The sequence below is a fragment of the Rhinoraja longicauda genome, chromosome 1 (assembly GCF_053455715.1).
Source record: "Rhinoraja longicauda isolate Sanriku21f chromosome 1, sRhiLon1.1, whole genome shotgun sequence".
In the NCBI taxonomy this organism is placed as follows: Eukaryota; Metazoa; Chordata; class Chondrichthyes; order Rajiformes; family Arhynchobatidae; genus Rhinoraja; species Rhinoraja longicauda.
The window spans coordinates 33,857,916-33,930,004 of record NC_135953.1 but is presented as its reverse complement, the minus strand read 5'-3'; positions in this window follow the sequence as shown (position 1 = coordinate 33,930,004).

The following is a 72,089-nucleotide window of genomic DNA, read 5'->3' as shown; positions in this document are numbered from 1 at the left end:
ATCAATGCTGCTGAGTGGGAGATGACCACGAGCTTCTAGTCCTTGGCTGTAAATATGGCCAAGAGTTTATCCTTGACAACCCATGATGAAGATACGGTCGGGAAATCACTTTCTCAGAAGCATAAGGGAGTTTGGCATGTCTCCATCTGCTCTTACTAACCACTATAAATGTACCACCCTCTTGGGATGCATCACAGCTTGGTTTGCCAAGAGTTGTGACCTGGTCTCTCGCACAAACCAACCTCTCATCTCCCATCGATTCCGTTTATATTTCACACTCCCTCGGGAAAGCAGCTAATATCATCAAGGACCCTTTACACCCTGGCGTTTCCCTCTTTTCCATGCTCCCATGAGGCCGAAGATACATAGTTTGAAAGCACATTTCAGCAGATTCAGAGACAGCTGATTCCCCAGTGTAATCAGACTATTGACCTATCCTCTCATGAGCTGAGGATGAAGAGCCAACCTCCCAACCTACACTTGCACTTTTTTTGCCTGCCTTTTCTCTGTAACTGTAAAGCTGTAATACTATATTCTTCACTCCGATATTTTGCTCTTTTCCTTCCTGTTGTACTTTTGTATGGCCTCATTGTACTCATGTACAGTAAGATTTGTTTGAGAGCACACAAATAAAGATTTTATTGTAACTCTGTTCACTGACAACAATAAACCAATATTAATATCTTATTATTCAAGAGACAATTTCTTTGCTTTTTATTTCTCTGCATTCAATAAGTTGCATATCTGCCTAGTTTGTCAATTAATATGCACTTCTGTTTTCTGATAAATAAATGGACCCTCTAGTTTGGTTTTATTTGTAAACTTTCCTCGTGAGCATCTGCCCAAATTATTAATTAAATCTAATAAAGAAGTTGTTCAAAAATAATGTAATGAACCCTGACTTGTTATTATGAATGCAACAGGATGCTGCACTGAAAGTATTTAAATTACTGCTAATGTTAAGTTAAATAAAGGGAAGCACTTAATCTAAGGTGGTCTTTACTAAATGATCCACAACTGGAAGCACAAGGCCAGATCTTAAAAGGCATTAGGACAAAACATCAACTTGCTTGTCACCTCAAAGGTTAAGTATCGTGGGGGTATAATAAAGAATACATTTATGCATTGCCATGATGCAATGTCCTTTTCTTTTGTATCCCATTTGCCATCTGAGATGTGCCTTTTCTTCAACTTAACAAAGTGGCAATTTTAGCATTCGGCAATAAATTGTGTTGTCATGTGCTATCACCAGCCACCCAGAACCACTGTACAACCAGTATATCATGCTTATTTTAACATTTCCCTTTCAAACATTATCATATCAACAAAGACCCAGCGGACACAGAGAATAAAATATCTCTAAATGGAATTTCTTTTCTCATTCTTAGCTCTTGGAGGTCACACTTTCCTAAGGTCATAGTGAATAGCTCACAATAGATAAATTGACCATAATATATGACCAGGAGCCCAATCTGCTTTTCATTTCAACAGTACGTGTGTAATCACACATTTTCTCACAAGTTAAATAAAAAGTCAGATTACACTGTAGGTGGTATTTCTTTTGTATAACAGAATTGCATCAACAAAACAAAACCCACTTCAAATGTATTTATTGTTTTTTGTTTAATTTCTTCTGCTCCACTCTGTTCTGAGGTATGTTTCCATGCAGCAGTATGTAACGATATTTTGAGCCCATCTTTTCCTCACAGAGTGCAGTCCTGCTGTTCAACTGTGATGGTGCTGAAATTAAACATAGTCTTACTTGCAATGTTTTTTTTAATGTAATTTAAGATATCATTTAGTTTGAAATGATTTTTTTTTAAACAAGGAAACTTTTATGTCGAAACAAAGAACTGCAGGTGCTGGTTAATGCCAGAGATATAGAGAGATGTTGTCTGACCCGTTGAGTTACTCCAGCAATTTGTGTCCTTTTGCTCCAGAGACACTGCCTGACCCACTGAGTTACTCCAGCATTTTGTTTCTATCTATGATTTTTTTTCATGCGTTTTCTCCAATAATTTCTTGAATAGTTAATAGACTGACAAACAGTATTGTACTTCAGTCAAAAGCAGTTAAAATTCACAAAAAAAACACAGTCCCTGGTCTCGCTGTTTCCATGGAAAAGATTGCTATTTGTAAATGATTAGGGTGTTAATACTGTATGCACTCTGTATGGACCTCAATTCATCAGGGAATATTTATGAGTTTCTCCAAATTTAAAAGCACAATTTTACACAGGTCTACACGTTTCATGTTTCATGTATTTTGTGTTTTTATGACTGTTGGCAGATCAATTTCCCTCCTGGAATAAAGTTCTAATATCGTATCGTATCATTATGCTCTTACACGTTGAATACATGCATATCAAAAATGACACAACATAGAGTCATCCACTGTTTTAACTCTAGCTCTTTGATTTGGGGCCATTCTCATGTACTTCACCTGAGGTTTGGTATTTTCACTTCAAGCATTCATGGTTATTCCTCTTCTGTACTGCTCAAATGATCCAGTCATTATCAATTGCTGTTTGTGGGACCTTGCTCTGCAAAAATTCTTCCTACATTGGCATCATAATGTCTCAACAGTAGTAGAACTGCTGCATCATAGTGCCAGAGACCTGGGTTCAATCTTGAGTAATAACATCGTAGAAGATCGAAACATGCCCTTTGGCCCAACTTGTGCATGCCAACCATGCTTTATATATGAGCTTAGATACTGCAAGTTTGGAGTGTGTGGCGGAATTAGGGGAAAGTTGTTGAGAATGCGGGGAGGATAAAATAAGGTTAGATTACTGTCAATGGGTGATTGATGGTCAACACAGACTCGATGGGCCCAAGGGTCTGTTTCACTGTTGCATATCTCTACAACTCTTTGATCATAATTTTGCAACATAGTAGGCACATTATTTGCTGTTAAGCATTTTGGATATTCTGAAATGTTGAACGTTAAAGCCTCAATATGCAATATTGCCTGTCCATTCCCCCCCCCCCCAGATGCTGCCTGACCTGCTGAGTTCCTTCAGCTCTTTGTTTTCTTGATGTAAGATAGTCATTTATTTTTTCCTTCTTTTGAAAGTTATTGTTGAAACGACTTTCACCAGCCTTTCAGACAGCACATTGCAGACCATTACTATTCACCGACTTTGGTTCATTTTTTTGTCATTTGCCCTCTCGGGGCTCTCTCAAAGATAAATGCAGGTACGCCCAATTTATCAACTTTGATGCCACTTCGGATGAATGGGTGCCCAGATTCCTGGCTGGCCTTTATTACTGCAGGGTGTTATTTGCTAAACTGACACAGCAATCTAAACCGAACACCGCCACAACAACCAGGAGGAGAAAATAAACAAAGGGAAAAACTGCGTATGTTGGAACTCTGAAACATAAGCAGCAAAATGCTGGGGGAGAAAAACAACATCTGTGGAAATAAATAGTCAATGTTTTAAGTTTACTTAGATACAGTGAAATTCCTATTTTTGCACACAGCTCAGTAAAGTCATACTGTCTATTAGCACAAGGTGAGCACATAACAAAAGATTTTCATTGTACCAGTGTACCACGTGACAATAAACTAAACTGAATTGAACTGATCATATATAAGTACAAGAGTGCACTGACTATAGTGTAAGAATAGGAGACCACTGAGCCACCTCGCAACACCCAGAGTGACCGCTTAATGGTACCAATCTTCCGCTCCGTCCACCAAGGACAGAAAGTAGAGGAGGTTACATTGTGAATACCAAATACAGAACACTAGATTGGTAGAAATGCAAGTAAATCGTTGCTTCACCCGGAAATAATGTTTGGTTTCCTGGATGGCAGGTAGTGAAGAAATGAAAGGAGAGGTGTTGCAACTCCTGTGCGTGCACGGGGAAATACTATATGGCAGGGATTGGGAAAAACTGCCATATCACAGGAAATGGTAGGCAGGAATGGAAGAACAGACAAGGGAATTGCTGAGGGAGCAGCCCCTATGAAATACTGAAATGGGAAGGTAATATGTCCAGTTATGGAATCATGTTGGAGTATGCAGATGATACATTGAATAGAGGGGTAGTGGAAGGTAAATCATGAGGCCCCCCCGTGAGTTCACTAAGATAAGCTTTTGCCTCCCTAGTAACATCAAGACTAGCTTGGAATCTAATAGGACAAATAACTTTAGGGCGGCATGGTGGCGTAGTGGTAGAGCTACTGCCTTACAGCGTCAGTGACCTGGGCTTGATCCTAACTAAGAATGCTTGTCTGTACGGAGTTTGTGCGTTCTCCCCATGACTTGCACGGGTTTTCTCCAAGATCTTCAGGTTCCTCCCACACTCCAAAGATGTACAGGTTTGTAGGTTTATTTGTCTTGATATAAATGTAAAAGTGTCCCTAGTGTGTGTCGGGTAGTGTTAATGTGCAGGGATTGCTGGTCGGTGAGGACTCGGTGGTGCGAAGGGCATGTTTCCGTGCTGTATCTCTAAACTAAACTAAACTAAAGTAAACTCATGCTATTATGGCAAAAGGGAGGATAGCTAGTTTTGACACATTGTTACCTGTTGTTCTTAGAGATAAAGTTATCAGATAACTGCATATCATACGTTGGCGTAGGAACTTGACCTTCGGGGAGAGTGAGAGGAACTTGACCTTTGGGGAGAGAGAGAAAAACCATCTCCAGGGATGGAGAGAGACCCTGGACCATGGTGCAAGCAGGTGTCACGAATCTCGAGTTCTTAAAGTTAGCCATCGCAGACAGTAGTCTTGGACATGCAGAGGGGTGTGAGACTGGTTGCTTTATTAATAATTTTCCTGTATTTTGTTTTAATAAATGTAGTTGTTTTGTACTCTCAAATATGTTATTTCTCCATTCGTTGATCCAGACCCTTGAAACCTGCTTATATTTTGTAACACATTGTTATTGTATGAACATTTAGAACATATTAATCAAATTATTTCATTGGATATTTAAATATTAAGATTAAATCATTTTGTAAAAAGTGACAGATATTCCAGTAATGAAATAACAAAGGAAGGGATTGGTTACAAGTGCTTTAGATGGTCTTATAAATCACTAATGAATGGTAATATCTAGTTATAGGAGCAGAATTATGCCATTCAGCCCATCAAGTCTACCCCGCCATTCAATCATGGCTGATCTAGCTTTTCCTCTCAACCGCATTCTTCTGTCCTCTCTGCATAACCACTGACATCCTTACTAATCAATTGTGACTTCTGTTTTAGAATGAATGCATGAGAATCTATATAGATGATCAAAGGCTAAAGCCTTGGAGTCATTATTGGATGCACATTTAAACCGGACGTCTCCAGGAATCCCATGAAGCAAAGGTCCATCTGTTTGAGCAAAGACAAACATCACCTCAGCAGCTATTAATTCATGTTGTCTTATTAGAATGATGAGAGAATGGATCAACTGGGCTTATATTCACGAGTTTAGAAGGATGAGAGGGAATCTTATAGAAACATATACAATTCTTAAGGGATTGAACAGGCTAGATGCAGGAAAAATGTTCCCGATGTTGAGGGAGTCCAGAACCAGGGGTCACAGTGTAGGAATAAGGGGTAGGCCATTTAGGATTGAAATGAGGAAAACCTTTTTCACCCAGAGAGTTGTGAATCTGTGCCATAAAAGGCAGTGGAGGCCAATTCCTTGGATGTTTACACAAGAGGGATAGATATAGTTCAGGGTTAAGGGAATCTATGGATATGGGGAGAAGGCAGGAATGGGGTACTGATTTTGGATGATTAGCCATGATCATATTGAATGGCGGTGCTGGCTCAAAGGGACGAACGGCCCACCCCTGCACCTATTTTCTATGTTTCTATGTGCTTCTAAATTGTGGCTCAATGTTCCTGGACTATGTCAAGTGATATGCCGAATGGAAAACTCAAGAGGCTCATTCATAAATCATCTTAACACTATGTTCCTAATTTTGGAGCATAATACATGCAGTTTTATATAGATACAGATAACGACATATGACTTTGAATTCTAGATGTTTTGCAAATGTATCCCAGTATGTATGTATCCCAAATGGATCTCAATGTTCTCAGATAGTTCTCCTTGGTTGCAATGGAATGGCTCTATATCAAAAACCATTGATATCAAGGTGCCAATTTCTGAAATTTAAAAAAAGTTACTCTCTGAGTTTGAATTATCCTACATTATAAAGAAATCCATGTGATAATTGTAAGCAACATTATACACGTGCATCATATCCTTTGCCGTACATATTCAGCAATGTACAGAGTGGCTCCTGAGGCTGCTGTACCAATTAATAAAATTAGCCCTAAGTAAAGATTTAGTGGCATAGCTACTTACAGCTTGGCAACTATGATGAATTGTTGTAAGCTTGAATGAGAGTCACTGATGTACTAAGATGAACGGTATGCATAATTAATCAGATGTAAGACTGAGCAGATTTTTTTGATTATTGGCTATACATACCGCAGTGAGTTTTGACCTGCTTTGCATTGAACATGAGAACTCTGCTACGTACATATAATCTATATATCTCTATATCTAATTGGAACGGATAATTATGACAGTTACAGTTTAGTTTATTGTCATGTGTACTGAGGTACACTGAAACGGTTTAGTTGCGTGCTATCCAGTCAGCAGAAAGACAATATATGATTACAATCGAGCCATTTTCAATGTATAGATACATGATAAGGGAATAACATTTAGTGCATGATTTAGCCAGCAAAGTCCGATCAAGGATTGTCCAAGGGTCACCAATAAGGTAGATAGTAGTTCAGGACTGCTCTCTGGTTGTGGTAGGATGATTCAGTTGACTGATAACAGCTGGGGAGAAACTGTCCCTGAATCTGGAGGTCTGTATTTTCACACTTCTCTACCTTTTGCCTGATGGGAGTGGGGAGAAGAGGACAAATGAGAGCAATTCATTCTTGATTATGCTGATGGCCTTGCCAAGGCAGCGTGAGGTATAAATTGTGTCAATGGAAGGGAGGTTGGATTTTGCGATGGTCTGGGCTGCGTCCACAATTCACTACAATTTCATGCGGTCTTGGATAGAGCTGTTCCCAAGCCAAGCTGTGATGCATCCTGATAAAGCAGCAAGATGTTGCCTGTACAGCCCTGCAATGAAGGATTGATGTGAAGCAGCAAACATGCATATAACAAGAATGTGGCCATTTGACCCATGGCACCATTGAAAATAAAACTATCCATCTAGACCCACTCACAACAATCCTTCCATATTTCCCTCCTTCCAATATCTATCCAATTCTCCTTTGAAGCTAGCAAATTAATTTGCTTCCATCGTCCTTTGAGATAGTGCACTTCAAACTGTAACATTTTTTTCATAATGCAGGTATGAACAATTTAAAAGGGAGGCAATCATCTGGAGAGGCAAAGTCCACTTACTGTTTAGCTAATCCTGGAAATAAATGCACTTGATCCCATTTGAGATATTGTCAGTCCTGTGCCTAACTATAGGCACAGAGGAAATAGTTTGGAGAGGACAACAATTTCAGGTGAACTGTTATTGGTTTGAATTAATGCCAATGTTTTCTTTTGCATCCACTTTTACATTAAATCCATTATAATTTAACTTAATAATTTTAATGTTTACTTTTCAGGTTTGTAAGACAGGCAGGGAAAATAATCTCATTTTCAGGCAATTTGCAGCAACTGAGTGCATGTAATAAGTTTACAGATGACATAAAATATTATCTGCCTTGCTAGCTATTTTCACTGAAAGATGACAAAGCATTTCTGGCCAGAGCGGAATTTCCGATGCAGCAAATATTTAGTAAGTCTCTACTTTTATGATTTATAGTGACCATGGCCAACACTTCGTGCTTTCAGACAGCTTTGGTCCATCACTATGTATGTCTGCCAAACTTTAGGAAAAAAATAAATAAAAGGATGTTGATTTATTTATCTCAACGCAGAGCGTGATTTTATGCTGGAGGCTATGAAATTGGCCCAGTGTGATCTGCCATTTGAAATGCTGGATTATATAAAATGATGCAACACTGTGCATACTTTCTATTTGGAATAGGTCCCAGAAGCGAAGGGTTATTTATTACATATTAGAGAAGTGCAGCATTCTGGCACAAGCTAAAAGTTTGATCGTTGGCTCCCTGAGCTTTTCTGACAGCAGGCTGTAACTGCTGTTTAAGACAAATGAGCCAGTTCTAGCACTTCCTATGATGAATGGACCACCATCATTTTGTGTCACTCCTTCAGGAAGTGGCTTGCTGTTTCCCAGAGTCAGAGCTCGCACATGGAGATGTAAGATGCCAGCTGACCAGATGAAGTTTGCAGGGAGAGTAAGGCTGCAAATGGATTTAAATTGTTTAAATTGTTGGGCCACTACCTTGATGTTTATTTGGAAAGCGTGGGTTCAATTAACAATCCTGACTATGGGTGCTGTCTGTACCCGTAGTTTTACGTTCTCCCCGTGACCTGCATGGGGTTTCTCGGAGATATTCAGTTTCCTCCCACACTCCAAAGACGTACAGGTTTGTAGGTTAATTGGCTTGGTAAATGCAAAAAATTGTCCTAAGTGTGTGTTGGGTAGTGTTAATGTGCGGGGATCGATGGTCAGTGCAGACACAGTGGGCCAAAGGGCCTGTTTCCACGCTGTATCTCTAAACTAAACTAACAACTAAACTCCTGTCCTCCACTATCACCCTGAGTACCGGCACACCACAGGGCTGTGTTCTGAGCCCCATGCTCTACTTCCTATTCACACACGACTGTGTTCCTGCATTCGACACCAACACCATTGTCAAGTTTGCAGACGACACAACGGTGATCGGGTTGATCACCAACGGTGATGAAACAAAATACAGAGCTGAGGTGCAGAACCTGGCGGATAAAGCTAAGGTGCAGAACCTGTTCTGATAACAACCTGTCCCTAAATACCACCAAGACCAAGGAGCTGATCATCAACTTCCGTAGGTCACACAATGGGGAATACGCCCCGATCTTTATCAACAGGGACAGTGTGGAGAGAGTGTCCAGCTTCAAGTTTCTGGGCACTCACATTTCGGAGGACCTAACATGGTCCAATAACACTGCTGCGCTGGTCAAGAAGGCACAGCAACGACTGTTCTACCTAAGAACACTGAAAACGTCTGGTCTACCCCAACAGCTGCTGACGACCTTCTACCACTGCACCATAGAGAGCATCCTAACACATGGCATCCCTGTGTGGTATCTCAGCCGCACGGAGGCAGAGAGGAAAGCTCTTCAGCGGGTAGTCGATAGAGCTCAGAGGACCATCAGAACACAGCTACCAGCCTTGGAGGGCATCTACAACACACGATGCCTCAGAAAAGCCACCAGAAAATCCACAAAGACTCTTCACACCCCTGCAACAGTCTGTTCGAACTTCTACCATCGGGCAGACGATACAAGGCCTTCTACGCCCACACCTCCAGACTCAGGAACAGCTTCATCCCCAGGGCCATAGCTGCTATGAACCGGTCCTGCTGAGCCGGATGGTCACATCGCACAGTGAACCGGCACAGATTTATTCTTTATTCTGTTTTAAAACTGTTACAATTTGTTTCATTGGGTTCTTTAAATTAATACTGACTAGCTAATTAATTTATTGCATCGTATAGGAGGCGCATTCCCAATCTCGTTGTACCTCTGTACAATGACAATAAAGATATATTGTATTGTATTGTATTGTATGGTAAACAAGCCCTCAAACCAAAAAATAGGTCCACCTTGTTTTGACATTGGATCTGAAATAAGGATCATGCAATTAATACAACTACCTATGAAGCGACATAATTCACATCCAATATAAGAATATTTATTAGTTCTGATAAATTTACATTGGCTGAAGCATTAATTTTGACATTCTCTCCACAGGTGTCGTCTGATCTGCTGAGCATTTTCATCATTTTCGGCTTTATTTAATTCCAGATTAGCTATTTTTTTACTGCTAATACTCTAAAGGCTTTTTGATATATATCAGGATCAGAATCTATTTTGGTTGATTAGGTACAATGTAATGATTATGAGCATGATTAATGCCTTCAAATTTTGATTTCACTTTTTGTACTGAATCTTTTTTAAAAAGTAAGTTTTCTAATAATAACATTGCCTTGGTTTTCATTTACAATTCATAATTCTCGCGGAAGTTCCTCTTTTTCATATTGTTTAAACATTTCTATTAACTTTAAGGTTAGAAGCTCTGTAGAAAATATAATAAGGGTTTGGTGATTATCCTGTACAACTGTAATTGCCTTCTAATTGTACTGCAAGTGATGCAGCTTGCATTAGATTAACCCCTTGACATTTTCATTCAATTTCCTTTGAGGATCAAGGAAAAGAGCATATTATCTTACCGGCAGTTCTTCTTCACCTCCCTCTTAATAAATATCCCAACAAAAGTTTTGAAATGATAAATTATGCCAGAGGTTATTGGAAACACTATGCAAAGGCCATCAACTTATCAGCCTACGTTTCTTACAGTTTTCAAGACAAAACTATTTCAAATGAGGCCATGCAGAAAGCCCATTTTGCATTTTATACACAATTTGTATTTAAAGATTGCCATGTAGAAGCCTCCATTTTCCACGTTTCATCTTTTATAAAGATTCTACATGACATCCTCCCCAATCTCTTAACAACATTTCCAGTACACAGTGGCATTTAATCCTCGTGCTTGTGAAAATAAATTAGCTAAGTAAGAATTGTTGTGATGGGTTGTTATTAAAATTCAGAACTGGAATGATGCTTGCAATATTTTCATTATGACTGGCAAATATAATCTGAAAGTACATGCCGCTTCCCTACCTTTTAGTTTAGTTTAATTAAGTTTAGAGATATAGCATGGAAACAGGCCCTTTGGCCCACCGAGTTCGCACCGACCGGCGATCCCCACACAATAACACTAGACTACACACACTAGGGACAATTTACATTTACATACCAAGCCAATTAAACTACAAACCTGTACGTCTTTGGAATGTGGGAGGATACCGAAGATCTCGGAGAAAACCTGCGGGAGAAGATACAAACTCTGCACAGACAGCACCCGTAGTCAGGATCGAATCTGGGCCTCTGGCTCTGTGAGCACTGTAAGGCAGCAACTCTACTAGGGAGCCACCGTGCCCCTCTTAGTTTAGTTTAGAGATAGTTTCGTTTTTGGTTAGAAATACAGCATGGAAACAGGCCCTTTGGCCCACCAATAGTCCCTGTTACACTAGCACACACTACACACTAGGGACAATTTACAATGTTTACAGAAGCCAATTAACCTACAAACCTGTACTTCTTTGGAATGTGGGAGGAAACCGGAGCACCCGGAGAAAACCCACGCTGGTCACAGAGAGAGTGTACAAACTGCATACAGACAGCTTCCGTAGTCAGGTTCAAACCTGGGTCTTTGGTGCTGTAAAGCAGCAACTCTACCGCTGCCCGACCCTGCCGCCCTTTGTTTTTGATACATGTTTAAGTATTTTCAATAGGTAGGAACTATTACTGCATGCATGCAAAAGCTTCAAACAATCTCTTCATTTTCCCGACTGCTTCTGACAGATATTGGTACTCTTCCAAAATGTTGCAGAGCAGTTCCAGCATAACAGAGAGCTTTACAACAACAAAAAATCTCTTTTGATAGAACTTGTAACAGTGTAAATCAAAATATGTCCACAGCATCTGACTTTGATCCACAATAATCCCATTTATAGCAGCACTTGCAATACTCAAAGATGCTCTGCAGACACTATCAACAGTAAAAGCTAGTAAATGTAGTGCTGATTATACCTGGGAGACCTGACTAGGGATGTACATTTTGGTCATGCCTTGGGATCACATGAGGCAGGAAATGTTCAGAAATGCCCAGCTTGATAAAACATGATTGAACAGAGGAAGGGGAATGACACACAGGGAAACTAATATCAGGCATTGAAGCCACCAGATCAAGTGAAATCATATAGGTAGAAGCAGAATGATTGTTCACAGAAAGATCTTCTTTGTAAACCATTTCCTGTCAAAGAAATTCAGAATCCTTTATAGGAAGTGACAGGAAACCCCAGCAGAAATTTCCTACCTCAGAACACCCCAAGAAAACATCATTTCTAAAGTAAGAAGCCTAAACAATAAAATTGGCCCTTCAACAAAATTGTTAGCAAGTCAACTTGGCTTTGTCATTTCAGAGCAGTATTTATGGGACATGTACCTTTGTGACTGATGGATTTGTAATCTGATCATATGTACCCGGTGGTTTGTTCAAGGTGGATCATGATACGGTTGAACTTGCTTTATTTTCTAATGGAAGTAGTTTCAGATAATAATCCTCAAGTTCATCTCGGCTGATTAAGCCAACGGAGGGAGTATAAAGGGAGACAAAATTCCACAAGCATATATTTTATGTTGAAACAGTATGATAATAAGTAAGGTCGTCTATTAAGGTAGAAAATGTGAAAGACCAACACAGTGCACATCCATACACTCCTGCAAAACTATTTTTTGATGGCTTATTATTGACCTATAGCAATTCAGTTAATTTTATTTATGACTTTATGCATTGATAATAATTTACTTCAATTTTACAAGATTTGTGATGTAGAATTCAGCTTTGAATCAACTGTAGCTTAAGTATAAACAATGTAATGAATACACTAAAATTGTTTCACAAAGTTCTCAAAAAAGGGAAAGAATGGCTACACGATAAAGTCATTGCGATTTAATAGTTATAGAGTCATACAACGTGGATACAGGCACTTCGGAACAACTTGCCCAAGCCGACCATCATGCCTCATCTACACATGTCCCACCCACCTGTGTTTGGCACATATCCCTCTAAATCTATCCTATCCATGTACTGTACAAATGCTTTTTTAAACTTTGTGATACTACTTGCCTCAACTACCTCCTTCGGCAGCGCATTCCATATTCCTACCACCCTTCGTACAAAAAAGTGGCCCTTCAGGTTCCTATTAAATCTCCACCACCACCAGTCATACGAGAATTTTGCCCTAACCGTCTGTGCCCCATAGCGTTATATTTAAACCCCATAGTGCTGCTGCCGGTAGTGCTATACATAGAACCCATAACGCTGCAGCCAACAGGGTTTTGGTTAAACTTTGTGCGCCAAACTGGCAGTGCTGTGTGTATTACCTTTATGCGCCATGTCTGTAGCGCTGTGTGTATTGATTTGCGCGGCAAGTCCGTAGCGCTGTGTGTATTGATTTGTGCGCCAAGTCTGTAGGGTTATGTGTTTGCTTTACGTGCCAGTCTGCAGCTGATAGCGCTTTATTTCCAAAGGGGGGCGGGGGTCTTGCTCAGGTGCAGTCCCCTGCCATTGGTTGTAGTTTGAATTTGGAAGCAACACTATTGGCCAGGACTTACCGGCTGTCAATTCAATAACTGATTTCTGCCTGAATAAAGGCAGGCACCGGTAAGCCATAAGGTAGTTCTTGACGAGAGAGGTTCACCGACGGGCTGGGTTGCGATCAGCACCACGGACGGAGGCCGAGAGAGAGAGAGAGGGAGGTGTGCTGCTGTAAGACGGGCCCCGCGCATACTGAGATAAGTATTGTTTTTGTTCCCTCTCGTGCCAATAAAACTGATTTGTAACTTAACGGACAAGTGTGCCTTTTTTCTGTTCTACTAGTCAGATCCTTGAACCTGTTCCCTCGTAAAACCACCTTAAACCTTCGTACAAGAAGGCAAGGAAATTGAAAATTTTAATCCTCATCTGTTCACTCAAGATTCCAGCATTTGCAGATCCTTCTGTCTCACAGATCAGTTAAGTGGTGTCTGTGATGCAAGTCAAATCAAGTCAAGTCAATTTAAGTTTATTGCCATATGCACAAGTAAAATGAGGTGCAGTTGCAATGAAAATCTTGTTTGCAGCAGCATCACGGACACATAGAATCAAACAAACAAGCAAAAAGCACAAAAAAACTACATATAAATTACATATAGATTACACATAAATTCTTCAAGAGAGTGAAGGGAAAAAGACTGCAAAAATCAAGACATTAGTAAAAAACATATTAGAAAAAAAATACAAATCTATTGTAGTGCAAGAGGTGGTCTGTAATGTTCCTTTGCCAAGGTAGGTTTAGGATTGTGTGGTGTTGGCTCAAAAACGTCATTGTTATAGGGAAGTAGCTGTTCCTGAACCTGGTGGTGTGGGAATTCAAGCTTCTGTACATCCTCATCAATGGTAATGGTTAGGAGAACACCTTACCCAGATGGTAGCCATTTTTGATGATAGATACTGCCTTCATTACATGTGGTACATGTAACTGCTTTTGATGGTGGGGAGAGTTGTGTCCATGTTGGACTGGGCTGAGTCCACTGTTCTCTGCAGCCTCTTGTGTTTCTTTGTATTGGAATTGCCATACCAGGCCATGATGCAATCAGTGAGGATATTTTCTACAGTACATCTGCAGAAGTTTTCTTGTGGTAACATGCTGAATCTCTTTAAACTTTGAAGAAGGTGGAGGCACTGGTTTAACTTATTTTTGATTTCATCTATGTGCTGATCTCCGGATAGGTCAAATATGCCCAGGTAGGTTAGCATGCAACAAAAGCTTTTCACTGTACTTTGGTACACTTGGCAATAAACTGAATTGATCAGAACTGAACTGAGCTACATTAAAGCTGTTTAATCTCTTTGCTGCCGACCGACGAGTAAAACAGGTGTGAGGTCTCTTGACCTCCCCTTTCTGAACATTGTTTATGAAACTGAAATTCCAAGGCTTCTAGCCCACCTGATTTCTGCAGCTTGGAGTTACCGCTGGTCGCAATAATTGGTGTTACTTGCCTTTGTATTCCCGACGAACACTGCCGAATTTATCAAATGTTCAGTACGGAAGAAACGGTTCCAGAGAAGTATCTTTTGTGAGACTCTTCTTTTGAAGCCACGGAACATGAAGAACCATTTGCTCATTACTCAAGATGAAAGCACGCTGAACTTTTGCTTAGAAGCTGAACAATAATTGTCCTCTGGCGTGAGAAGTGAACCATTTGGTTTTAACACCAAAAATAGTCCAATTTTGGCCAATGGAGTCTTTCCAAATGAAATTCGTTACTCTAATTTTTTTTCGAAACTTTCAGACTTCAATTAGCATGCATATCTATTCTCAAATGAAATTGAAACAGAGCAGCAAGTGTTTTTAGTGCAATGTACAAATAAAGTACTGCCTCTTAGATATGAACTAAGAACATGAGTTGATGTATGGAGCTCATTTGCATGTTAAAACACATGATCCAAACGCAGGCTCGGCGATCGCTTCGCTCAAAACCTGCACTCAGTCCGCATTAACCAATCAGATCTCCCGGTGGCTGAGCACTTCAACTCCCCCTCGTATTCCCAGTCGGACCTCTCTGTCATGGGCCTCCTCCAGTGCCATAGTGAGGCCCACTGGAAATTGGAGGAACAGCACCTCATATTTCGCCTGGGCAGCTTGCAGCCCAGTGGTATGAACATCGACTTCTCCAACTTTAGATAGTTCCTCTGTCCCTCTCTTCCCCTCACCCTTCCCAGTTCTCCCACTGTCTTCTTGTGTCCACCTATATCCTTCCTTTGACCCGCCCCCCTGACATCAGTCTGAAGAAGGGTCTCGACCCGAAACGTCGCCCATTCCTTCTCTCCTGAGATGCTGCCTGACCTGCTGAGTTACTCCAGCATTTTGTGAATGTGATCCTAACTTATAATTCTTATTTTGTTTCATGTGATGAAGTTGCAATCATTCATGTGGATCACAAAATGAACCAACGACTGCACGTTTCCAGGGACTGGAATGGGTGAACAATGAGGCACATTATTCATTCTACTCGTGGTGCTCGAAATGGGCCAGAGAAATGCTTCCTTTCAGATAAAAAGATGCTGAGAGAGGGATATCACTTGTATGCTTGGTTTAGCAAAACTGCACAACTGTTTATAGAAGAATGGGTTAATATTGCTTTTTTCTTAAAAGGACACAAAGTGCTGGAGTAACTCAGTAACTCAGGCAGGTTAGAGATGCTGTCAGTAACTCAGGCAGGTTAGAGATGCTGTCTGACCTGCTGAGTTACTCAAGCACTTTGTGTCCTTTTTATCTCATATTTTTCCAATGGTGATTCCAATGTTTCATGACTGTGTGGCCTGGTTCAGCTCCAACTCCATCACCATCCGAGGACGTACATGCCACTGGAGATAAATGGAAGTACTGTGGATAGGGTGAGCAGCTTTAAATACCTGGGAGTCCACATCACAGAGGACCTGGCATGGCCAACACACATTGTCTCACTGGTGAGTAAGACAATGCAGCGCCTTTACCACCTCAGACAGTTGAGGAAATTCAGAGTTTCTCTGAGGATCCTTCAGTGCTTCTACTCTGGGGCTGTAGAAAGCATCTTGTCCAGCAACATCTCAATCTGGTTTGGGAACAGCTCCGCCCAGGACAGGAAGGCTCTGCGGAGAGTAGTGCGTTCGGCTGAATGCACTATGGGAACTACACTCGCCCCCCTGCAGGACCTGTACATCAGGAGGTGCAGATCCAGAGCCAGCAACTTTATGGTGGCACCCTCCCACCCCAGCAGAGGATTGTTCCAGCTGCTACGGTCAGGCAAACGCCTCCGCTGTCACGCTGTGAAAACAGAGAGGATGAGACGGAGTTTCTTCCCACAGGCCATCAGGACTGTTAACTCTTATATCACCAGGGACTAATTTACTGTATTAATTTATGTTTTGTGTTGTGTCTTTTTAGAAAAAAAATCTATTCTGTTTGTAGTTTTAGCACAATCCGCAGGCATTGCCACTTTCATTTCACTGCACAGCTTGTATGTGTATGTGACAAATAAAGTAGACTTGACTTGACTTGATTTGACTTAATACTACTACTTTGCAAAATGAAAACAACCCAGGGTTTAATCCATTTACCGATCAACTCATTGCAGAATGCCGCTGATCAAGTTTATTTTTTCTTAGAGATACAGGGCCCTTCAGCTCACCGAGTCAGCACTGACCAGCGATCCTTGCACATTAACACTATCCTAGGGACAATTTATATTTACACCAAGCAAATGACCCTACAAACCCTTTGGAGGGTCTTTGGAGTGTGGAAGAAAACTGAAGATCTCGGCGAAAACCCACACGGTCATGGGGAGAACGTACAAACTCAATACAGACAGCGCCCGTAGTCGGGATTGAACCCGGGTCTCTGGCGCTGTAAGCACTGTAAGGCAGCAACTGTACCACTGAGCCAAATTCTCTGCATGTTTGTCCCACACAAATAATTAAATATGAAGCAACAAATTTAAGAACTTAGGCTTTAACCACAAACACAATAGATACTGTTCCCTTTATTTTGGAAAATTATATTGGTGACAATAAAACTGGTGCCAAAAAACAATCTTAATGCGGTGGCACGGTGGCACAGTGGTAGAGTTGCTGCCTTGCAGCGAATGCAGCGCCGGAGACCCGGGTTCGATCTTGACTACAGGTGTTGTCTGAATGGAGATTATACGTTCTCCCTGTGACCTGCATGGGTTTTCTCTGAGATCTTTGGTTTCCTCCCACATTCCAAAGACGTACAGGTATGTAGGGAAATTGGCTTGGTAAAAGGTAAAAATTTGTCCCTAGTGCCAATGCGTGGGGATTGTTGGTCAGTGCGGACACATGGGCCGAAGGACCTGTCTCTGCGCTGTATCTCTAAACTAAACTAAACTAAACTAAATTCATGATTGTAAAAATGGTTATCGAGAAGTGGTCTAGATGGTCTAATGCTATTAGCTGGTTATTATGGACATGTATGCTAATTATTATGGACATGTATGCTAATTATTATGGACATGTATGTTAATTATTATGGACATGTATGCTAATTATTAGTATTTGAGCCTCATATACCACAATTTGTAAAATCCACTTAAATCTTTATGGCTCTCCCTCAGCAGGTTGCCTGACATCCTTCGATGCATGTAATAATAGTGTTTGATTAGTTTGAAGGTAGTTCCTTTGTGTAGTTCACCAAGGTATAACATATAACATATAACAACTACAGCATGGAAACAGGCCTGTCCGGCCCTACCAGTCCACACCGACCATTCTCCCTGACCTAGTCTCATCTACCTGCACTCAGACCATAACCCTCCAATCCCCTCCTATCCATATACCTATCCAATTTACTCTTAAATAATAAAATCGAGCCAGCCTCCACCACTTCCACCGGAAGCCCATTCCATACAGCCACAACCCTCTGAGTAAAGAAGTTCCCCCTCATGTTACCCCTAAACCTTTGTCCCTCAATTCTGAAGCTATGTCCCCTTGTTGGAATCTTCCCCACTCTCAAAGGGAAAAGCCTACCCACGTCAACTCTGTCCGTCCCTCTCAAAATTTTAAAAACCTCTATCAAGTCCCCCCTCAACCTTCTACGCTCCAAAGAATAAAGACCCAACCTATTCAACCTCTCTCTGTAGCCTAAGTGCTGAAACCCAGGCAACATTCTAGTAAATCTCCTCTGTACCCTCTCCATTTTGTCGACATCCTTCCTATAATTTGGCGACCAGAACTGCACACCATACTCCAGATTCGGCCTCACCAATGCCCTGTACAATTTCAACATTACATCCCAACTTCTATACTCGATGCTCTGATTTATAAAGGCAAGCATACCAAACGCCTTCTTCACCACCCTATCCACATGAGATTCCACCTTCAGGGAACAATGCACAGTTATTCCCAGATCCCTCTGTTCCACTGCATTCCTCAATTCCCTACCATTTACCCTGTACGTCCTATTTTGATTTGTCCTACCAAAATGCAGCACCTCACACTTATCAGCATTAAACTCCATCTGCCATCTTTCAGCCCACCCTTCCAAAAGGCCCAAGTCTCTCTGTAGACTTTGAAAATCTACCTCACTATCAACTACTCCACCTATCTTAGTATCATCTGCATATTTACTAATCCAATTTGCCACACCATCATCCAGATCATTAATGTAAATGACAAACAACAGTGGACCCAACACAGATCCTTGGGGCACTCCACTAGACACTGGCCTCCAACCTGACATACAATTGTCAACCATTACCCTCTGGTATCTCCCATTCAGCCATTGTTGAATCCATCTTGCAACCTCACTATTAATACCCAACGATTTAACCTTCTTAATCAACCTTCCATGTGGAACCTTGTCAAATGCCTTACTGAAGTCCATATAGACAACATCCACAGCCTTGCCCTTATCAATTTCCCTGGTAACCTCTTCAAAAAATTCAAGAAGATTAGTCAAACATGACCTTCCAGGCACAAATCCATGTTGACTGTTTCTAATCAGGCTTTGATTATCCAAATAATTATATATATGTAGGTTGAGAGTAACACTCTTCTCTGCAAAAGAAGGTGAAAGTGCAAGGTGGGGCTGTGGTTTAGTTTAGTATTGAGATACAGCGCGGAAACAGGCCCATCGGCCCACCGAGTCCGCGCCAAATCAGTGATCCCCACACACTAACACTGTCCTACACACACTATGGACAATTTACAATTTTACCAACGCCAATTAACTTACAAATCTGTACTTCTTTGGTGTATGGGAGGAAACCGGAGCTCACAGAGAAAATGCATGCAGGTCATAGGGAGAATGTACAAACTCTGTACAGACAGCACCCGTAGTCGGGATCAGACCCAGGTCCCTGGTGCTGTAAAGCAGCATCTCTATCATTGCGCCATTGTGCTGCCCCGTAATGAACGAGCAGGTGAGCAAGCCAAGGAGCTGAGGGTGAAAAAGACAAGCTACAAACATGCAGGAGATAAACCTTTGGCATTTCAGAAAATATGTTGTAGTGGCTACGTTGCAGTGGCTCGGCAAGTTCAGCAGCATCAGCATCAGTAATCTTTCAAGTATTATTCAGATTTTGACTGAGAATTTCCTTTTATTGTTGAGGATGAGTGGGTTGTGCCTTTCTAACGAAGCTCAATTACTCAATGTTTTCTACGTTGAGTAATGGGGCTTCATTAGAAAGATTCATGAACTGCAGCTCACCATGATCTCTGGAGTCAGCTGGACAAAACAAAATGAAGAATTGAGACGCAAAGAACTGCAGCCGTTGGAATCTTGAGCAAATCACAAAGTGCTGGAGGAAATCAGTGGGTCAGGCAAAATACGTGGAGAATGTGGACAGACCATGTTCCGGGTCGGGACCTTTCTTTGGATTGATAAAAGTAGAGGAGAGAGAGAGAGTTCAGTTCAATAGACAATAGACAATAGACAATAGGTGCAGGAGTAGGCCATTTGACCCTTCGAGCCAGCACCGCCATTCAATGTGATCATGGCTGATCATTCTCAATCAGTACCCCGTTCCTGCCTTCTCCCCATACCCCCTGACTCCGCTATCCTTAAGAGCTCTATCTAGCTCTCTCTTGAATGTATTCAGAGAATTGGCCTCCACTGCCCTCTGAGGCAGAGAATTCCACAGATTCACAACTCTCTGACTGAAAAAGTTTTTCCTCATCTCTGTTCTAAATGGCTTACCCCTTATTCTTAAACTGTGTCCCCTGGTTCTGGACTCCCCCAACATTGGGAACATGTTTCCTGCCTCTAACGTGTCCATCCCCTTAATAATCTTATACGTTTCGATAAGATCCCCTCTCATCCTTCTAAATTCCAGTGTATACAAGCCTAGTCGCTCCAGTCTTTTAACATATGACAGTCCCGCCATTCCGGGAATTAACCTAGTAAACCTACGCTGCACGCCCTCAATAGCAAGAATATCCTTCCTCAAATTTGGAGACCAAAACTGCACACAGTACTCCAGGTGCAGTCTCACTAGGGCCCTGTACAACTGCAGAAGGACCTCTTTGCTCCTATACTCAACTCCTCTTGTTATGAAGGCCAACATTCAATTGGCTTTCTTCACTGCCTGCTGTACCTGCATGCTTCCTTTCAGTGACTGATGCACTAGGACACCCAGATCACGTTGTACGTCCCCTTTTCCTAACTTGACACCATTCAGATAATAATCTGCCTTCCTATTCTTACCACCAACGTGGTTAACCTCACACTTATCCACATTAAACTGCATCTGCCATGCATCAGTTCCATTTAGTTTATTGTCACGTGTACCGAGGTACAGTGAAAAACTTTTGTTTACTGAGGTGTATCGAGGAGGTGCTGGACAACCTAAGGCATATGAAGATAATAAATCTCCTGGGCCTGATCAGACATATCCGGGGACACTGTGAGAAACTAGACAGAAATTGCAGGTGCCTGACAGATATATGAATCATCATTAGACATAGGTGAAATGCCCCATGACTGGAGGCCTGTGACAAGTGGTGTGCCTCAGGAATCAGTACTGCACCCATTTAGTTTGTGGTTTATATCAATGATTTGTATGAGAATCATCCGTTACAAGGCAGAATTAGTAAGTACACAGATAAAAGTGGATAGTGTCATAGATAGTGAAGAAGATAATCAAAAATTACAGCAAGATCTTAATCAGCTGGGAGTGGGCTGAGGAAGGGCTTATGGAGTTTAATTCAGATAAGTTTGAGGTGTTACATTTTGGGAAGTTAAAATAGGAAAGGACCTTCATAGTGAATGGCAGGGACGTAGGATCTAGGAGTATAGGTACATTATTCCCTGTAAATGGCATCATAGGTAGATAGTGTGGTCAAGAAGTCTTTCAGTACATTGGCCTTATCAGTCAAGGTATCAAGTAGAGAAGTTAGGATGTTATGATACAATTATACACGATGTTGGTGAGGTCGCATTTGGAATATTGTGTTTAGATTTAATCACTCTGCTATAGGAAGGACGTTAATAAGTTTGAGAGTGCAGAGCATATTTATGAAGAAGTTGCCAGGACATGACGGCCTCAGCTTTAGGGAGAGATTGGGTAGGCCAGGACCTTATTCCTGAGGTGATCTTAAGGTGTCAAGAGGGGAATAGATAGGGCGAATGCATAGAGTATTTTACACAAAGTTGGGGAATTAAGAATCAGAGGACATAGGTTTACAGTTAATTAGAGCCTCTGGGGCAACATTTACACACAGAGTGGAGAGTCTATGGAACTGCCAGAGCAGGTAGTTGTGGCAATGACAATAACAACATTTAAATGATATTTGGACAGTTACATGGATAGGAAAAAGTTAGAGGGATATGGGGCAAATGCGGGCAGGTGGCACTAGCGTAGATGGGGCATCTTGGTTGGCATGGGCAAGTTGGGCCGAAAAGCCTGTTTCCATGCTGTATGACTATCACTCTTGGACTCTATGACATTTAACATATTGGCAGCATTTTATAGAAATACTTCCCAACATCAGCTGCAGTCTCTATTTTTTTTAGCTTCCACCATCATCAAAGAATTGAAGTTGCAGAAAAGAAGCAGGTGACGTTTAATGGTTTATAATCTTGTTATAGAAGTTTGCCAATGGCAAAATAAATTGTTATGGCCATACATATTTTCTGTTAATTACAATAGAAATAATTAGGTTAGAGCTGTCCTTGCTGTGATCTTTTAAGATCATTGTCAGTGCTCCTGTTGTGCACGGCCCCTGGAAGATGCTCATTGTCCCTGAGGAGATGCTGCTCCACAGCAATAGTGCTGCCACCTGGTGGTCTCCCCGCTCTGTTGCATCGCTCTCCCCAGCCAAACTGCACTGAAGGATTGTGAGTCATGTTGTTCCAACCTTTACCCACATGTGATTTTATTTCCACAACCATTGCACGATTTAAAATATCTGTGTAAAGACAAACCACAGAAAATTCTGGAAATGAGGGTTTGAAAAGGAAAATAAAACAGGTTAAAAAAATCATGCAACAGCAGTATTGTTCATGCATGAATGAAATTGTTGCATGTATCCAGAATTTTATGTATCTATTTCATTTTTCATATTTTTTCTCTTTATCCACTGATAGAAAAGGTAATGTTTGTCATGAATGGCGAAAAAATCACGACCCGATATAAAAACAAATGTTTTTGACATTAATATTTGCTTTAAACTATGCGACAATTACAATATTTTAAAGTTATTTGTCGAGGTGAACTGAAAATGGCTGAGTGAATAGGATTCAGCAAAGGTTATGGGTTATGATAAATCCTGGCTAGAGCACCAAAGACTGCATTCCTGAACCAGGCGGTTTCTAGTGTTCCAATATAATTACAACATTGGTTTAGTTCAGAGATACTGCGTGGAAACAGGCCCTTCGGTCCACCAAGTCCACACTGACCAGCGATCACTCGTACACTAGTTCTCTCCTACACACTAGGGGCAATTTACAAAAAACAATTAACCTGCAAACTTGCAAGTCTTTGGAATGTGTGAGAAAACCGGAGCACCCGGAGAAAATCCATGGAGAACATACAAACTCCATGCTCTGCACAGAACCCATAGTCAGGATAGAACCCTGGTCTCTGGCCCTGTAAGGCAGCCACTCTATCTCTGTGCCACTGTGCAGCTCAACACTGGTATCTCGCGATACTCTGGAAAATTGCCCAGGTATATCCTAATCACAAAATGGTCGACAGGTCCAATGTAGTCAATTGCCACCCAATCAATATATTCTCTGTCATTAGTAAAGTAATTATGGACTTCATTGTCAGCGATATTAGCAGCTCTTACTCCCCGCACCCATTTTTTTTTTTCACCAGGATCATTCCACTCTGGAACCTTGGTCCTAAGCAGAGTTCTTGAGGTGAAGTTAGGACGACTGCTCTTGACACCAAGTGATCATTTGACTATATTTAGCATCTTGTAATCCTGTAAAACTAAAATCAAAAGGCATTCATAGGAAAGAGCTCCGTACCTCACACTAAATAGTTTTGTTGGAGGAAGTAGAGGGTGGTGGTGGAGGGTTGTCTTTTCAGACTGGAGGCCTGAGGCTCAGTGGTGTGCCTCAGGGATCAGTGCTGGGGCCCATTGATGTTTGTCATCTATATCAGCAACTTGGATGAGAATGTACAAGGCATGATGAGTAAGTTTGTAGATGACACTAAAATAAATATTGTAGATGGTTATCAAGAATTACAGTAGAATCTTCATCAGTTGGGTAAGTGGCCCGAGGAATGGCAAATGGAGTTTAATGCTGATAAGTGTGAGGTGTTACATTTTGTGACGTCAAACCAGGGCAGGCTCTACACATTGAGCAGTAGAGCCCAGGGGGATATTGCAGAGGGATCTAGGAGTACAAGTACATAGTTCCTTGAAATCGGTGTCAGAGGCAGACAGGGTGGTAAAGAAGGCTTTTGGCATTTCAGCATTTGTCAGTCAGGGAATTGAGTACAGAATTTGGAACATTATGTTACAGTTACACAAGACTTGGTAAGGCCACACTTGCAGAATTGCATTTGGCTTTGGTCACCCTGCTACGAAAAAGATGACATTATGCTGGAAAGAGTGCAGAGAAGATTTATGAGCATGTTGCCAGGACTCGAGGGCCTGAGGAATTGGGTAGGCAGGGATGTTTGGAGCCAAAGAGGCTGAGGAGTGATTTTATAGACGTGCATAAAATCATAAGGGGTGAATGCACAGTCTTTTTCCCAGGGTAGGGGAATTAAGAACTAGAGGCCATAGGTTTGAAGCAGAGGCTCTCAAACTTTGTTCATCTGTGGACGATTATTGATTAAACATTTGGACTTATGGCCCATACTTTCAGATAGCATGATAAATGAATTGATAATTCCGTCAAAATGATTCAAATTTTCAAAACATTATATTCTGACTTTGCAGTTTATTCATCAGAAAATTAAAGCTTTAGGGAGAAAATTAAATTAAATCATTGAAAACAAAATTAAAGCATGAAATGAAATTCTAATTAAATTGTTGAACACAAATTCAAGCATTGAATAACAAACAAATAAAATAATTCATTACAAAATTAAAGAATTTGCAGATCACCTTATGTCCACATGGGTATACTCCGGTTGTCCGGTTTCCTCCCACATCCCAAAGACAGCAGGTTTGCAGGTTAACTGCCATAGAGTCATAAAGTCATAGAGTGATACAGTGTGGAAACAGGCACTTTGGCCCAAGTTGACCACACTAGCCAACATGTCCCAACGACACTAGTCCCACCTGCCTGCGTTTGGTCCATATCCCTCCAAACTTGTCCTAACAATGCACCTGATAGTCAGTAGCCCCAAGTCGGCCGACCTGAGGGACCTGGAGATAGAGTGGTGGGTTAGAAGACTTTTGATATGAGGGGGGGCAAGCCCGTTTAGGGCTTTGTATGTGAATAGGATGTGAATAGGATGAGCTTGAAGTTGATTCTGTACCGTACCGGGAGCCAGTGGCGAGAGGCCAGAATCGGGGTGATGTGGTCCCTTTTACGGGTGCCCATCAGGAGTCTCGCTGCGGCGTTTTGGACCAATTGCAGGCGGGACTGGGATGATTGGCTGAACATATGAACTAAAGAATATATCCATTTTCTCCAGGGATGCTGCCTGACACACTGAGTTATTCCAGCATTTTGTGTCTTTCTTAAAGAAACCATGTACTAGTTTTCATTGGTGGTATAAGAAAATAACTGCAGATGCTGGTACAAATCGAAGGTATTTAAATGCACAACTGCATTGGTGCTACCTCTTGCACCCATGCAGAACTCACTGACTTCATACACTTCACATCCAATTTCCATCCTGCCCTTAAATATACCTGGACTATCTCCGACATCTCCCTCCCGTTTCTGGACCTCACCATCTCCATCACAGTAGACAGACTAGTGAGGAAATTTACTATAAACGCACTGACTTGCACAGCTATCTGGACTACACTTCTTCCCACCCGGTCCCCTGCAAAAAGTCTATCCCCTACTCCCAATTCCTCCGTCTACGCCGCATCTGCGCCTGGGATGAGGTGTTTCACACTAGGGCATCAGAGATGTCCTCATTCTTCAGGAGACGGGGCTTCCCCTCTTCCATTATAGATGAGGCTCTCACTAGGGTCTCTTCTACATCCCACAGCTCCGCTCTTGCTCCCCCTCCCCCCACTCACAACAAGGACAGAATCCCCCTCGTTCTCACCTTCCACCCCACCAGCCAGCGGCTCCAACAAATCATCTGCCTACATTTCTGTCACGTACAACGGGACCCCACCACTGGCCATATCTTCCCATCCCCTCCCCTCTGCGTTCCGCAGAGACCGTTCCCTCCGTAACTCCCTGGTCCACTCGTCCCTTCCTACCCAAACCACTCCATCCCCGGGCACTTTCCCCTGCAACCGCACGAGATGCAACACCTGTCCCTTTACCTCCCCCCTCAACTCCATCCAAGGACCCAAACAGTCTTTCCAGATGAGACAAAGGTTCACCTGCACCTCCTCCAACCTCATCTATTGCATCTGCTGCTCTAGATGTCAACTTATTTACATTGGCGAAACCAACGCAGGCTCGGCGATCGCTTCGCTCAACACCTGCGCTCGGTCCGAATTGACCAAACTGATCTCCCGGTGGCCGAGCACTTCAACTCCCCCTCCCATTCCCAGCCTGACCTTTCTGTCATGGGCCTCCTCCAGTGCCATAGTGAGACCCACCGGAAATTGGAGAAACAGCACCTCATATTTTGCCTGGGCAGCTTGCAGCCCAGTGGTATGAACATCGATTTCTCCAACTTTAGATGGTTCCTCTGTCCCTCTCTTCCCCTCCTCTTTCCCAGATCTCCTTCTATCTTCCTGTCTCCACCTATATCCTTCCTTTGTCCCGCCCCCCTGACATCAGTCTGAAGAAGGGTCTCAACCCGAAACGTCACCCATTCCTTCTCTCATGAGATGCTGCCTGACCTGCTGAGTTACTCCAGCATTTTGTGAATAAGTTTTCATTGGTGGATCAGCATTTCAGAGAGTTAGCAGCTTCAAACTCCATGCACAGGAACGTAACAAACTGTAAGAGTGGTGAACTCAGACCTGTCCATTTCAGGCACCTCCCTCCCCACCATTGAAAGCATAATGTACAGCCACACAATGTACAGCCTCAAAAAGGGTCTATCATTGAAGATCTCTGCCTTTTACGCCATGCTCTCTCCTCACTGGTAGCATTGGACAGGAAATATATAAGCCCTACATCAGCAGGTTAGGAAATGCTATTTCCCCACAACCATCTGGTTCCTGAACCAACCTGCACAACTCTAATCCTACCTCAGTAAGATACCATGCCGACCACCTCTTGTGCCACTTATATTGTGCCATTTATTTTCTAGTTGTCTTTTTATTTTTCACTGCCTTGTGTAATATATTTTTTGTATGTTGTTTGAGTCTATGTGCCTGTGATCATATCATATCATATCATATATATACAGCCGGAAACAGGCCTTTTCAGCCCTCCAAGTCCGTGCCGCCCAGCAATCCCCGTACATTAACACTATCCTACACCCACTAGGGACAATTTTTACATTTACCCAGCCAATTAACCTACATACCTGTACGTCTTTGGAGTGTGGGAGGAAACCGAAGATCTCGGAGAAAACCCACGCAGGTCACGGGGAGAACGTACAAACCCCTTACAGTGCAGCACCCGTAGTCAGGATCGAACCTGAGTCTCCGGCGCTGCATTCGCTGTAAAGCAGCAACTCTACCGCTGCGCTACCGTGCCGCCCTGTGATGTTGTTTCAAGGAAGATTTTTATTGTTCCTGTAACTTACTTTACTTGTGCATTTGACAACAAACATAACTTGAGGGTTTTTGGATTCCAAGCTCCAACTCTACACAGTGCACACAGTGGATTTTATCTGCAAAATGCAGAATAGTTACTCTCTTTGGTACTGTGATAGTACCTCCCAAAACCAAGACCTTTACCACCAAGAACAAGTGCAGCAGGCAAATGGGAATACCACCATCTACAGGCTCCTCTCTAAGTTGCATCCTATCCTGACTTACAAATACATTACTGGTGCTTCCTTGTTAGAATTTCACTGTTGCATGTCACATGTGATAATAAAATATTTATCTATCTCTCTCTATCTCTCTATCTTTCTATCTGTCTGTCTGTCTATCTATCTATCTATCAAATAATTACCTTGCCAGAAATATTCAGCTACTGAAAAACAAATTTAAAATCTCTATTTGTGTGACTTTGAATCAGAAATCCGAGATGCAAAGGGACAATGGAGTGTTGGTGCAGGGTTCCCAAATGGTTAGTTTACAGGTTGATTCGGTAGTAAGGACGACAAGTGCAATGTTAACACTTATTCTGTGGGGACGAGAATATACAAACAGGTATGTAGTACCGAGGCTTTATAAGGCACTGGTCTGGCCACATTTGTAGTATTGTGTGCAGTTCTGGGCCCCTTATCTGAGGGGCCATGTGCTGGAATTGGGAAGGATCCAGATGAGGTTTACGAGAATGATGGCAAGGATGATTGGGTTAACATAAGATAAGTGTTTGACAGCTCTGGTCCTGTACTCACTGGAGTTTAGAAGGATAAGAGGGGACCTCATTCAAACTTACCAAATAGTGAAAGGCCTGGATAGAGTGAGTGTGGCGAGGATGTTTCCACGAGTGTGAGAGTTTAGGACCAGAGGGCACAGCCTCGGAATAAAATGATGTACATTTAGAAAGGAGAAGAGGAGGAATTTCTTTGGCACAGCAGCAGTGGAGGCCAAGTCATTCTGTATTTTTAAAGCAGATATTGACAGGTTGTTGATTAGTAAGGGTGTCAAAGGTTATGGGGAAAAGGCAGGTGAATGGGGTTGAGAAGGAAAGATAGATCAGGCATGATTAAATGGTGGAGTAGACTCGATGGACTGAATTACCTAATTGTACTCCTATGACCTATGAACTTGGGTGCTCTACCAAGGATAATACAGCCCTTCCTCAACACTGAACTACTGTGGGCTTTGCACCACCATGGCTGCTCTACGTACTTTGTATCTTGCAGTTTCATTGTTGAGTTGACTAAGAATAATTGACAATTTATGGTATATTTATTGCTGTTGCTGTTGCATCTATAGTGCTTGCAAAGGTGCCGCAAGTAGGAATTGTACAGTTCCAGTTCATATTCAGTGCGTATAACAAATAAACACTCTTGACTCTTGATCTTCCAATTCTGAGTTACTTGAATATCATAAATGAAAAAGTGTAGGAATGTTGGACTAAGAGTTCATCGGGTTCATCTACTGGCTGGGACACGTTGGCCGGTGTGGGCAAGTTGGGCTGATTACAGCTGCTACCTGTTCCCACACTGTATCACTCTATGACTCTACTAGCCAACACCTATAACAAAACCATAAAACGCTCAATGGAATTTTTAAATCAATGTGATATTGCATTTATCTTTGTACTCCCTGTAAATCAGCCATTTATAATGACAATAGTTAAATATTTTATTTGTTTGTTACATTAATGCAAGGGACAATCCATTAAACCGGGTTTAAAAACACTGGGGAACCAGGCCAAGCCATGCACACATTGGTGGGAAACACTGGGGAACCAGGCCAAGCCATGCACACATTGGTGGGAAACACTGGGGAACCAGGCCAAGCCATGCACACATTGGTGGGAAACACTGGGGAACCAGGCCAAGCCATGCACACATTGGTGGAAAATAAATGATTCTACCTAAAGCCACAGAGCTTGTTCCTGGGCTCCATTTACCAAAATGCGTGGCACATAGAAACATAGAAACATAAAAAATAGGTGCAGGAGTAGGCCATTCGGCCCTTCGAGCCAGCACTGCCATTCAATATGATCATGGCTGATCATCCAACTCAGTAACCTGTACCTGCACAGCTGTAGAGTGGCTGCCATAATGTGTCAGCAACCCAGGTTCGATCCTGACTACAGCTGCTGTCTGTACGGAATTTGCACATGCTCCCTGTGACCACATGGGTTTTCTCTGCATGCTTTGGTTTCCTCCCACACTCCAAAGACGTGCAGGTTTGTAGGTTAATTTGTTTGAGTAAAATTGTAAGTTGTCCCTAGTGTGTAGGATGGTGCTAGTGTATGGGGATTGCAAGGACTCAGTGGGCCGAAGGGACTGTGTCAGCACTGTATCTCTAAAACTACAAAGGAAAAAAACTAAGACTAATACTAAAAAATTGCATATACTTCCACGTCAGTGGGATGAGATGTGGAGCCACTGCATACCCAAAACATGTATTCATTAAAGGCCTATCAGTTATAATTAAATATCACAGTTGTTTAAATGTAAAGAATCTTCCGGGGAAAAGAAAGAATGTCAAAGGCAAAGAGAACAAGTTCTAGGTGATTTCATGAGCCCTGGGTCAGTGGTATGGTGACACGGCTTCTGGTCTTCAGTTTAATAATTCAGTTTAGTTTATTGTCGCGTGTACCAAGGTACAGGTGCTCCTCAACCTACAATGGGATTACGTTCCGATAAACCCATCATAAACTGAGAATATCGTACGTCAAAATGCATTTAATACACCTGATCATGTGGCCGGAAGCGAGCTATTGGTCACTGCCGTTGCCCAGCGTTTGCACCATTGTAAAGTCAAAATATCATAAGTCGAAGCATCGTTAGTCGGGGAGCATCTGTACAATGAAAAGCTTTTTGTTGCGTGCTAACCAGTCAGCAGAAAGACAATACATGATTCCAATCAATCCATGTACAGTATATAGATACATGATAAGGGAATAACCTTTAGTGCATGGTAAAGCCAGCAAAGTCCGGTCAAAGATAGTCCGAGGGACATCATAGATTGTAGTTCAGCATTGTTCTCTGGTTGTGGTAGGATGATTCAGTTGCCTGATAACAGCTGGGAAGATAGTGTCGCTGAATCTAGTGGTGTGCGTTTTTACACTTCTACACCTTTTGCCTGATGAGAGAGGGGGGAGGGAGTGGCCAGGGTGCAACATCCTTGATTATGCTGTTGGCCTTGCCAAGGCAGCGTGAGATATAAATGGAGTCAATAGAAAGGAGGTCGGTTTGTGCAATGGCCTGGACTGCATCCATAATTCACTGCAATTTCTTACGGACATGACCTGGAGTGTTTCAGGCAGGTATGGTGACCCATTCTCATCCGTAAATTCAAGGTATGATCTCCAGAGGATGTCGGGCTAGTTGATGTCTGCCTGACCTACTGCGGAGAGGAGATCTTATCGAAATGTATAGGATTATTAAGGGGTTGGACACGTTAGAGGCAGGAAACGTGTTCCCAATGTTGGGGGAGTCCAGAACAAGGGGCCACAGTTTAAGAATAAGGGGTAGGCCATTTAGAACTGTGATGAGGAAAAACTTTTTCAGTCAGAGAGTTGTAAATCTGTGGAATTCTCTGCCTCACAAGGCAGTGGAGGCCAATTCTCTGAATGCATTCAAGAGAGAGCTAGATAGAGCTCTTAAGGATAGCGGAGTCAGGGGGTATGGGGAGAAGGCATGAACGGGGTACTGATTGAGAATGATCAGCCATGATCACATTGAATGGCGGTGCTGGCTCAAAGGGCCGAATGGCCTCCTCCTGCACCTATTGTCTATTGTCTATTGATCATGATACTAAAACATAAGAAACAGAAGTAGGTTTAGGCCATGTGGCTCTGCAAGCTGGTTCAACGATTCAATAAGATATGACAGACACTGTTCCTCATCCATTTACTCCTGTACTCCTATATCCTTGGAGTCCAAATGCCTATTGATCTGGGCTTTGAATATATTCAATAACTGAGCATTCACTGCCCTCTTGAGACAATGAATTATGAAGATTTAGAACTCTCTGCATAAAGATGTTCCTACTTACACCATCAATTCTATTTATGATGTTAAACTCTTCATCTTCTCTGTTCGAGGCAATGCACACTGCCATCATAATTTCCCCTTTAGTCTCAATATCCATTTCCAAAGATCTCTTAAAATGGACTAATGAACACCCGAAGATCAGGGGGTCTTCTATCTGGCTTCAGGTCAGAAAAGGCTTAAAAAGTGATTGTTCGTGCAGACTGAAAAATGAACGTTATATTCAAAATATCTCAGTGCTGGGACAAGCACCATTGATCATTTATGTAAACACAGCACAAGAAGCTGAAGTATGGCTTCACAATTGGCAAAGAGAGAATAATGAGAGCAGTGACAAAAATGAAAATTATAGAATGGAGAATATAAATAAAAAATAACTTCAGTACAAATAAGGGAGATAGAGTCATAGAGTGATACAGTGTGGAAACAGGACCTTCGGCCAAACTTGCCCACACCAGCCAACATGTCCCAGCTACACGAGTCCCACCTGCCCGCATTTGGTCCATATCCCTCCAAACCGGTACTATCCATGTACCTGTCTAACTGTTTCTCAAATGTTGGGATAGTTCCTGCCTCAACTACCTCCTCTGGCAGCTTGTTCCATAAACCCACCAACCTATGTGTGAAAAAAATACCCCTCAGATTCTGATTAAATCTTCTCCCCTTCACCTTTAAAACCTATGTCCTCTGGTCCTCGATTCACCTACTCTGGGCAAGAGACTGTGCATCTACCCGATCATGATTTTATACAACTCCTGTGCTCCGAGGAATAGAAATGATTTATTTAGATACAACATTGATTTTTAAGATACTTTTGGATAGGCAGATAGATATACAGGGGGTGAAGGGATATGGATTATATGGAGGCAGATAACATAGGAACAGAGAAACATAGAAAATAGCTGCAGGAGGAGGCCATTTGGTCCTTCGAGCCAGCACCGCTATTCATTGTGATCATGGCTGATCATCCACAATCGGTAACCTGTGCCTGCCTTCTCCCCATATCCCTTGATTCCGCTAGCCCCTAGAGCTCTCTCTAAGAGTTGGCGACATGTTGGGCACAGACATTGTGGGCAGAAGGGCCTGTGCCTCTGCTGTACTGTTCTAAGTTCTACGATTCATTTTGATTGGAAGTTTGTAAAAGTCTGAAAGGGGCACTGAAATAAGCAAGATGTAGAAGCGTACAGACCTAATGCTGGCAAATGGGATTACTACAGCTGGGCACTAATGTTGGCATGTATGTAGTGCATGTTTGTTCCTGTGCTAAGGGATTAGACAATAGACAATAGACAATAGGTGCAGGAGGAGGCCATTCGGCCCTTCGAGCCAGCACCGCCATTCAATGTGATCATGGCTGATCATTCTCAATCAGTACCCCGTTCCTGCCTTCTCCCCATACCCCCTGACTCCGCTATCCTTAAGAATTCTATCCAGCTCTCTCTTGAATGCATTCAGAGAATTGGCCTCCACTGCCTTCTGAGGCAGAGAATTCCACAGATTCACAACTCTCTGACTGAAAAAGATTTTCCTCATCTCAGTTCTAAGACTGAGAAAGTTTTTCCTCATCTCAGTTCTAAACAATAGACGACTATTAGAGCAAACAAACAATAGAATGATGTTTATATGGATTACATTTTAAAACATTGTGATTCTACTGAAGGACATGAATTGAGCCTTTAACGTCATCAGGCAGTCCTTGAAGCATTTTGTTCTAATATAGCACCAGCAACCAGCTTGGGGACAGTACACAAAAATCACAAGATGGCTTGAGAATACAGCAAGAGATTAACGCTTGCAAGCTTTTTATAGCAATGAATGTAGCTGTGAATATGCGAAGCTCTGATACTGCAGGTAAACAGATGGAAGACAATGTCAGATTTAGTGAAATCCATGAAAGCATGACGAACAATTTGTTCTATCAACCAGGTGGTCAGTCTAAAATTCTATCGCAGAAATTGTTGTTTGTTATCTGCTTCTAAATTCATTGATGGAGACGAAATGCTCAAACCCTTGTACTTGCATTTATTCCAAGTACATACTTCCAAATGTTCTACCCAGATGTACCAGGCAGTACAAAGCCAATCACTCATAGAATACTAACTTGAGCATTTAACTGACATTCATCTTCAGAGTGGATACATTGGTGATCCCCACTCTTGGAGATGAGCAGTTTAATAATGAAATTAGGTCATTATTTGGTGGGAAAGGAGATGAACACTAAGTTCACTATTTGAGTCATGCCCTGCGGTAGAGTGTTTAATGCCGTAACACCACCATTAGTTTATTTTATTTAGTTTTAGAGATACAGCGCAGAAACAGGCCCTTCACCCCTACGAGGATCCCCACGCATTAACTCTATCCTACACATGAGGAACTATTTACAATTATACCAAGCCAATTACCCTACAAACCTTTACATCTTTGGAGTGTGGGAGGAAACCGAAGATCCCGGAGAAAACCCACGCAGGTCACGGGGAGAACGTACAGACGAGCACCCCATATTCAGGGTCCCTGGCCCTGTAAGGCAGCGATTCTATCACTGCACTGCCATGCCATGATCATGAAGGATTTTCAAAATCTTAGCAGTTAAAAGATGCACAACATTTGTTTTCAAAATACAGGTAATATAACAGAAACGTTAGAAACATTGCAAAAACATTGCATCAAAATAAATCAGAGAGTAAGAGACTCTCATCTCCTTTGCCTGTTGAACTTAATTTTCTTCCGTTCTAAACAAGCACATGATGAATGATCAGCAAACCCAACAACAAAATGATATACCTTGTATTCATTCAAATATTTTGGTAATATGCAAGCATGCTCTGCTGTTCGCTGAATGCAAACTGGATACATAATGGGTTGGACAATGAGATTTTAAAAAATCTCTTGGGATGAAGTTACATGAAAACGATGAAATGAAAAACTTTTTTTTCGGTGTACGGCTGCAAATGTGAAATGAAGATGAACGGAGCTTCTAGGATAATGGTGCTTTTGGAAATATTCTTCTACACAATGGCTGAGGCATGTTGTAAACTTCACATTGCAGAAGGCTGTGAATGCTTAACTGTTTACATGGATTCTTTGCATAAAAAAGTATTTCATTTCCCAGTGCAAATACCCATCATCTTAATGTGTAAAAACTCATTGTCAATACCATGCACACTTGCACAGAAACTCAACACTAAGCATATAACCGTGATAAGGAAAAACCTAAGAGTGGCAGCATGCTGGGCTGTGAAGCTCATCTCCAAACTCTCAGTAGTAGGTGGATACCTAATCTAATATTCCAATTGTAATAAGGTAAATAACAGCACTGACTGAATTATCCTTGAACCCAAACAGCAAGCACAACAAATCACAATGGTTTTAATCTGCATTCTTCCAAAGGATTTAACAACTGAAAATATCCTGTCAAATTAATCAAGATTATATTAGACCAAAGCTGAAATGAGAGAGTGTTAGAGAGAGAGAGAGAGAGAGAGAGAGAGAGAGAGAGAGAGAGAGAGAGAGAGAGAGAGAGAGAGAGAGAGAGAGAGAGAGAGAGAGAGAGAGAGAGAGAGAGAGAGAGAGAGAGAGAGAGAGAGAAAGAAAGAGAGGAAAAGTTTGCTTATAATTCAATCCATTTTCCATATCTTCCATTCTGAGAGGAGAAGGATATTAAATGCTCAACCCACAAAAAAAAGAGAGAGAGAGAGAGAGAGAAAGAGAGAGGGAGAGAGCGAGAAAGAGGGGGAGAGAGGGGGAGAGGGAGAGAGGGAGAGAGGGAGAGAGAGAGAGAAAGAGAGTGAGAGTGTGGGAGTGTTAGTGAGAGACAGAGAGAGAGAGAGGGAAAGAGAGAGAGGGAGTGAGAGTGAAAGTGAGAGTATTCGCGCGCTGAGAGAGAGAGAGAGAGAGAGAGAGAGAGAGAGAGGAGAGAGAGAGAGAGAGAGAGAGAGAGAGAGAGAGAGAGAGAGAGAGAGAGAGAGAGAGAAAGGAGAGAGAGAGAGAAAGGAGAGAGAGGGTGAGAGAGAAGGTGAGAGAGTTAGAGAGAGAGAGTGAGAGGGAGAGAGAGAGAGAGAAAGGTGAGAGAATAGAGAGAGAGTAAGAGGGAGAGAGAGAGAGAGAGAGAGAGAGAGAGAGAGAGAGAGAGAGAGAGAGAGAGAGAGAGAAAGGAGAGAGAGAGAGAGAGAGAGAAGGTGTGTGTGTGTGAGAGAGAGAGCAAGAGAGAGAGAGAGAGAGAGAGAGAGAGAGAGAGAGAGAGAGAGAGAGAGAGAGAGAGAGAGAGAGAGAATGAAAATGTTTGATGCCTAATAAAAAAGCAAGCACCTCACTGTGAGTGGGTTAAGCAAGGACAGTGGATGGCCACGATATTATTAACTCATCCATGCTTAAGTCCACTAACCTTTGCATCTCTCATCAATTTAATATAAAAAATTCAAACCATATAAAATTCAGTACTGTTCAGAGCTGAGTTTTTTAAAGAAGCATATCTTCCATAATTTGAGGTGAATGGGGAATCCTATCATTTTTTAAAGTCATTGCATGAATTGCAAAACTATTTTTTTAGAATTAATGTATGAATTGTTGAACAGCCTACTTTAAAATAGTTTCATTTCATTTCTTGGAGAGAAAAGATTTCTATCACTTTCAATGTGCACAGGAATCATAAATAAGTGAATAAATAATGTTACAATTTCACTAACATTATACAATATCAACATCCCTGCAGGGGCGGGTAATTGTTGAGTAATGACAGCAGACCTGTAATTTCTATAAAACACTGCCTGTGAATTGGGTCTACCAATGAGAAAAAGACTTGCACAGCCCCAGTTACCTAAGCAAGCAGCACACCCCAGAGCATAAGAACTGCAGATTCAGAGAAACCTATCTGGTTTAATGTATCAATCCTAAGAAAAAGACTAATCAATTATGTGTCTCCTCAAATGTTAATTTAATCTTCCTTCCATTTTTGTTCATTATATTCGTAGGTTTCCTTCATTTCCCATTCATATATTCACCAAATTCAGTGTGAAGTATTGGAATCCAAACTATGTGTGCACCTTGATTCTTTTCAGTTTGAGCTATGTACCCTCATTCTGAAAGATTTGCAAACTGCTGTTTAATCTTCTGCAAGTATATTTGTATAGGAAGGAAAATCTCCAGTTGAAATACACATGAACATGAAGTTGCTATTGGCAGTATAAAAGATAAAAGATTATTTTTTGACAATTCATAACATTAATGAATTGTGTGTGTAGTGCATCAGATAAAGTTCCAATCACATTTGGCGATCAATTTTACTCTACAATTCAAGAACAGCTCCCTTTCATCATAACAACTTTGCCAGAAAAGCAGAAGAAAACCCATTCATTCCACATTTCTGTGAACGATTTGGTGAAGGAATAGGAACGGCATTCAGCTAACTGTAATTCAGTCTTATTTTGCAGTTGTTATTTATTTTGTCCTGTGCACTGTATTTGAGTTAATGATACTATAATCATTATAGTACTATAATTTAGGGGGGCATGGTGATGAAGCGGTAGAGTTGCTGCTTTCCAGCACCAGACACAGCCGGGTTTGATCCTGACTGCCGGGTGCAGTCTGTATGGCGTTTGTACATTTTCCCCGTGACCGCGTGGGTTTTCACCAGTGCTGCTCGGTTTCCACCCACACTCCAAAGACGTACAGGTTTACAGGCTAATTGGCTTCAGTAAAAATGGTAAATTGTCCCTAGTGTGTTGGATGGGTTAGTGTACAGGGATCGCTGGTCAGCGTGGACTCGGTGGGCCGAAGGGCCTGTTTCCATGCTGTATCTCTAAATTAAACTAAACTAAATCATTATAGTATTACAATTCATTGTCACCGCACCAATGAAGGAGACATTCAGAAGCAGTGGTTGTTATGGAATGTCTATTACGTGCAATGGCAGATAACTTTCAAAATACGTTAATATGCAACATATTTACAAAGCCTTTGCGTGTGTTGAAATCCTGCAAAATAAAATGAATAATTTAATGTTGCATGGTGTTTACAGCACTTAGGAGAAAAAAAATATTTCTGGAGGAAATGCTGTCTGTGATATTTTGGGTGCCCATCTTCATCAAAGGGGAACAATGGGAAGCATTTTCTTAATTCACGACAAGTTTTTAGTATTTATTTTGTACACTGCACTTTCAAAATCCGATCAGGAAAGCAGTTAAGGGACTGTGACATTACAGAGCCAATGTCAAACTTCAGAAGATAAGTCAAAAAGAAAAAAAAACCTACCGAGAGTGCTGCATTTATTTTTAAACAACTGCAATTTCTGCTGCAGAAAACTAAATGTCAATTCACCACCAAGACGTTATTAAAAGCCTGCCATTCATTATGTTGTACCAGTGCTCAATGTGGTGAAATTAGACCATGGTGGAGTCAAGCCAGGAAAGCAAAAACATGCAATCAAAATGTGTGACCCTGAGGATTCAAAAATGTCATGGTGCTTACTATGTCATGTCTTATCTGCTTTCTTTTCCCTCTTGTAATGTACAGATTCTGACTGTTATTTTGCTATCATTTTTCCTCAATTTCAATGCTTAATGAGGCTGAGCCAAGTTAATAATGGATGTAATAAGTAAGTGATGTGTCATTGTTGGGTACCCATGTACTTGAAAGTGTACCTATGTCGAGAGAGCGAGGAGCGAGAGAGAGAGAGAGAGAGAGAGAGAGAGAGAGAGAGAGAGAGAGAGAGAGAGAGAGAGAGAGAGAGAGAGAGAGAGAGAGAGAGAGAGAGAGAGAGAGAGAGAGAGAGAGAGAAGAGAGAGAGAGAGAGAGAGAGAGAGAGAGAGGAGAGAGAGAGAGAGAGAGAGAGTCAGAGAGAGTCAGAGAGACAGAGACAGAGAGACCGACAGAGACGGAGGGAGGGAAAGAGGGAGAGAGGGAGGAGAGAGAGAGAGAGAGAGAGAGAGAGACAGAGAGAGAGACAGAGAGACAGAGAGACAGAGACGGGGGAGAGAGAGAGAGAGAAAGAGAGAAAGGAGAGAGAGAGAGAAAGGAGAGAGAGGTGAGAGAGAAGGTGAGAGAGTTAGAGAGAGAGTGAGAGGGAGAGAGAGAGAGAAAGGTGAGAGAATTAGAGAGAGAGTAAGAGGGAAAGAGAGGAGAGAGAGAGAGATGGGTGTGTGTGTGTGAGAGAGAGAGAGCGAGGAGAGAAAGAGAGAAGAGAAGAGAGAGAGAGAGAGAGAGAGAGAGAGAGAGAGAGAGAGAGAGAGAGAGAGAGAGAGAGAAGAGAGAGAGAGAGAGAGAGCATCATCATACACTATCTGTTCTGCTCTGTCAGACCCTGCAACACTGTGCTACTCATCAATAAAAAAACAACATGACTGATGAGTTCATTTAATGAATTCCTTTGTGTGAAGAGAAGCCTTTTGAATCCACTCACCGCTTTGACTTTTCCAGGACATTTGAAAGGATGGCTGGTGAACGCCTACCATTTGTGCCCACTGTCTTCTGCTTTAACAACTGCCACTCTAATTCAAGTGTGCAGCATTGGAAGGAAATGGAAAAGGTCACGGATTTGATCTTCTTTTTTATGCACGACTAGGAATCATAATGCTTGCAAAAATTGGCAAAAATGCATTTAAAATTGACACATGATTTTTATTTACGATTGCAAGTATATTGCACACTGTTCATTGCAAAGCTGATCAATTTCCACGTAAAATGTTATTCTATTTTTCTTAATATTTGTGTTAATTGAAAGGAACAGGTCAGGTTATTGTTGGAGAACAGCCCGAAGAAAAACTAGGCTGCATTTCTTTCAAGATCACGCAGAGACTTGCTAGGAAATCCTTGATCACTGCATCATGTGAAGGGGCCAGTTTAGGTTGCTGGTGTTACTGTATGTATGCCTAGGAATTTGAAGCTGTCGACCATCTCTACAACGGCGTTGTTGTTGGCGACAGGGTTATGTTTACCCCCCAGCCACCTGAGGTCAACAACCAGCTTTCTCGTGTTGCTCACATCATGACACATGATTCCCAATCTCTTTTCCCGTACTCTGTGTTGCTTGATCGTTGTCCGACTGGCCAACAACAGTGGTATCATCCGCAAACTTAAAGATCGGATTTGCGTTGTGCATGGCCACACAGGGAGTAGAACTGTGGGAATGAGTGCAGAACCCTGAGGATCAGGAGTGTGCAGCCAGCTGATGAATTCTTTGTTATTTTATACTCACTCCATCTGAGGCACCGGATCATAAGCTCTTTTGAGTCCGTATCATGCTGTTTCTAGGTACCTTCTATGTGTGGAGACTTTGAGACTTTGCTGGTATCATAACACTCCAAATACTGGCATTGTGCCCCAAACCACGTAGATGTAAGACTAGTGCATTTACCTACTGCATCGACAGTCAATGGTCACCGAGCTGTAAACAGCATTGCAAAGTAGTGAAGCATTGATCTATTTCTATAGAAGCAAACTGTTATATAACGGAGTGTGGGGTTGGGGGGGGGGAGGGGGAGGGGGGGGGTTGCGGGGGGGGGGGGAGGAAGGGGGGTTGCAGAGGGAGCGTGGGAGAGAGGAGATAGTAATATTGATTGCACTTCACAAGTCAAATCTGCTTTACGTACTGAATGTTTTCAATGCAATTAAATATACAATCTGGGAATGAAAGAAAGGGCATTACTGTTTAAATAAATAGACCATTAAAGTACATTGTGAAAAATCTCTGTAATATTAATGTTAAATATAAGTGAATTATTACAAGTGAACCTATCTGCTGTTCTCAGAGGGAAACATAGGATATACCATTTGTTTATGATGTGGGCCCATGAATGGCCATTGGTACAGGATATAAAAGTTGGAATGTAAAACTGCAACTTTACAACACACTGGTTGGGCTGCAGTTGGTGTGTAAGAAGGATGTGGTTGCAATGGAGATTCACTTGGGTATCTGAATTGGACGACTTTAGTTAAGGGGAGAGATTGAATCGGCTCAACTTATTTGCCCTGGAGGTGACAACACTGGAGATTGGAGGTAAATCAAATTATAAGAGGTTGGAGGTTGGAGGTTGGATTATAATAGGTTAAGAGGTTGGATTATAATCAAATTGGAGGTAAATCAAATCAAATTATAAATTATGTATCAGAATTTTTTTCCCCCGTGGTAGGAGATCAAAAACAAAAAGTGGAGGTTTAATGTGAGGAGGAAGAGTTTAAAAAGAATTTGAGAGATACGTTTTTGACACAAAGAGTGGTTGGTATCTGGAATGTATTGTCAAAGAAAATAGTGCCATGTGAGTGATCACCCCTGTTTAAGACACATTTTTTTAGACAGGCACTTGAATAATGATGACACAGAAGGATATGGATCTAATTGTAGCTGGCACAGTGGTGCAGTGATAGAGTTGCTGCCTTACAGCACCAGAGATCTGGGGTTGATCCTGACTTGGGGTGCTGTCTGCATAGAGTTTGTACATTCTCCCAGTGATGACATGGGTTTTCTCTGGGTGCTCCAGTTTCCTCCACAATTCCAAGAACATCTAGGTATGTAGGTTCATTGGCTTCTGTAAATTGCCTCTAGTGTGTAAGATAGAACTAGGGTAAGGAAGAACGCTGGTTGGCGCAGACTCGGTGGACCAGAGGGCCTGTTTCCATGCTTTATCACTAACCTAAAGTAAAGTAAAGTAAAGTAAAGTAAAGTAAAGTAAAAGTAAAGTAAAGTAAAGTAAAGTAAAGTAAAGTAAAGTAAAGTAAAGTAAAGTAAAGTAAACTAAACTAAACTAAACTAAACTAAACTAGACTAAACTAAACTAAACTAAACTAAACTAAACTAAACTAAACTAAAATTAGCAAATCAGCTTAGTGTATCCAAGGGAAAAGGTAGGCTGTACATGATGGGCTGAAGGGCCATCTCTGTGTTGGACAACCCTGTAACTCTATGAATCTCTCATAATAATTGCCCTCTTTGCAAGAAGAGACCCCTCTTTCTCTTTCCCTTCTCTGAATAGATTTCCTGTCTCAGATCCATTTTTCCATTACTTACATGTTATATCTCTGCCCCTCAATAACTGAAAGTTTACACTTATTGTAAAACTTTGACAGCAGCTTCTGATAACCGCACACGAGGTGTCAAACCAGGCTAATAATGTCAACGATACCTTATCGTTCCTTAGTACACTGCAGCACACTTTGCATGGGCAATCAAGCCAGAATCAATGGTTTGCTGTGAGCCTCAACTTTTTGCACACTTTTCTCACATTAACATCCATTGAAAGTGTGAATACTCATTAAATAAAATGTAATTGAGTTACCCGAATGGCCTAAAAATCTCATTATAAATGAATGGTGTCTAAATCCCTTTTAACAAAATTCTAATTCCCATTGGTGTTAAAATAATCACATTTTATTTTATATTTTATGTTTGATTATGATTTTCTTAGCTGCTATTTTATTCACATATGTACATAATAATCTTTATCAAGTTTTCTGTAATTAATTAAAGAGTGGTAGAAGTCCACCCTTCTCTCTTAATTTGCTGCCTGGCTGAATAGCTTTTGTTCTGATTGCTTCATGATGCAGTACTTAGGGTCATGGATGACAGATATACAAGGATGGCCACTTTCTTTAGCACATCTTGGCTACAAAGTCTCACTTGTCTGATCATTTTGAAAACTGCCTGTAAAAAAATATTAAGGCTCAAAGATGCGGCGACTACAGCAGGCTAGGGAGGCCAAGTCAATGGATATTTTTAAGACGGAGATTGCCGGGTTCTTGATTAGTACGGGTGTCAGTGGTTATGGGGAGAAGGCAGGAGAATGGGGTTGAGAGGGAGAGACAGATCACACATGATTGAAAGTTACGTTTGCTGCAGTTAGTTGTTCTACACTAGCTGCAGGTCTCTATTTAGTTTAGTTTATCGTCACGTGTACCGAGGTCCAGTGAAAAGCTTTTGTTGCATGCTGTCCGGTCAGCGGAAAGCCAGTACATGATTACAATCGAACTATTTACAGTGTACAGATACATGATAATAAGGGAATAATATCTAGTGCAAGGTAAAGCCAGCAAAGTTCGATCAAGGATAGTCCGAAGGTCACCAATGAGTAGTTCAGGACTCTATGTCGTGTTACATCTTATTGCTTTTGGTTATCTATGTTTTACATCTTTTTACATCTTTTACAACATGCAAACAGGTCATTAGGCCTATCATGTATAGACCTGCCCTCAGAATGGTCTCATCAATCCTATTCTTCCCTTCTGCTTATTTCCTTACAACCTATTCACCTATTCTCGTTTAAATACCCATTAAATACTCTTCTGATCTTTAGAATGCAAGGGTGAACTGGAGAACACGAAGCAAACTAACAGGGAAACATAGAGTTTTTGAGTCGCACAATGTGGAAGCAGGCCCTTCAGCCCAACTTGCCCAAACCGACCAACATGTCCTATCTACACGAGTCCCACCTGCCTGCGTTTGGCCCATATCCCTCTAAACCTGTGAACCTGTCTTATCCATGCAAACTTCACATGGACTGCATGATAGATTAGAATCGAGCCTGGTCATTGGAGCTATCTGGCAACAGCACTACCTGAAGCGCAACGGTACTGCCTCAAATTCCCTTTTCTTAATTCAAGTCTTAATTACTATCAAGTACTGAATCAAGTCTTAATTCAAGTCTTAATTGCTATTCACTTGTAAAAGAATCATTAAATCATAAGAGGTTTGAAATACAAGCCACATCCTCATACTGTTTTTGAATCTCTTCTGCATTGTTTATTTGCTATCATCTGCACACTTGGATAACTTTTCTCTTCACTGCGGTTCCAGATAATATGCACAATCTCCCAAAACTGATTGCTGTGGCACCCCACCAGCTAACTTGAAACAGTTTCTGGATTTCTAAAAAGATTGGTGTTTTGTTGGCCACTTTCCAATTCTCAAGTGCTGTTCCTATTTAAAAATGATTCTTTCAAGATAGAGACAATGACATGACTAATCTCCTATCCATTTCATTACATTTATTTTTTATGAAGTACATATCAGCCTGATGCCTTGTTTTCTTTTAATTTCCTCATCATATCAATTACTTCTTTATCTCAAATTTCTATTTCCATTTGTACTTCTTCCATGCCCAGGACTCGTCTTCCGGTCTTGAAATGCCTTTTGTGAAGATAGAAGTGCTTAATGCATTTGTCATCAGTTAGTCACTTCATGCATCATTTTTCAAAACTGCCTTACATTTCTATTTCTTTTTGCAGAAAATTGTCTGGAGAAATTTCACATTCATTTTAATATTCCCAAATATCTAAATCTCAGTTTTAATTGAAGCACCCACCCCCCCCCCCCCCCCCTCCCCTCGCCCCCTCTGGCTGTCATTTTGACCCTCCCTACAGTTAGATTTCCTTCAAAATCTAATCTACTTCATGTTTGTTCTTATCAACCATTGTAATTTCCTCAGTTCATTTAAAATGTCCATTTTAAATTGTTTATTTTACTCTTGGATGTTTCTATTTTACTTATTCAATGGTGTAATAGCTCCCTCGGTCACTTCCAACAACTGTAAATGTGGTGAGCTGAATAGTGCATTCACCACAATTAATGGAGTATATTTCCAAACAAAATGGTATCCCATGTTTTTAGTCAAGAAATCCAGACTTTATTTACTGCAGATCTATCCAAAACTGTAATCCACACAGTGCCCTCCATAATGTTTGGGACAAAGACCCATCATTTATTTATTTGCCTCTGTACTCCACAATTTGACATTTGTAATAGAAAAAATCACATGTGGTTAAAGTGCACATTGTCAGATTTTAATAAACGCCATTTTAACGCATTTTGGTTTCACTATGTAGAAATTACAGCAGTGTTTATACATAATCCCCCCATTTCAGGGCACCGTAATGTTTGGGACACAGCAATGTCATGTAAATGAAAGTCGTTATGTTTAGTATTTTGCATGCAATGACTGCTTGAATTCTGTGATTCATGGATCACCAGTTGCTGGGTGTCTTCTCTGGTGATGCTCTGCTAGGCCTATATTGCAGCCATCTTTAGCTTATGCTTGTTTTGGGAGCTAGTCCCCTTCAGTTTTCTCTTCAGCATATAAAAGGCATGCTCAATTGGGTTCAGATCGGGTGATTGACTCAGCCAATTGACCATTTTTTAGCTTTGAAAACTCCTTTGTTGCTTTAGCAGTATGTTTGGGATCATTGTCTTGCTGTCGAATGAACTGCCAGCCAATGAGTTTTGAGGCATTTGTTTGAACTTGAGCAGATACACTTCAGAATTCATTATGCTACTACCATTAGCAGTTGTATCATCAATGAAGTTAAGTGAGCCACTACCTTCAGCAGCCCTACATGCCCAGGCCATAACACCTCCACCACCGTGTTTCACAGATGAGGTGGTATGGTTAGGATCTTGGGCAGTGCCTTCTCTCCTCCATACTTTGCTCTTGCCATCACTCTGATATAAGTTAATCTTCATCTCATCGGTCCACAAGACCTTGTTCCAGAATGGCCGCTCTTTTTTGAGTGCTTCTTGGCAAAATGTAATCTGGTCATTCTATTTTTGTGGCTAACCAGTGGTTTGCATCTTGCAGTGTAGCCTCTGTATTTCCACACCTGGCTCCTGAAGAGTGTTTCTGATCTGTCGAACAGGTGTTTGGGGATTTTTCTTTATTATAGGGAGAATTCTACTGTCATCAGCTGTGGAGGTCTTCCTTGGCCTGCCAGTCCCTTTGCGATTAGTAAACTCACCAGTGCTCTCTTTAGGGCCTGTCCCACTTTGGCGATTTTAAGGCGACTACCGGTGACTAGGCTGTCGCCAACAGTTTGCCGGGATGTCGCGGGCATGATCGTGAGGAGTCTTCAAAGAATCGTAGTGGATCTCAGCGCGTCGCTGAGAAATCAACCGGAGTGAAATTTCTCGGCGACAGCTGGCTTGTCGCCAGGTATCGTTGCTTATTGCGGGTGCTGTCGCATGCTGTCCCCAGGTTTGCTTTATTGTCTTAGATGCATTTATAAGCACGTAATATTAAATTAAGTAAAGTCATTTGAAGATACCATAAAATACTTGTGTTTAACCAATTTATTTACCGTCAGGACATTTGACGGGTAGATTGGAGGCAACAGTTTGAGAATTTTCGCGATGTTTATGGCATCAGCAATTACATTTAAAGTAGGCTCCAAACCAGATATGCATCTCCCGTACATTTTCAAAGAATGCCCACACACTTTTCACAAAAATCCATTTAACCACTTTTAAAATTAGATTTCTTAATACTGCTATTTGTAAACTGGAAGTCAATCCAGTTTATGCCTTGTTACCATGAAGCTTGGTTTTCAAGTAACCTGGGCAAGATGTTATATTCCAAAACTCTCAAGTACTTACCGACTTGTCAGTGATTTCAGCGAAAATTAGGATGCCGGAGAAGCATTGACAGCGTGGGAATTTTGCGATGTTTCCGAAGACGGTGTAATCTCGACCTGACTCGGCATTGTCGTGGTCATTGTCGTTGGATAAAAGAAAATTTCGGCGATCTGCTACGACTTTGACAGTCGCCGGCAATCGACTAAAAAGTCGCCTAAGCGAGACAGGCCCTTTACTTCTTAATGATGTTCCAAACAGTTGATTTGGCTAAGGTTTGGCTGATGTCTTGAACAGTTTTATTCTTGTTTCTCAGTCTCATAATGGCTTCTTTGACTTTGGTCCTCATGTTGATAAACAGCAATAAAATTTTCCGAAGGTGTTGGAAAGACTGGAGGAAAGACTGGGTGCTGAGTGCCCTCTTATACCTGCATTAAGGAGGCAATTAAACACACCTGAGCAAACACCAGTGAAGCCATGTGTCCCAGACATTATGGTGCCCTGAAATGGGGGGACTATGTATAAACACAACTGTAATTTCTACATGGTGAAATCAAAATGTATAAAAAGGCCTTTAATAAAATCTGACAATGTGCACTTTAACCACATGTGATTTTTTTTCTATTAGAAATCTCAAATTGTGGAGTACAGAGACAAATAAATAAATGATGGGTCTTTGTCCCAAACATTATGGAGGGCACTGTAACTTCCCATCCCTTGATATTAAACTAAATCCCGTCATAAGAGAGTCAGGTCTAGCTATCGCCACATCACTTAATGGAGAATTAGTGAATTTTGACTTGTAAGGAATGAGAAGATTGGGTCAGTTAGGCTTATATTCTCTGGGGCAGAAGAATGAGAATGGATCACACATAAAGCTATAACGTTTTTACAGGGCTAAGACGAGAGACTAGGTGGATAATCATGATGGCTGCAGAGATCAAAATGATAGATCAGTTTTAGGACTGGAATGTGACATTGACAATGGAGATCTAAGGAAACTTCTTTTCCCTGAGACCCATAGGCTTGTGAATTTGTGGTATTCACTTACACAGAAATCTGTGGAGGCAAAATCATTAGATATATTCAAGAAGGAGATAAATATATTTCTTAATGGCAAAAGTATCAAGGGATGTTTGGAGAAGAGAGGAACAGGCTACAAAATGCTGGAGTAACTCAGCAGGTCAGGCAGCATCTCGGGAGAGAAGGAATGGGTGACGTTTCGGGTCGAGACCCTTCTTCAGACTGATGTCGGGGGTGGTAATCATGATTACCCATGATGATATTGAAAGATGGAGCAGGCCCAAAGGACTGAATGGCCTATCCCTGGTCCTAATTTCTATCTCAACGTTCAATGTAGCTGTGTTTAGCAATTGTCAAGTGTAACCCTTCTCAAGCCATAGGATCTGGGAAGATCCTTTGGAGATGCTACGTATTCAGTTGCAGTGGATGTCCAAGTCTCAGGAATCTTCAGCAAAAACATTGCACATGGATAATTAATGTGACATCTGGCATCAACGATAACAGCTTCCACCTCCTTCCAAAACAACCTTGCATGAGAGATGTCAGAAATTAATCAGATCAATGTAAGACCATTCATTCATTAAAATGTTCTTTCACACAACATCGAAATTCTGATCTACTCCAGTATCACCTCCAGGCAGCACACCACAAATTCAGGAACATCTGTGGTGCTAGGTTTCCCAGGCTTCAGAAGAGCAAAATTAGATGCATGTGTTATGGAGGAATCAAGTGAATAGTCCTTGACAAGCACAACTAGCAAGCACTCTCAATTCAAGTGCAAAACACAAAGTACTGGAGGCACTGTGCTGGCCAGACAGCATTTTCAGAAGAAATGGACAGGCGATGGTTGGGGCTGGGACATTTATTAAGACTGATTCAGTCTGAAGAAGGGTCCTGACCCGTAAAATCGATTGTCCATCCCCTCCGCAGATGCTGCCTGATCAGCTGAGTTCCTCCAGCACTTTGTGCTTTGCTCAAGATTCTAGCATCTTCAGTTCCTTTCATTCTTCACTTTCAATTCAAGAATCGTTAGCTCAACTGTTATGTGATCAAGGCCACATCGTCACTCATCATGCCTGGCAGCATCAGATGTTGGTTTTACAAACTGTTGTCATTGACTTCTTAACAGCAGTGGCAATAGATTTTAGACTTTAGAGGTACAGCGTGGAGCAGGCCCTTCGGCCCACCGAGTCCGCTCTGACCAGCGATCACCCCATACACTAGCACTATCCTACACACTAGTGACAATTTACAATTTACAGAAGCCAATTAACCTACAAATCTGTATTTGAAAAATGAGAGGAAACTGGAACACCCGGATAAAACACACGCAGGTCACGGAGAAAACATGCAAACTATGTACAGACAGCCCCCATGGTCAGGATCGAACTGAAAGGATACTAACACAGTCACAGTGAAATGTGCAAACTCCCTGCAGACAGAACCTGAGGTCAGGATTGAACCCAGGTTTCTGGTGCTGTAAGGCAGCAACCTCCAGATATTTCAAATACACTTACACCCGGACGACCCACAAGTCAAAACTAGAACTCCCGTTGATTTGCATGGTCTTGGAAATTTATGGAGCCTTTATCTAATCCTTTTTTTTTCTTTTCTTCGCTGTTTCCTGTCTGACATGAAATTCCATAGAAATTACTGCACAAAAATCTATTATTTGTTATTCTAAGTAATAAAAGAGGGTGGCAAAGTAGTGCTGCCAGGAGAGCCGCTGCCTCACAGCACCAGAGACCTGGGTTCAATCCTGACCTCAGGTTCTGTCTGCAGGGAGTTTGCACATTTTCCCTATGATTGTGGTAGTATCCTTTCGATGATCTGGATTCTTCCCACATCCTAAATAATGGCAGAGTGTATGTTAATTGGCTCTCATGGGTAAGTGAATTGTAGAATCTGGAGAGATTTTAGGTGTAGGTTTATTATTGTCACAGGTTGTACAGTTAAATGCTTTGTTTTGCATGCTACCCAAACAGATCAGTTAATACTATACATAAATACAATCAAGTCAAACTCAAGTGCAATAGGTAGAGAAAAGAGTTGATGGGAATGTGGGGAGAATTAAAAAAATGGGATTAATTCAAGATTAGTGCATATGTGTGATTGATGATCTGTATGGAGTTAATGTAGGAAAATAACTGCAGATGCTGGTACAAATCAAAGGTATCACAAAATGCTGGAGTAACTCAGCGGGTTAGGCAGCATCTCTGGAGAGAGGAATGGGTATGGGGTTAATGGATCACACAACCTGTTTTCCTGCTATATCTCTCTGTATGACATTATGGCTGTTTAAAGAAGGATTTCTAATTTTGCTTTTATTCTCTTTATTCCTAGAGAACCTTTATTCCTTTATCCCTGAAATGCAGGATTCATGCATTCAAGATCATAGTGACTCAAACTGCAATCTTTTTCTATCACATAGATACATAGACAACAGGTGCAGGAGTAGGCCATTCGGCCCTTCGAGCCAGCACCGCCATTGAATGTAGTCATGGCTGATCTTCCACAATCAGTACCTCGTTCCTGCCTTCATATCATATCATCATATCATATATATACAGCCGGAAACAGGCCTTTTCGGCCCACCAAGTCCGTGCCGCCCAACGATCCCCGTACATTAACACTATCCTACACCCACTAGGGACAATTTTTTTTTTTTTTACATTTACCCAGCCAATTAACCTACATACCTGTACGTCTTTGGAGTGTGGGAGGAAACCGAAGATCTCGGAGAAAACCCACGCAGGTCACGGGGAGAACGTACAAACTCCTTACAGTACCCTTGATTCCGCTAGCCCTGAGCTCTATCGCTTTTGAATGCATCCAGTGAATCAGCCTCCACTGCCATCTGAGGCAGAGAATGCCACAAATTCACAACTTTCTGTGTGAAAATGTTTTTCGTTATCTCAGTTCTAAATGGCCTACCCCTTATTCTAACCCCTCATATAAACGTCTGAGCACAAAGATTTTATTTACAATAGGCATCTTGAATCAAAACACTAAAAAAGAGCATTATGAATCCTGAGGGTCAAAGGGTCTAAACAAAGACCTGGTTGTTTAAAATCCTGATATAGTGCATTATGCTTTTGTGACTAAAGTGTCTGCAACTAAGTTTATTGGTGTCTTTGTTAAGTGATAAATTTTATATTTACAGTCCCATAATGGGCTGGCTGAAGGGTTGTAATGGTGGTGTTATCTGTGGGTGTTTTCAGTGCAAAAGCTAATATTAAGGGGAAAATATTTGAAATTCAGGACAAATATTTCCTGCAATCAGAGTAGAAATGGCACAAGCAGAGAAGATAAAATACAAATGCTTATAGATATAATTATTAGCTAAGACGGTTTTGATCACAGTTTTGACAAACAGTATGCAGTACTATCAATACCCAGCATTACAGATATCCTTTGATAGCTTGGCATGTTATTCTTGCCACAGACTCCACAATTATAGGTCACAACAAACACAAAAAAAAGAATTTAAGCATGCATATCGTTTCAACAATTCCTTTGCAAAATTCTTTTAAAGTCATTATTCAAAATAAGGTGAGGCAATGCACTGAAAAAATGGGACTATAAACATACTGAAGGATGTTGGCAAGTCATACATATCATTCAAATCCTATATCATATATTTTATGATAGATTAACATTTTATAGCTATTTTGCAATGGAAAACATGCTTACATGCTGCAGACTGTAAAGAAAATTTATTGCTCAGGGGATTAAATAACCCTAAATAACTGTGATATAAAAGAATGAAACATTAATTAAATACAGCAGAGTACATGTAGTAACCGACAGTCTGGGTAAAAGCTCCCGAAAGACAAAACATTAAAGAAGCGGGATGACAAAGAGCAGAAGGTAAAAAATAACTTTACAGATGGAAGTTATGATGAATCTCTCATATTTCAATCATTCGATATTTTAGTCATGAGAACAAAATAAATTGCATTTGAATTTCCAATAAAAAGCCCTGGGGTTTTCCAAATCATCAACGGCCTCTTCTGAGAAATTGTCATTGCTGCAAATACAAGCACAGTAAAGGTTTATCCTAAGCACTGATTTGTTTATTTTGACCCTTTGAACAGTCATTTAATGCACCAAAGTCAATATAGTGATTCAATTGTATCCCTTCATGTTTTAATTCAAATGGACGTGGCAGCTACTATAAAAACAAAATTCCGAGCAGATCAAATAGGAATCCACAATCTATTTAAAAAAAATCTTTTCCTATTTCCCCGGTATGAATTTTCATTTGCCTTTACAAAGAATTTACTGCAAAATTTGTTTTCTTTGCATCGATAAAAAGGCATTCATTTTGACTTTCAGTCTTTCGAGCTGTTGAGCACATAATCTAGTCTGACTTTCCTGGGCAGCTTTGCACTGTTGGAGGTCCTGTCCTGCAGTAGTTTAAGTGGATGTTAAAGATTGCATGTTTACAGAAGATCAGAGAGTTATCTCAATGTCATATCCAATCAAAAAAATTATAATCATTACAGAATGCACAAATGAATTTACAGGGAAGCTGGATAAGCTCGTGAGAGATACAATGTGGTGATCTGGTTAAAGATGAGATTTTGCAGGAAGCTAATGAAGATTATAAGTCAGGATTCAAGGTTGTTCAATTGGTACATGTACCAACAACAGAACAATAAAATTCTTACTTGGAACCACATAACAGGCCTGTAAATTGCACTAGAAACATAGAAACCTATAAAAATAGATGCAGCAATGGGCCATTCGGCCCTTCGGGCCAGCACCGCCATTCAATATGATCATGGCTGATCATCTAAAATCAGTACCCCGTTCCTGCTTTTTCCCCATATCCCTTAATTCCTTTAGCCCTAAGAACTAAATCTAACCCTCTTAAAAACATCCAGTGAATTGGCCTCCACTGCCTTCTGTGGCAGAGATTCACAACTCTCTGGGTGAAAACATTTTTTCCTCATCTCAGTCCTAAATGGCTTATCCCTTATTCTTGCACTATGACCCCTGGTTCTGGACTCCCCCAACATCGGGAACATTTTTTCTGCATCTAGCCTGTCCAATCCATTAAGAATTTTATATGTTTCTATAAGATCTCCTCTCATCCTTCTAAATTCCAGTGAATACTTGGTTCTGCTCCAAAATGATCATCACCCTTTTTCCTCTCCCCATCTTTCCCTCAATCAAATGTTTACCTTCCAAGTGATTTAATGTGTAATGTTCTCTGCCTTAACCCTTGCAGCAAATTATCCAAACTGAAACAATTTACAATTATAAAGGTCTTCTTAATCCCTCTCCCTTCTTTCTTAGTGATCACGTCAAGTTAATGTCCTTCTGTCACTAATTAAGTATTCTTACCTCTTAGTACTAAAGTATCCATCAAACCACTTTCTTATACTCCCTTAAAATAATGTCTGGCCTAAATATTCCACTTGTGTAAATTCAGGAATGTTGACATTTGGAATAAATTATCAATATATCATCTTCTTTACATGAAATGCATTCTAACAGAACGGATTGCTCAATTAACCTCATACCTGACTTTTTAACTTCAATGTAATTACCCAGGAATATAACAGAATAGTTGATACAATGTGTTCTGTAGTCTGTGATATTTCTTGCCTCTAACTTAGATTTATAGGGCTCAGGTTTCTTGGTAGAACAGGAAAGTGTCTATTAGAGATACACTCACCAATAGACAAAATTAAGGAAAATCCCAAAGCATTTTATAAGAATACTAGAAAAGAGGGCCCGTTGGGCCCGTCCCCACACCCCCCATTCTCTCCTCCCCCAGCCCCACTCTTACTCTCCAAGTGTGCCCGTTGGGGAGGGCCCGTTGGGCCCGTCCCCACACCCCCCATTCTCTCCTTCCCCAGCCCCACTCTTACTCTCCAAGTGTGCCCGTTTTTTTTTTTTTCCTAATCAGATGTTTTTTTTTTTTTTCCTAATCAGATGTGCAGTACTTTGGTCAACGTGGGTTGTTTTTAAATGTGCTATACAAATAAAATTGACTTGACTTGACTTGACTTGACTTGCAATAACAAAAAAGACTTCTTGGAAGCTTTTCGAAACAATGTAGCCGTCACAAGCTGAAAACTAAATCCTTGCTGAAAACTAAATGATTTTCTGTAAACTTTTTGAAACAAATGTAGCCCCTTGAAGAAAAGGGTTAGAAATGAAAATTTAAACTTTGAAATGAAAATTTAAACTTTAATATCTCTCTAGCTTTAAAAAGGTAGCTTCAATTTGAACGAAAGTACTTACAATAGTTGCCCAGGTTAATTGTGAATACGGCGGTACAAAAATCGTAGCGCTTTGGTGTACCGTCTTGGAGGAGTAGGGTTTGTAAGTTAAACTTCCGTACATACACACATACATCCCTACATACGAACGCAGAGTTTTAGTATTATACTAGAAAAGAGGGCCCGTTGGGCCCGTCCCCACACCCCCCATTCTCACTCCCCCAGCCCCACTCTTACTCTCCAAGTGTGCCCGTTGGGCCCGGAAAAGAGGGCCCGTTGGGCCCGTCCCCACACCCCCCATTCTCTCCTCCCCCAGCCCCACTCTTACTCTCCAAGTGTGCCCGTTGGGGAGGGCCCGTTGGGCCCGTCCCCACACCCCCCATTCTCTCCTCCCCCAGCCCCACTCTTACTCTGTCCTCCTGATCTGTGTATGTCAAGTGACCACTATAGCCTTCTTTTTTTTTTTTTTTTCCTAATCAGATGTTTTGGGTTTTTTTCCTAATCAGATGTGCAGTACTTTGGTCAACGTGGGTTGTTTTTAAATGTGCTATACAAATAAAAGTGACTTGACTTGACTTGACTTGACTTGCAATAACAAAAAAGACTTCTTGGAAGCTTTTCGAAACAATGTAGCCGCCGTCACAAGCTGAAAACTAAATCCTTGCTGAAAACTAAATCCTTTTCTGTAAACTTTTGGAAACAAATGTAGCCCCTTGAAGAAAAGGGTTAGAAATGAAAATTTAAACTTTAATATCTCTCTAGCTTTAAAAAGGTAGCTTCAATTTGAACGAAAGTACTTACAATAGTTGCCCAGGTTAATGGTGAATACGGCGGTACAAAAATCGTAGCGCTTTGGTGTACCGTCTAGGAGGAGTAGGGTTTGTAAGTAATCTTCCGTACATACACATATACATACATACATACGGAATGTTGGACCGCAGAGTTTTAGTATTATACTAGAAAAGAGGGCCCGTTGGGCCCGTCCCCACACCCCCCATTCTCACTCCCCCAGCCCCACTCTTACTCTCCAAGTGTGCCCGTTGGGCCCGGAAAAGAGGGCCCGTTGGGCCCGTCCCCACACCCCCCATTCTCTCCTCCCCCAGCCCCACTCTTACTCTCCAAGTGTGCCCGTTGGGGAGGGCCCGTTGGGCCCGTCCCCACACCCCCCATTCTCTCCTCCCCCAGCCCCACTCTTACTCTGTCCTCCTGATCTGTGTATGTCAAGTGACCACTATAGCCTTCTTTTTTTTTTTTTTTTCCTAATCAGATGTTTTGGGTTTTTTTCCTAATCAGATGTGCAGTACTTTGGTCAACGTGGGTTGTTTTTAAATGTGCTATACAAATAAAAGTGACTTGACTTGACTTGACTTGACTTGCAATAACAAAAAAGACTTCTTGGAAGCTTTTCGAAACAATGTAGCCGCCGTCACAAGCTGAAAACTAAATCCTTGCTGAAAACTAAATCCTTTTCTGTAAACTTTTGGAAACAAATGTAGCCCCTTGAAGAAAAGGGTTAGAAATGAAAATTTAAACTTTAATATCTCTCTAGCTTTAAAAAGGTAGCTTCAATTTGAACGAAAGTACTTACAATAGTTGCCCAGGTTAATGGTGAATACGGCGGTACAAAAATCGTAGCGCTTTGGTGTACCGTCTAGGAGGAGTAGGGTTTGTAAGTAATCTTCCGTACATACACATATACATCCATACATACGGAATGTTGGACCGCAGAGTTTTAGTATTATACTAGAAAAGAGGGCCCGTTGGGCCCGTCCCCACACCCCCCATTCTCACTCCCCCAGCCCCACTCTTACTCTCCAAGTGTGCCCGTTGGGCCCGGAAAAGAGGGCCCGTTGGGCCCGTCCCCACACCCCCCATTCTCTCCTCCCCCAGCCCCACTCTTACTCTCCAAGTGTGCCCGTTGGGCCCGTCCTCCTGATCTGTGTATGTCAAGTGACCACTATAGCCTTCATTCTTTTTTTTTTTCCCTAATCAGATGTTTGTTTGTTTTTTCCTAATCAGATGTGCAGTACTTTGGTCAACGTGGGTTGTTTTTAAATGTGCTATACAAATAAAACTGACTTGACTTGACTTGACTTGCAATAACAAAAAAGACTTCTTGGAAGCTTTTCGAAACAATGTAGCCGTCACAAGCTGAAAACCCGTTGGGCCCGTCCCCACACCCCCCATTCTCTCCTCCCCCAGCCCCACCCTTACTCTCCAAGTGTGCCCGTTGGGGAGGGCCCGTTGGGCCCGTCCCCACACCCCCCATTCTCTCCTCCCCCAGCCCCACCCTTACTCTCCAAGTGTGCCCGTTGGGGAGGGCCCGTTGGGCCCGTCCCCACACCCCCCATTCTCTCCTCCCCCAGCCCCACTCTTACTCTCCAAGATGTTTTGTTTTTTTTCCCTAATCAGATGTGCAGTACTTTGGTCAACGTGGGTTGTTTTTAAATGTGCTATACAAATAAAAGTGACTTGACTTGACTTGACTTGACTTGCAATAACAAAAAAGACTTCTTGGAAGCTTTTCGAAACAATGTAGCCGTCACAAGCTGAAAACTAAATCCTTGCTGAAAACTAAATCCTTTTCTGGAAACTTTTGGAAACAAATGTAGCCCCTTGAAGAAAAGGGTTAGAAATGAAAATTTAAACTTTAATATCTCTCTAGCTTTAAAAAGGTAGCTTCAATTTGAACGAAAGTACTTACAATAGTTGCCCAGGTTAATGGTGAATACGGCGGTACAAAAATCGTAGCGCTTTGGTGTACCGTCTAGGAGGAGTAGGGTTTGTAAGTAATCTTCCGTACATACACATATACATACATACATACGGAATGTTGGACCGCAGAGTTTTAGTATTATATAGATAGATAGATAGATAGATAGATATAGAAGATATAGATATAGATTAAGACCATAAAGTCATATAGCATGGAAACAGGTCTTTCAGCCCAACTTCCCCATGCTGACCAACAAGCTGCATCTACACTAATCCCACCTGCCTGCATTTGGCCCATATTACCCTAAACCTATTCTACCCATGTGTCTATCTAAATGCTTCTTCAGTGTTGCAATAGTATCTGCCTCAACTACCTCCCCCGGCAGTTCGTTCCATTCGTCCCACCACCCAAAAAGTTGCCTCTCAGGTTCCTTTTAAATCTTTCCCCCCTCACCTTAAACCTATGTCCTCTGGTTCATGATTCCCCTACTCTGGGTAAAAAACACCATGCATTTACCCTATCTATTACTCTCATTAACTTATATACTTCTATAAGATCACCCCTCATTTTCATGCGCTTGCAAGGAATAAAGTCCTAGCCTACTCAACCTCTCCTGATAGCTCAGGCCTTCGAGTCATGGCAATATCCTGTTAAATCTTTTCTGTATCATTTTCAGCTTAACAACTTTCCCCCAACAGGGTGACCAAAATTGAACCCAATACTCTAAATGTGGCCTCGCCAATGTCTTATAGAACTGTAACATAACCTCCCAACTTCTATACTCAATATTCTGACTGATGAAGGCCAATTGATCATCCTTACTACTTGTGACACCACTTTCAAGGAACTAAGTACCAAAAGTATACACAAGGAAACAGGAAGATGCCTTGGGCCATTCCGTGCTAGAGACATTGTGGGTTACTTTTTAAATAATCTATATTCGCCAAGCAGAAAAACATTGAGGTTGCAGTCCAGACACTTAATACTTATCATATACATTTCTAATGTGGATGTGAATGTAGAAAGTATGATCAGTAAATTTTCAGATTTCACAGAAATTTGCAGTGAGGAGATTAAAAGTGAGGAGGATAATTAGAGAATGATGCAGTTTTGTCTTCATCCAGAGGGTTGCTGTAAACTGAAACACACAGTTTGAGGAGGTAGGAGAGGCAGCTAATCTACTGTCCTTAAAAGCATCAGAATGAATACTTTACACCAACACATAGACACTGTGGACCTGGTAAATAGGATCATTATATGGGCACCTAATGGTTGGCATGAACATTATGGGTTAAAGGGCTTGTTTCTTTGCTATATAACTCAACAACTCTATGGAAACTAAGGGACAGTGTGATTTGAGAGTCTGAGAAAGGTTATGTTTGAATCAATGTGTAAAAGAGTAATTTTCAATCACAACCCACGTAATAGTTTTAAACTACGGGTCATAACCTAGATAGGGGAGGAACAGGGGGAAGCTAATAGAGCTACTGCCTCACAGTACCAGATACTTGGGTTCAAACCTGACCTCAGGTGCAGTCTGTGTGGAGTTTGCACATTATTCCTATGACCGCATGGGTTTTCTCTGGGTGCTCCGTTATCCTCCAACATTCCTTGGGTAGATCAGTTGGCCATTGTAAATAGTTGTAGATGACTGCTGGAATCTTGACAGTTAATGTAGGATTATTGTAAATGAGGGGATTATGATCAGCACAGATTTCGAGGGCCAAAGAGCATGTTTGTGGTATAAAACTTCACAAGGAGATTAAAAAAAGACATAAAGTACAGGAATAACACAGTGGGTCAGGCAGCATCTCTGGGGAACATGGATAGATGATGTTTCAGGTCAGAATCTTTTTTCAGCACTTATTGCTAGATGCAGGAAAAATGTTCCCAATGTTGGGCGAGTCCAGAACCAGGGGCCACAGTCTTAGAATAAAGGGGAAGCCATTTAAAACTGAGGTGAGAAGAAACTTTTTCACCCAGAGAGTTGTGAATTTGTGGAATTCTTTGCCACAGGGGCAGTGGAGGCCAAATCACTGGATGGATTTAAGAGAGAGTTAGATAGAGTTCTAGGGGCTAGTGGAATCAAAGGATATGGGCAGAAGGCAGGCACGGGTTATTGATTGTGGAAGATCAACCATGATCACAATGAATGGCGGTGCTGGCTCGAAGGGCCAAATGGCCTCCTCCTGCACCTATTTTCTATGTTTCTATGTTTCTAAGTGCCTTTCTTTGTAAACCAGCATCAGCAGTTACTTGTGTCTCCTTAAAAGTACCCTGGCAGGCCCCATAAACTATCATTGGTCATTTTCACATTTCTTTTCAATATCTGCTGTATTGTTTTCTTATTTGGCCTTTGTGGCTGTTCAAGTGACTAAAATTTCATAAGAAAGGTATTTTGAACCAATGCAGAGCAGTTCGGGCTTCAAGTCAGTATGAAGAATGAAATCCAATGTGAAATTGGCCAAATCAAAATTCGACGAACAGCATGAAACAACCTAGAGGAGATGAATTCACACATTTTCAGCTGTGCCACAATTGTACTTTAACTGAACTTGAAAGTGTTTCCAGGCTGCCTGCCTGTCCAGCAGAAAAGTATTGGAAAACAGTTTAGATTTCCTTGTTAACTGTGTTAATGCTGGCAAAGATGGGGGTGTCTGATTGATTTCCATTTGACTTTTAGGCTAAATTGCATAGGATTGCATTGAACTATTCACAAGGCATGTAGTCTGTGTTTGTATTCATGCTTCACATGTTCCCCCTAACCGTCTAATTTTAGTTTAGTTTAGTTTCATTTATTGTCACATGTACCGACGTACAGTGAAAAACTTTTTTGTTGTGTGCTAACCTGTCGGCGGAAAGACTATATATGATTACAATCAAGCCATCCATAGTTTACTGATACATGATGAAGTGAATAATGTTTAGTGCAAGAAAAAGTCCAGTAAAGTTCAATTAAAGATAGTCCGAGGGTCTTCAATGAGGCAGATTTGCATATCCATGATTATTTTCCTTCCCATTTGGTCTGTGTTTGTATTCATGCTCCACACAAGCTCCCCATAACATTTTATTCTAATTTTGTTCGCATAATTCTTGAATATTTTCCTTCCCGTTTGTCCAAGCTATATATTTCCAGTGAATAAAGTTCCATGGTGCATGTAACCAGCTCTGCACAAAACAATGTCTTGCCACCCAGAGAGTTAAGCACAGCAAAGGACACACAGTGCTGGAATAACAGCGGGTCAGGCAGCATCTACGGAGAACATGGAGAGGTGACGTGTCGGGTCGGGTCCTTTCTTCAATCAGTCCAAAGAAGGCTCCCTACTTGAAATGTCACCTATCCATATTCTCTCGGGATGCTGCCTAACCTGCTAGTTACTCCAGCACATTGTGTCCTTTTTTTGTAACCCAGCATCTGCAGTTTCTTATTCATACAGTTAGGCACAGCATGCAGTCTCAAACGGAGATCAGAATGACCATTAACAATTTCACATTAACTCTAATGAAAGAGGCTACTGAGAATGGTTTCAATTTACTCACATGATGGTTCAAGATCTTTGAATGCACATCCTTGTGCAAATTAATTGAAGCACGGACTGATTTTCCTATTTTTTCATATGATGTTTTTATGTCCACCATTTGTCCTTGTATTTAAAACTGATAACATTCAAAATAAATTCAAGTTAAAATGACAACCTCACAATGGCATTGCATCAGTATTGTATAATTCACCCACTGCTTAATCATCATGTGAGAAAAAACTCATCAAGCAATTCATAAAATCCACAACATGGATCTTACTCCAAGGAGGGGATCAAAGATCATAGCCTTGCATCAACATTGCTCGAAGTCACAGCGAGAGGGATCACACAGTTGGTAGTGGTGAGCCAAGCTGCTCTAACAAACAAGATTGGCAAACAAGAGTCTGAAACCGGATCACTATCGGCCAAGAGCACAGGCAGGCGCAGTCGCAAAAGGAAGATGACTCCAAGGGTTGAGGCTTTGCTGATTCCGGAAAGTACGAAGAATCCGAGACAAGTGATACCCTGAAGAAGGATGTGGAGGCAGCAGGAGTCTCAGTATGCTCAAGCACCATGCACCCACTCCTCATTGAAGTCGGTCGTAGTGCGAGAAGACGTGTGGGAAAAAACAACTTCCAACTGCTGCGATGAAGGAGAAACGATAGCCATGGGTCTTACGATGTAAAGATCTGGCGTGTGAGGACTGAAGAAAGGTGTCATCCAGTGACAAAAGCTATTTCCTGGTTCATGGCCAACGTAGGCGACATATTTGGAGATCAGTTGGAAAGCCGCTGAGAAAATGCCACATTGATCAGTTCGTCAAACATCCTGAAAAGAAGATGTTCTGGGTTTATTTAACCCACCATGGTGTTGGTCTACCACACCCAGTTAATGAAAGGATGAGATTTCCACAGTATATCCATGTATGGCAGGGAGGAGTGGTGCCTCCCCGAGATGGTAAAGACTTCCAGATGGATCCGGGATATTCCAGCAATATTCCAATATTGCCACACCTCAAAGCTAATGATCCAATTTTTGTGCAAGATAGGGATATGTTCTTGGTACTCAGCACATCAAGTGGTACCTGAGAAGGATATTTTGAATTGGGGTACCTCTTCATAAGTGCATCTGAAGAAGAGTCACGACTAAAAACATTGCTTGTCCATTCCCTCTTCAGATGCTGCCTGATCCATAAGTTCCTCCAGTACTTTGTGTTTTTCCTCAAGATTCCAAGATCTGCAGTTCCAGTCTTTTAGATTGGATCACTGGAAACAAGACTGTTAAATAAACAAGCTGTTTAAAATGAGGGGGGAGGGGGGTGGTTGATTATCTGTGCTCTTCCATCCAGCAATATTAGCTATTGAATGAATAACTTGAATGTTTCAGTTCATCAGAACAAGTGCTTTTTCTTTTGACTTATTGAATCCTTGCAAGGAAGAGATTGATTAGTTTCTGACTTATTTTCTCATTGTCTGGCTGTTTGCCTCTAAAACATTTAGAGTTGAATGCAGGCAGATTTTCACACAGTAAACACATTCTTTGAACTTATTCCCTTCATTAAGTGGGTGTGAGCTGCATACAACTCTTCAAATGTTTGAGTCCCAGTGACCATGAAGTCTTCAGGGGATTCGAGATTAACCTCCCTCCAAAAGCACAGGCTTTACATGAGTCTGTACCTTGCTTAAATTTGTCATGAAATGTTTCAGGATTCTAGGAATATCACAAGTCCAACAAATATCCTTCTTTGTGGAGGAAGGAACTGCAGATGCTGGTTTACACTGAATATAGACACAAAAAGCTGGAGCAACTCAGCGGGTCAGGCAACATGCCTGGAGAAAAGGAATAGGTGATGTTTTGGGTTGAGACCATTCTTCAAACTGGTCTGAAGATATCCTTTGTTGGGTGGCACGGTAGCACAATTGATAAAGCTGTTGCCTCTCAGCACCAGAGACTCGGGTTCAATCCTGACCTCGGGTGCTATCTGAGTGGAGTTTGCATAATTTCCCTACAGTCGATTGGGTTTCCTCCAGATGCACCAATTCCCTCCCACATCCAAAAAGACATGGGGCTATAAAAGTTAATTGGCATCTGTAAATTGTTCCCAATGTGCAGGCATTGGATGTGCAAATGGGATGACGTAGAACTAGTGTGAACAAGTGATCGATGATCTGGAGGGACTCAGCGGGTCGAAGGGGCTATTTCCATGCTGCAACTAAAAAATACTAGTGGGTTCAACACGTTTAAAATGTCCCATAGTGGTGTTTAATTACATCTGGAGGTCAGAAAGACATTTTCAAGTATTAAAGTATGATCATCAAGAGTGTTAAAAGGTCATCAACTTACAGTTTTTTCAATAAATGAGGATGGAAATTTTCCAGATTTTATATTTTTTTCTTTCTGATATCCAGCCTCTAGTACTCATTTTAGTATTCACTTTTTTTTTAAATTCTGGAATTTCTACCTGTAATTATGGAGTAAATTGAGATCAATTTATCATTGCATTCATGATTTGGTTGAGGGAACCAAAATGGCATGTTTCCAAATGTGCTAATAGTACAAAATGACGTGGGATTGTGAACTTGGAAGAAGATGTAAAGAGGCTTCTAGAGGATATAATTAACCTGAGTGAGTAGGCGACTATACAGCAAGCAGATGGAGCATAATGTGGAAAATGTGACATGCATTAGGGTTTGGTACAAAGCAATTTTTTAAAAAATCATGACAGATCAAGAAATTATGATGTTCCAGGGGATTTGCATGTCCTTGTATGAAGTCTCTGGAGACCAATGTGCAGCATCAACTGGCCATCAGGAAGGCAAAAGCTTTATTAGCTTTTATTGTGAGGGGGTTGAAGTACAGGAGTAAAGATGCCTAATTGAAATAACTTAGTAGATGGGACTTGAAGGATTGTCTACATTTCTGATCTCCTTACCTGAAGTAGATGTGTTTAGCACATAAAAACAAGAATAGACCCTTCAGCCCGCAATGTCTATGCTGAACATATGGCCAATACCAACTCTTATATGCCTGCACATAATCCATTTTCCCCCCATTCCCAGCAAATTCATTTGCCTATCCAAGATTATTTTTAATGCCACTATTGTTTCTGTCTTCACCACCAATGTGGTCCAAGCACTCATCGCTTTCTGTCACATTACCATTAAACTTTGCCTCTCTGACCTTAAAATTATATCCTCTAATATTTGATATTTTCTTCCTGGGGAAAAAAGCTTCCGACTGTCTATCCAATTTATGCCTCTCATCATCTTATATACTTCTGTTGGGTCTCCCCTCACAATCCACCTTTCCAAAGAAAACAATCCAAGTCTGTACAACCTCTCGCTGTAGCTCAATACTGGGATAGAAGTTCAACCATAATTTTGATGAATGGAGAAGCAGGTTTGAAAATCATAAAAACGTATTGTTGTCCAAGATTCTTATGTTCTTATATTCATTTGCACACACCCTTTTCTTGTTCCATTATATTGACTGCTGTGGATGGCTGTGATCGGCAGCATGGTGGCGCAGTGGTAGAGTTGCTGCCTTACAGCGAATGCTGCACCGGAGACTCAGGTTCGATCCTGACTACGGGCGCCGTCTGTACGGAGTTTGTACGTTCTCCCCGTGACCTGCGTGGGTTTTCTCCAAGATCTTCGGTTTCGTCCCACACTCCAAAGACGTAAAGGTATGTAGGTTAATTGACTGGGTAAATGTAAAAATTGTCCCTAGTGTGTGTAGGATAGTGTCAATGTGCGGGGATCGCTGGGCGGCGCGGACTCGGTGGGCCGAAGGGCCTGTTTCCGCGCTGTATCTCTAAATCTAAAAAATCTTAAGATAGTGAAATAATGCACATCCACTTTGCCGATATTAAATGGGCAAGTAGACATAGGAAAAGATTAATTGGTTCAAGAAGGGTACCGACCCAAAACGTCACCCGTCCTCTGGAATAAGGAACACTGCCTGACCCTCTGAATCTGTCCAACAATTTGTGTCTATCATTGATTCATTCAGTCTGCTGCTATATCTAGTAAAGGTTGAGACAGGTAAGACTCCCTCACAATGTTTAAGAAACATTTGGACAGGTACAAGGACAAGATAGGTTTAGAGGGATCTGGGCCAAATGAAGGCAGGTGGGGCTGGTGTAGATTCGGCTTGTTGGTCGGCATGGGAAAGTTGGGCCGAAGGGTCTGTTTCCACGCTGCGTGTCTCCATGACTATGAGTCTATGGCTGGAATGCAGGGTCCCTGTAGCGGCCAGCTTCTCGTCTATCTCAATTAGCTCCCAAGCTGCCACTTGCATAGACCGGGTCAGCGATAAGCGTAATAACTCGAACAACTAATAACAGAGATCCTCCCAGACGTTTAATAGTTAGTCTTCTTTATTTGAAGGTGCAATAAACATATTGGCATATCTCTTGTCATCGACTGGTTGTTAATTGCTAGGTAAAATTCCATATCTTACCACAGTCTATGCGATCGTTACAAATTGCCAGATATAACTTCGACACAGTTTGTATTAATCTTCTAGTTAATAAAACTTACAGGCGATTACATCATGGCTGATAAATGTTTTGGCGGAGCTTCTAGCTGACCCTCTGTCAGCACCTCCCAGCTCACCCACTATGCCCGCACCTACCCAACTGCCCGTACTCTGGCTCCGCCCAGCCCCTACGCAAGCATTGCATTAACTCTATAGTGTCCAAACTACAGCAGAATACAAGGTAGTGATATTAATAAGCAAAAATAACGGCAAAATGGCTCCTACAGTCCCAACATAAAAGAGAAAGCAATACGTTAAACTTTTTCTTGATTAATGTTCAAAACCAGTCCAGAAGGCGACTTCAGTACTCATTAACATTTTATAGGGTTAGATATCTGTTCAGTTAGTATTTCACTTTTTAACACAACTCATTTTGGAAATTCAACCTGGCACAAATCAGGCTCACACTGATGAGAGATTTATGAATCAGGTGCACACCCAATGATGCGATCCCTAGTGGAGTGTACCTTTCGAGAATCATTCATGAGCTTTGGTCTGCAGTCTGCCACTCATTGCCATGCCTAAAGTAGTGCCACTATCTCTGTCAAAGCATGCATTAAAAAGAGCTTCCCTGAGCAGATTCCAGACTGGCTCTGGAAAAGCTACTGAGCAGGTACTCTTTTATTTAGTTACTTACCTCCTCGAACACCCTATTCAACCCTCCCCCAGATTGCAGTGACTATCCAGTTGTCCCTCAACCTCCAAAATAACTCTCCCTCCCATAAGATAGACACAAAATGCTCAAGCTGTTGATTCGGGTCGAGACCCTTCTTCAGACTAAAGAAGGTCTGAAGAAGGGTCTCGACCTGAAATGTCACCCATTCCTTCTATTCAGAGATGGTGCCTGTCCCGCTGATTTACTCCAGTATTTTGAGTCTATCTCTGGTGTAAACCAGCATCTGCAGTTCCTTCCTACACACTCTTCCTCCCATAGCCTGTCTCCAGGACCAGATGCTCCAGTTCAAGGCCATGACCCTGCTAGCCAAAGCCTTGAACTTGCAAGATAACTATATCTCCAGTAGGCCCAAAATCCCCTGTCCCAGTCACAGCACACCCATTCCTACCCCAAGTCCTAATCCAGCAACCAGACCACTGAGCACAAGTGCTTTTGAGCTTCTCTTTTCAAATCCCCAAGCAGCTTAAAGTTGCTACCTCACAGCGCTAGAGAGCAAGGTTCGATCCAGACTCCAGGTGCTGTCTATGCAGAGCTTGTACATTTTCACTGTCACTCCGTGGGTTTTCTCGGGGTGCTCCAGTTCCCGCCCACATTCCGAAGTTGTGAAATTTGTAAGTTAATTAGCTTCTGCAAAATTGTCCCAAGTGTGTTGGATGTGAAGGTGAGATAATGTAGAACTAGTCTAAGGGTGGTCAATGGTCGGCGTAGAATCCGTTGACCAATTCTAAAACTCTGAAAGCACTAAAAACTCTAAAAACGGGGTGATTGATCCGTGCAAAATTAATAGTGCAAAGACAGCCGAATTCATGAACTTGTAGATGAATGTAATGAACAATTTTAACATTCACCAGTACAAGTTTTCTGAGACTCCATATTGTTGTGAGCACAGGCTTTAAAATACAACCCATGGACAATAGAAGATGTTTCCGAAATGTGTTTGTAGTACATAGGGGCCAAATTACTTCACGATGATTACTCTTTTTTGACTATTATGATCAATAAGTACAACCAGCTATCAGTCTTAAATCTATACACAAGTCAGTAACTTATATATTTTTTTATGTGTTCTCTATTTTTGTGACTTCTGCCATTACAAATGTCCTTCAATGACAGTGGCATTAATAAGAATTTGAACAATTCTTTGAAAGTCAATTCCAGGGGATGATGCTGCCTCTGTTTTTAAATAGAAGTTGTTCATCATGACTTTCCCACTCATTGAAATGTAACCGCATTTCAAGGAGTTTGAAAAGCCAGGAAAAAAAAGTACTGCAATGTTTTGAATGATCACGGAGTCATTTCATGCATAGAAGGTGCATGACAAGGAGCAACCGTGCGTGGGTATTGGACCTATAAAAAAAGACATCATAAGTGCCACTGCCCAATTCATTGAGTTTTTATTGCTTCCTCTTGATCTTCAGAGTTGGAAAGACTTACAAATGAACCAAATCAATGTTTAAAATCAAAGGAGACTGTCCGTTAATTGTTTTTGTGAAGATGGCGGCGCTGCCCTAGCAGCTGCGGCTCACCTGCGGTCCATTTGTCTTTGTGTTTTTGTTGTTTTTTTTGTCTTAATTGTAGTTGTGATGTCGTGTTTTTGTGTTTGTGTACTATGTGTGTATGTGGGGGGGAGGGGGGAACTGTAACATTGTAAATATGTGTCCCTTCCGAACGGAGACCCGACCTTTGTTTTCTGGGTGTTGTCTCCGTTCCTGCTGCGGCCTACCATCGGCCCAACTCCTGGAGCTGGCGGCCTCCAGGGCTCTGGTTCGCAGAGCCCGGGGATCGGACTTACCATCACTGGAGCCGGCCGTCTTCGGAGGCTGCGGGAGCGGCTGCGACTCGCCTTAGGCTCGGGCCACGTGGATGCCGACATCGGGAGCTCCGGCAGCGGCAGTGTGTTCGCCCGTCCCGGATCGCGGGGCTTGGGTCGAGGACATTTCACCGTCCGGCGCGGCCTAAGATAGGCCGCGGGATATTTCTCTGCTGGACGGGGGCTTCAATGTCGGGAGCCACGACCGCCCCGACGTGCAGCAACAGCGGCAGCAGCAGCGTGTTCGCCCGCCCCGGATCGGACTTATCATCGGCGGAGCCGGCTGTCTTCGGAGGCTGCGGGAGCGGCTGCGACTCGCCTTGGGCTGGCCCGCTGTGGACCGTCCGGTGCGGCCTGCAACCACAACAACCTGACTGCGGGCGAGGACAGCAGGAGAAGGGAAAGACATTGTGGCCTTCCATCACAGTGAGGAGAGGACTGGAGGAGACTCACTGTGATGGATGTTTCTTTTTTGTGTGTTTTTGGGGTTGTGTAATTTGAATGCCTATTTAATGCTTTTATTGTTGGACTGTGTTTTGGGGGTTTTAGGGGTTGTGTAATTTGAATGCCTATTTAATGCTTTTATTGTTGGACTGTGTTTTGGTTTTTTTTTTGGGGTTGTGTAATTTTAATGCTTATTTAATGCTTTTATTGTTGGACTGTGGGTGACTGAATTTCGTCCAATATTGGATGACAAATAAAGCTATCTTGAATCTCTTGAATCTTGAATCTTGAATCTTGAATCTTGAATCTTGAATCTTGAATCTTGAATAGTTGTAGTTAATCTTAAAGTATTGCAGTCATTTAAATTTTCACAGCAAACCGAGAAATGTTTGCATGCCGGACTAATATAGGTTAAAATAATTTCACTTCTACAATATTAAATTTTAATCTTTGACACCTTTACTAATCAAGCACCCTTCAATTGAAAAGGTCGTGCTGCATCCGAGCCATAGGGCTGATTCAGGATTCTCTTAAAGAAGAATATATAGTATAAGAAAATAACTGCAGATGCTGGTACAAATCGAAGGTATTTATTCACAAAATGCTGGAGTAACTCAGCAGGTCTGGCAGCATCTCAAGAGAGAAGGAATGGGTGACGTTTCGGGTCGAGACCCTACTTCAGACTGATGTCAGGGGGGCGGGACAAAGGAAGGATATAGGTGGAGACAGGAAGATAGAGGGAGATCTGGGAAGGAGGAGGGGAAAGGAGGGACAGAGGAACTATCTAAAGTTGGAGAAGTCGATGTTCATACCACTGGGCTGCAAACTGCCCAGGCGAAATATGAGGTGCTGTTCCTCCAATTTCCGGTGGGCCTCACTATGGCACTGGAGGAGGCCCATGACAGAAAGGTCAGACTGGGAATGGGAGGGGGAGTTGAAGTGCTCGGCCACCGGGAGATTAGTTTGGTCAATGTGGCCCGAGCGCAGAGAAGAAAATGGTCGTAATCTGTTAATTCAATTATTCTAATTTAGTTTAGTTTAGTTTATTATTGTCACATGTACTGAGGTACAGAGAATTTAGCAAACTGACAGTTAATAACTGACTAACCTTTTAAATTAAATTGGAATAATTTATTTTGTTTTACATTCTAACTTGAATACTTTCGACCTAAAATTTAGCTTGCTATTGGTATTCCAAGATCTCCAGTTAAAATTTATTGGGATAGTCTTTGTCTGACGCCACCTGCCACTTATCAGTTCATACCTGGATGTTAGACCCTAAGACATAGGGGCAGAATTAGGCCATTCGACACATCATGTCAGGGCTGGTCAATTTTTCCCTCTCAACTCCCATTCTCGTGCCTTCTACCTTTAATCTTCTTCTAATCAAGAACCTATTATTCTCTGCTGGTGCCATGGTTTTTCTGTATCCAAGCAAAGGACTGATTCATTTACTGGGGACTGTGTATGAAGATGCTGGCTTAAACTGAAGATAGACACAAAATGCTGGAGTAACTCAGCAGGACAGGCAGCATCTACGGAGAGAAGGAATGGGTGACGTTTCAAGTCAAGATCCTTCTTCAGACTAGATTCACAGTACCTCACTGCTAAATTCACTGTACCTCAGAACACGTGACAATAATAAACTAAATTAAACTAAACTAGAATAATTGAATCAACAGATTACGACCACTTTCATCTTCAGGGAGAGAGAGGGAGTGGAGTGTGAAAGATGACCAAAGGTAATCAGGAATGCAGAGTTCAGGTTACAGATAAGCCATGAACCTCTCAAATGCAGAGCAGGCTTGAGGTGATTCTTCCCCCAGTGGATATCCTCATATGAATTATACTTTAGTGGTGCAATGTCAAATAAATATTGAATTATGCTCTGATCTGGATGAGTATACTTAAATGACAAGTGGTTCATGTAAATTGTATGCATCCCATAAACAATCTTAAGTTAGTGTGTCACGGTGGCGCAGCGGTGGAGATGCTGCCTTACAGCACCAGATACACCAGATACTGGCTATGGGTGCTTCCTATATGGAGTATGTACATTCTCCCCATGACTCCGTGGGTTTTCTCCAGGTACTTCGATTTACCCCCACACTCCAAAGATATAAACATAGAACCATAGAAAATAGGTGCAGGAGGAGGCCATTCGGCCCTTTGAGCAAACACCACCATTCAATATAATTATGGCTGATCATCCAAAATCAGTACCACGTTCCTGCTTTCTCCCCAAATCCCTTGATACCGTTAGCCTTAAGAGCTAAATCTAACTCACTCTTGAAAACATCCAGTGAATTGGCCTCCACTGCCTTCTGTGGCAGAGAATTCCACAGATTCACAACTCTCTGGGTGAAAAGGTATACAGTAGGTTTGTAGGTTGATTAGTTTTGCTAGAATTGTAAATTGTCCCTGATGTGTAGGATAGTACTAGTGTATGGGGATCGCTGGTCGAAGCGGACTCAGTGGACCGAAAGGTCTATTTGCACATTGTATCTCTAAAGTCCGGGTGGCGCTACCAGCAGTGGCTGCCTCGCCAACAATCTGTCTGTCCTTTCTTCTTTTTGTTATTTTTAGTATGTGGTCAAAGGAAGTTTTTATGTTCCGTGGTTTGTTTTATGTGGGGGGTGGAGGGGTGAGGGTTGGGGGAAACTTTTTTTCCAATCTCTTACCTCGACGGAGATGTGATATTTTCCCGTATCGTATCTCTGTCCTCACTGCGGCCTAACATCGTGGAGTTGGTGGCCTTTCCTGGAGACCGACCCGGCGCTCCAAGCCGCGGGAGTCTGCGGGACTTTAACATCGGGGAGCTTGCGATCCCTTTGCTGGGGATCAAAGCTCCAACTGAGAGGCCTGTGGACTGTAACATTGTGAAGCCCGCAGTCTCTGGTAAGAAGAGGCCGATTCGGGAGCTCCAAGCCGCAGAGAGAGTTTCAACCGCCTCGACGCGGGAGTTTCGATCACCCTGACGGGGGCTTCGATCGTCGGCTGTGGGGGCTTTGATCGCCCCGACTGCGGATGTTTTGACAGCCTCGACCGCAGGAGAACAAGAGGAAGTGGATTAAACTTTATTGCCTTCCATCAAGTGAGGAATGTGGAATCCACTGTGATGGATGTTTATGTTAACTTTTATGTGGGTGTGTGTCTTGTTGCTTTTCACTTTGTATGGCTATATGGTAACTCAAATTTCACTGTACCTTAATTGGTACATGTGACAATAAACTGACCTTGAAACCTCGAAGTCTAAAGACTAAAGGAGTGGTTGAGGATAAAATAACAACATTCAAAAGATCTTTAGACACCTAGAAGGATAGAAAAGGTTTAGAGGGGTATTGGCCAAGCCCTGGTAAATGGGAGTAACTCAGATGGGCATCTTGTACAGTATGAATCAGTTGTGCCAAAGGGCATGTTTCCATCCTGTTTCCATGCTGTAACTCCTAACTAAAGTTAGTGTGCAAATTGGAGACATAAGACTCAGTGAAGGATCCATTTGATTATTCTGTGACCACCCACCCATAATTATATAAAGAAACCATCCTGCCGTGAGGTTAGATGTCTTTAAATACACAGATGCATCCTCTTACCCAGCCCATAATAAATTGCTTCTGTACTTCATCACCCTTGTCTCAGAATATTTCTTTACAAATCCCAAGGGACAAAGTATTATCCATCCCCAGCCTCATTGCTTAATTGTGATCTGGCAATCCACCTTGATGGGCTCAGGTAAAAGTCTCCTCGAATACATCTTAACACCACAGGAATTGTATTCCAAGCAGAGATGGACTGACAAAGGCACTGCTTGGACAAGGACAATTATTTTTTTGGGAAATTGTCCCTTGAATTTCATTGTAGTTACCCTGATTCACCTTTTGCTGGGCATGCAGATGAATTACAGAAGATGACCAATATGAATGAGAATTGTTGAACTAAACATACTTGAAATGATAGCACTTTATATTATCATATTTCAAACTAAATTGTTTTATTTAGTTTAGTTCAGTTTAGTGATACAGCGTTGAAACAGGCCCTTCGACCCACTGAGTCCGCATCGACCAGCAATCCCCACACATTAACACTATCCTACACACACTAGGGACAATTTTACATTTAAACCAAAATTTACTTACAAACCTGTATGTCTTTGGAATGTGGGAGGAAACAGAAGATCTCAGAGAAGACCCATGTGGTCACGGGGAGAACATACAAACTCAGTGCAGACAGCGCCCGTAGTCGGGATCGAACCTGGGTCTATGGCGCTGTAAACACTATAAGGCAGCAACTCTACCTCTGCGCCACCTTGCTGCCACATATTATCATCTGCATGATTACAAATATCACATGGCAGAATTAAGTGTCAAACAGTCACAACGGCATTCAATTCTGCTGATTCCATGTGCCCCAATCCATTGACAAATGCAACAACCGCACTTGTATCTGTTGACTGAGGGGCGGATGGAGGACCACTTCTGGTTCTTCCTGGTGTTTTCTGCTCTTTACTTCTGCAAAGTAACAAAGATGAATAACACCATGTGCTCAGCAGCTGAATGGAATACATTTGTTTTGAGTGAGTGCGAGTGAAATGAATGAAATGCAGCAAAAACAAAACCCAGAGTTGAGTACTTGAGGATGTCCATTGATAGAAACTTGTAACATGTTTGATGCGGGGGAGTGATCCAATTGTGTATGTAGGGGTTGAGAAGGAAAGTTAGATCTGCCATGAATGAATGGCAGAATGGGCTTGATGGGCAGAATGGCCTAATTCTGCACCCATCACTTATAACTTATGAATGAGGGAGTCAGGGTATGAGATATGGAACAATGTACTCTTGCCAACACCTCTTCTAGTCTACTGATGTCTTTGAATAACTTCCTACACTAGTTCTCATGAGTTTATTGCATGTTCCTACGTGTTGACTGCCTGGGTGACCTGTATCCGTGCATTTGTTATGCATGCAGTAGGTTTCCCTCTTTCATTGAGTCCTGGAAGACATATCTAGAACAGGTCTTCTGAAAAGAGGTGCAGTCTGCATCACAGTATATTGTCTCTGTTGTCTCTATAACACGATTCCAAATCATTTCAACTTAGTTGGTGACCTTTTAAATGCTGGAGTTGGAATGGGTCCCTGTGGGTTCCCAGCACACCCACCGAAGTGAAATTGTAAAGGAAACTGAAGTATA